Source organism: Chenopodium quinoa, unplaced genomic scaffold (assembly GCF_001683475.1).
Source record: "Chenopodium quinoa cultivar QQ74 unplaced genomic scaffold, ASM168347v1, whole genome shotgun sequence".
Taxonomy (NCBI): Eukaryota; Viridiplantae; Streptophyta; class Magnoliopsida; order Caryophyllales; family Amaranthaceae; genus Chenopodium; species Chenopodium quinoa.
In genome coordinates this window covers 681990-754078 of record NW_018744537.1, presented here as the reverse complement: position 1 = coordinate 754078, position 72089 = coordinate 681990, and the positions used below count along the sequence as shown (strand labels likewise).

The following is a 72089-nucleotide window of genomic DNA, read 5'->3' as shown; positions in this document are numbered from 1 at the left end:
AGTTGGTTGTAGATGAATTTGAACCAAGACCCACCATTTCAATCCACCGTGATTAGGACTTCTACTGATTTACCCCTTTTCGTTTTACTAAGATTGTCCCCTTTCCTCTCTTTTATAATTGTAAAGCTTAAACTACCGTGTTAGGTTAAATTTTGCTCCTACGATGGTGTTTTTATATTTTCACGCATTTTAATTAGCATTGTTGTTAATGCTTGTTTTTTTCTTGCTTATTAGTATACGATATACGAAGTATGTATTTTTGTGTTTGAGTACTATGTTAATTTAAGCCGTTTAACCATGTCTAGTATGACATTAAAAAATCATTTGAATGTTTTACACCCTTCATTTTGTTGATTTCCACTCAGTTACTGAAGCTATGCAAACTAAGAAAAATTAAAAATGGTGATCATGCATGTAGGTGCTTTTGTATTAAAGAGATAAGTATATTAAATAAAATAGGGCCCACAAAGTGAGATTGTGGATGATAAAAAATAAATGAAAAGTTGTCAAAGGAATAAAGCAAAATTGAGTAGAATATAGAAAAAAAAAATGAAAAAAAATTGAGTAAAACTTAGAAAAACGAAGGGAGTGAAATTGTTTTTTGAACAATTTCCAAATTCTATAGAATTGCTAAAAGAAATCAAAATTTCTCAGTGCTTGTTTCGTTAACATGGGAATTAATTTCCTACAAAAAAGCATTTCATGTGAATTTAATTCCAACATAAACTTCATGGGAATATTAATAAAAAATAGATTAGGTAAATAGTGCAAAAAGTCAAAACATTTAACTTAAGAAATATAGAAGGAGCACAATAAAGTGTAGAAAAATTTGAATCGAGGCCCAACTAAGTCATAATGACTTACGTCATTTTGTCTCACTAAGATAAATCAGACTAATATAAGGGATATTTTGAACTTTTTTAATTTTTAATAAAATACTAAATAAGGTTTTCAACAACTAATAAATGATTTTTAAAATCAGCCGATCGCAAATTATCGACTGATTTATAATTGTAGTTGATATTTGAAAAAACGATCCGTAATTAGCATCATCTGAATTTCAACGGTCAATTAATTAAGAAAAGAACTAATTTTAAACTGGTTATCATATCAAATGTGGTTTTGTTGTGTTCTAAATCAAGTTACAGGATATATAAGAGAAGGTAAAGAAGACTGAAGACCCATAAAGGCGAAATAATGAGTATGAGACAAGGGGTGATACTTTTTTTTAATGTTGCAAAAGAAATTTTGAGTAAATGAACTAATTGCATACTGTAACAAGTAAATAAAAAATTGATTGATAGAAAAGATAGAGAAAAGGAGTTCATATATGGTTAGGAATTTAATTGAAATTTAAAACAATTATAGATATATATAAACTTTTGATTGGAATATGATTCGGTTTCTAAGTGTTACCACTTGGAGCAAAGTTATTGAGGCAAGGGAATGCATAACACAACAAACTTTTTTACATAGGACCAATTGAAAAAAAAAAAACATTGAGCCGTGGAGGCCAGGCCCAACCAGCTCCAGGTGGCTTCACCCCTACTCTGCACAACACTGTTGGGCTTCGGACCTGCGGTTAGAGGCTGGCAGCCACCAGGCAGTGGTGCAGCAGGATTTGGATCACCGGTGTACCGTGTACTGTTAATTTGATGGGAGACAATTTTTTTTTTTCTTTTTTTTTTTTGACGAGTCGGGAAACAAGTTAGATGCAAGGGCTTTCAGATTATATCTCCTTTACCCAACATCACACTTCCAAGTGAGAGCCAACGCCGGAGCTCCGCTGTTAACCAACCGGAAAACCCAGCCTAGTACCCTCTCACAACATAATACAATTTAAAAGGTCATTTTTCACAACTTTTCACTTAAAAGGTCCTTTTAAACAAAATTGACCACTTAAAAAGTCCTTTTACACAAATCTTCCTTTTAAAATCAATTACAATACATTCCTCAACTGATGTTACAACAAATTATTAAACCAATCAATTGGACATATACTATGAATTCCAACAATATTAGTACTCCGTAAGTAGTATAGCATACAAGCTAAGTAAGCAAATTTTTACATACTTGAAACACTTCCTCTTGAACCCTCAAAATTAGATATTATTGGCACCCAAACAAGATTATCTGCAGGAAAGAAATGGCAAACTGGAGATGAACCCGGCTTGATTCCTAGAACTCGAAACGAGAAGTGGTTAGGACTCCATTGGGAGGTATCCATATGACAAACAGCAACGGCTTGTACAATATTATCACTTCCCTTTTCTTCACCTTTCAATGAAACTTGAAACACTTTGCTTTCGCTTTCTTGGTGATGGCAATAGTACACCACGTATGGGTACGGCATGGTGTGACAAGCAATCATTTTCGGGGCTAGTATTTCTTTAGGTTCATCTACGACGGTATAATTTTGTAAAATACTACCAGATTTCGCGAAGTTTTGGGTGCTCAAGGCCTTAAATTTTGTTGTTGGTCCGAAGATTTTATGCACAAAATCGAGCATAGACTCTAAGGAAGTAGCACAAAATTTAGTCTCTCCTAGTATAGGTTTTATTATGATGCATTGTCTTAGGGTATCTTCCATGGCTTTAGCTTGAGACGAAGCTTGAGAGAAGCCGAAGAGTTGAAGAAGGTAAGATAGTTTAGATGGTGAGAAAGGTATTAACTCGGCTTCTTCCCTAGGAAGAAAATGAGGAGAACTCGAGGAAGGATTTCGGCCTCGAAAGAAGATAGGTATTACATTTCCTAGCTTAAGGTCTTTAGGGGTGAAAAATACTTGCACTGAATGATCCATGTGTGGTGTTGTTGAATGGCCTTGATGAAGATGTTCATGATGACTTCCTTCGTAGTTTCGATTACTTGCAAGGTTTTCTCCATTTGCGGCATAACCAATCTGCTAAAGAAATTAAAATCAATTTAATTCATAGTATAGGTTAAGTTGAAGACAAATTATATAAAAATTATACGTAGTAGAGGGTAATTAAGAAGATGATTAACCATTAGTAGAAGAAAATGTAGAGCCAAACTCCACCGAGCAAATTGAGAATAATGCATCTTAGCTTGAAAAATGTGTTGGTGTGAATGTGTGATGCCTGATGAGAGCAGTATAAGGCTAAATTATTAGGTTGGGTGCAATAATGCATGATGAAATACAGATTATTCGAATAACATTAGACAACCTTACTCGACCCCACATGGCCACATCAATGTTTTAGAAAAAATCTCTGTTTCACAATAGATGCAACATTTTGACCTTTTGCACCATTAATTAGTGTCAATAATTTATATAAGTGGGGAAATTTTCATGTGTGGCTCTAGCCGAGTACCTCATTAACACGCCGAAATGATGTTAAAATTTCCTCCGAAAATTAAGAGCCTTTTGTTTAAGAAAGAAATGCGTTAATTGTTTATTTCGTACACCCTGCGCATGGTACACCCGGAAGAACATCACCTTATGAATAAAAGAACATTACCTATAAATAGAAGAACATTACATATAAATAAAAGAACATTGCCTATAAATAGAAGAACATTACTTATATATATAAAAAATTGTAGTTATAATAATTTATTATACATTACAAACGAACATAGTGTACATCAAAAAGAACGTTACATATAAAATAAAGAACATAACTTAAAAATAAAATAACATTATATATAAATATAAAACAACATTATCTTTCTGAAAAAGAACGTTACATATAAATAATGGAAAAATGCTACTACCCAAACCCATGGAAGAAGATGATGAACAATAATGATGAACAATCAAGTAATTTTATGATAATAAAGCTTTATATGAACAACAAACATTATCACAAAACACAAAATATAGGTAAAAATAACAAGCAATGAGAGAGTTCACTATTAAAGTACAACCTAGGGTTTCATATTCATGAAGTAGAACAAAGATGAACAAAGAAAGAGATGTCATACCTCAAATGAGTAGAAAACCCTTGTAAAGATTAATAGTGGAGATCAAGCAAGTTGAACACTCAATTGCAAGTTTTTTAGCCAAAATAAAAAATTCCCAAAATTCTCAAATCACGAAAAATTCCAAAATTTGGTTGTGAAATTCGGATTTTGGAGTGTAAAATCTAGTATAAATGTGTTTGTGAGTTATGAATTAAGCACATAAAAACTATAAGAATCAAGAAATAAAATGGAAGTAGAAGTTAGAGAGAAAGGAAAGAGAGTATCGAAGAGAGAGAAAATGAATGGGTGAAATGAACATTCCATATAAATGAGGCTTCATAAAAAAAGAACATTAAATTTGTCCCAATGTTCTTTTATTTATATGTAATGTACTTCCGGGTGTACCATGCATATGGTACAAACCCCTCTATCATACTATTTTCAATTGATATTGAGAAATGATTAAGCATGAAGGTTAACCAAGTGCCCTATGTATGTAATCTCTTAATAACATTAATGAGCGTAGCTCAATATAATATGATTAGAGGTCAAGAGAGTGGTTAAGCGGATCGAAAACACAACCTTGCTTAACCTAGACGGTTAGACTAGGCATATAGCATTATAATTTGGGAGTGGCAATTGACATCCTTTACCGAGACATAAATCGAATTTCATTATCGAAGATCAAATCTCATTTAATTTACATCGTTACCCTATTGCCTAAAAAAATTATTATGTAAATTATAAGAGGTTTAAATATACATGAGATTTTCTAATATTGACACACAATAAGATATAAAAGATTTATCATCTATAAAATAATTCTTTCTAACAAATATAATGTAATGAGAACCTATCCAAAATTTTTAAATTCAATTGATGAATCTTACGGAATAAATTTCCCTTTTAGGTTCATCATTATTATGCCTCTATTTACTCTATTTTTATAAGGTTTTTCTTTAAATTTGACAATAAAGTTATTGAAATACTATGTATATTTATTATTGTTGCTAAATATGTGCCTATTAGCATATGTGCAAACGTTAAACAAACCGAACATACAATATACACAATTCATAGAGAGGATCCGAAAAATCTACTATTAAAAGTGGTAGTAGGTTACATGTGATCAAGACAATCATTATTTTAGGTGACTTAATTACAAAATTGCATATGTGAAAGATTTGTCATTAGCTATTATTATTGATCTTTTGTTTTTCTTGAAAGGAGTGAATTTGATTTTTAAAAGATTGGTCACCCCCATGCAGTAATATAGAGTATATGTAATTGACATTTTGTTTTTGTATAAGAGAAAACTTCAAAACTCTGTACATTATTCATTGGCTTTTCGATTAAAAAGAATTTAGTTTTTATTAAAAGTAAGTGCAAAAAGCATAGGTCCATGGAAATTAGGTACTCCACTTGATAATTTTATATTTTATGGTCCTCCTAAAAATTAATCAGAAGATAATTCTCGCACTTTATATTAATATTAATCGATTATGGCATGAATCATGTGAATTCTCCTAATATTTATTGTTATTACATTATTATGTAATTAATTTATGTTTGTCATTTGATATTTTGATTGCCCTAACGTTGTATAAATAGGGGAAAAGGGAATAACATTTTCATTCCACACAACAAATCATCAACATTATCCTAAGATTAATTCCCGTAAAAACAATTAAAAAAAATATAAATAAAAAAAAAATCAAAATCCTCTTCATTGCTCTTCTTTCTCTTAACTTGGTAATATGCTATATTGCCTCTCATTATTGCATAATAATTACTCTATCTTGTCTAAATCATCATACTATTTCTTATAAGTATGTGTGCACGTAAATACAAAAATATGTATGCATGTAATTATATAAGCTAATCTACGTAGACACATAGTACGCTTAGTATGATAAAAGGGAGTGCTTACAAAAAACGTTATGGAGCACATGCATAGTCATCACATACTATCTTGAGAAATTCCAAGTTTCTCAATTAACTTGAGAAACAATTCTTTTGTAAAAAATTGAAGCAGTGGTTTTACCTTTAGCTTAAACCGCTACACGAAATTAAATAGCACATTACCCTAAACCGCTACATACTTGAAGTGGCTATTTAGGGGTAAAATCTTTTACTGTAATATTACAATTGTAACCCTTTGAAAAACAAACGAACTTTGTTTCTCATCTTGAGAACGAAACTAGGGCGACCTCTGCTACTATCGATCATTTGTATAATTTGAAAGGAAATGGTTAATAATTTAAAATTTTCAGTGTACAAACTATTACACATTGAATAATCATTGATAATATTTTACGATGAAGGGAGTGATTTTCTTAAAAAATACTTTACAAGCTTAGCTTAGTACATACAGAGTTACAAAGTGATGGTTTAATTTGAATTCCATCTATCTAATTTCAATTTAGTGTGAAAAATTAATGGGTGTTTAATTTTTAAGATGTACCCTACGCTTATTCATGCATATACATGTAGTTTTTTTTTTTTTTTTTTGGGATGCAAACATGTAGTTTGTAAATTTTTGTACGTGCAGTGCTTGTTAATGTTATTTTAAAAATGTTATTCATTAATTTTTACTAAAAGGTTTGAATTCAATTTGTATCATTCCTTAACATTGTCTATACCATTATATTTAAAAGTCTCTGTATTTCAATACATAAGCTAGTTTTTGGGGAAAAAATTGAGATGATGAACAATAAATGACCGAATGTCATTGCTATACAATAATCTTTGTTTATTCTAATAACAAATTAACAACCATTGAATCGAGTTACCTTTTAAATTGTCCATTACTTAAATTGTTTCAGTTTCACTAAAATGTAAAGAGTACGAGTATTATTAATGTCAATTTATAAATGTACAGCTCGCGAGCCTAAGTGATGGGAGAAAAGACCCGGAAACATATTGGGGAGACATGATGAAGGATCAACCGATGCCTGAAGCTCTGAAAGATTTCATAAATCAAAGGTCTTATGAAGGCCATGAGAAGAGAGAAACAATCAAAGAATTCATGAATTAATCAAAGACTTTGATCCAATTCCTAATATTTCAGTTTACCATGATGATAATGTGCATTCAAAAGAATTGATATCAAAGAAGGCAGATTGCAACTCTAAACATCATGATAAACTAGCATCAAAGAAATCTGACGACGAATTTGAACCGATCCCAAATATTTCTGCTTACAATGACTAATTAGACAAAAGAAAAAGAAAATGCATTGTTTACCAAAAAAAAAAAAATGAAAATGCATTGGATTATATATATGTATTATTTCAGGTTTGTAATACTTGCTTGTGTAGTTTCCTATATGTTTGTGTACCATCCTAAAAGAGGTCTCGTTATGTACGTGACCTTAAGGTTTTACTCAGTTTTTGATAATTCGTGCATTCAGATTTTATTTTCACATTTTCTTTTGTGAGAGTACTCGTATACATAGTAGTTTTATATATATACAAGGAAGTGTTGAAATAAACATATGAGTGCAATATCAGTTTTTCTGATGTATCGTTATACATAATATGAAAATAAAATCTTTTAATATATGAGTATTGAGATCATCTCTATAAATGAACTATAACGAGGGAGAACTATGCAGATTAAAGAAAAAGTTATCATTTTCTACAAATAGTTTTTTTTTTTTTTTTTTTTTTTTTTTTTGAATAAAGATTAATTTATGGATACTTCTATGACCAAAGAGAACTTTAATCACTCCCAAAGTTATAAACAAACTTCTAATGTAATGAACTTTTAAAACTTTATTTCATGAAAGAACTTCAATTTACGATCGCACAAACTTTTAATGTAATGAACCTTAACGTTTGAAGAAATAATTATCATTGATATCAGATGCATGCTAATGTAAGTACCCCATTCATTCCAAAATAAAAAGGCTCAAAGTCAGGCGCTCGGTCTTAACTACTGTACTATTTTTTTAATGTTAAATTTAATCATTTATAAACAATACTCCATCCGTTTTAAAATGAGTTTCCAATAATACTAGACCACTCTGACCTTCAATTGTACCTAAAGTCGATTAAATATACTCACACATGATTACTTGTTAGAATTGTATGTCTCAAAGTAAAGTTTTCAAAAATCAACTTTTTATTATACTTTTTGAAAAATTTACTTCGTAGTTAATGTTCCGTATGTAACAAATTATGGCAGATTGAGATATTATTTATTTCGGAACAGAGGAAGCATAACACATTAACAATTTGGTTCCTACAAATGCTAAAAAAAAAAATCTTCATATTTATGTTTTCTAAAGAACATGCTCATGATCAGTCCCATAAAGTTGAATTTAAGGTTACTTAAGGTGTGTTCTCTTCACTTAACGAACTTATCTGAATTTAGCTTATTAACTTGATTAGACATGGTTATCCCTGATTTTCATGTTGTATGTACACCTAATTGGACCTAATTAGCCGTTTTCAAAAAGAATAAAATAAAAATAGACCTAATTAGCCATTTTACTGTATTTAAGGTGAATAGAACACACCCTTAGTTAGGTCTTATACATTTTGTTCACTATATTTTTATTAATTTCAAAGAAATAATTGAGTTCAAATAAGGATTATTATGTTAAAGAAAGATAAGATCAGAAAAATTAAACTAATAAGTTTATACAATAAGGTATAATAAGGATTACTCACGTTTAATTTACAAGCTAAAATAAGTTAATTGAAGATAGGATGATATAAGTTGTATAAAATCATAAGATAAGTTCAAATAACTGATAAGTTAAGATACTCCCTAACTAAAAAATCAGCTAAAAATAACGCACCTTTATAAGATAACATATACTTCTTCGTATGTGAAAGATTTATTTGTCAATCGTCACTGGCTTATGATTGACATTTTGTTTTTGCCCCTGAATTTGATTTTTAAAGATTGATCACAGGTCACCCCATGCAGAAATTATGTATCACAGTACACTCATTGTTAAATTATTTTGTTTTTGTAAAGGAGAAGATTGATTGTGTGCATTATTCATTGGCTATTCGATAAAAAGAAATAATAATTTTTATAATAAAGTATGTAAAATAGCGTAAGTCTTTGGAAATTAGGTAATCCACTCGATAATTTTTATATTCATGGTCTGCCACTAAATATAATTACCAAAGGAGATTTTTATTTTTTTATTATGTAATTACTACTCCGCTTGTACTATGTTACAAAATCTCATACATTATTATATTAATTTATCCTGGCATGAATAATGTGAATTTTCCTATTATATGTTGTTACATTAAATAACTAATTTAGGGGATGTCCCACTTTTTCATGGTGAGAAACGAAATTTGTTTCTCACATGGTATTTTTGTAAATAAACCAACAATTTTAATCAACTTTATTCAATTGTGAAACCCACAATAATGAAAAAGTTGTTGATTTACCCACGAAAATGGCCCCATAAGAAACAAATTTCGTTTTTCAATATGAGAAACAGGGAATTTCCCATTAATTTATTTATCGTCATTTGATTGCCCTAAAGTTCTATAAATAGGGTAAAGAAAATAACATTTTAATTCCACACAACAAATCAATAATACTTCATATATCATACTAAAAGATTACTAGTAGTGATTTGCAGATAGATATGGAATCTTACATCAAAATCTTCTACATTGCTCTTCTTTCGCTTATCTTGGTAAGCATCTACATAACTTTTTTTTTTTTTTTTTTTTTTTTAATAGACATAACAATTAAATTAAGAAGCTAAGGCTTGAAATATAAAATATACGATCTCCAATACATAGAATCGACTAGTAAATAAAGTATGGAGTGTATATTATTAACTATTTTTTCTTCTAGTATTATATTATATATGTTATTTAGCTATCTCATTATCGTTTACTAATTTATAGTATAACATCTTTTTATGTAAATATAACATTAGTATACACTGTACACATAATTATATAAGCTAAGCTATGAAGTACTGTATGATAAAAGAGAATACTAACCAAATACTACGTACCCTCATTCATTTTTTTTTTTAATACGAATATATTTTACAGGCTTAAGTTATACTTTGTATATACTCCCTCTAATTGTGATTTATGTTCTTATTTGAAATCCTACGATCATTTAAAAATATGAGAGAATATCTTAAATATATATATATATATATATATATATATATATATATATATATATATATATATATAAAAGTGTCATATGGGATCTTATTAAGATGCACCCTAATTAAGCTTATTCATGCATAGTTTATATACTACATACATTGCACACGCGTACATACTTGTTAATTAATGTGCGTGTTTATTCGAACATTGTTATTCAAGTTAACCAACTTTAAAGTTGTTCCTTCAAATTATACTAGTCCTGATTAGAATGTACTTAGTACGAAGTATGTATTAATGTCAATTTACAAATGTACAGCTTGCGAGCTCGAGTGAAGGGAGGAAAGACCCGCAAACATATTGGGGAGACATGATGAAGGGGCAACCGATGCCTGAAGCTCTCAAGGACTTTATAAATCAGAGGTCTTACGAAAATCATGAAAAGAAAGAAGCAATAATTACAAATTTTATCAAAGACTTTGATCCAATTCCTAATGCTTCAGCTTACCATGATGATAATGTACATGTGAATTCAAACGAATTGAAATCAAAGAAGGCAGATTGCAACGACTTAGTAGAGCATCATGATAAACTAGCATCCAAGAAGTTATTTGATGACGAATTTGAACCAATCCCAAATGTTTCTGCTTACAATGAATAATTAGAATAATATATATTTAATGCATTGTTATACATAATTAATTATATGCATTTATATATATGCGTTGGATTATATGTATTTCAGGTTTGTGACACTTGCTTATGTATTTTTCTTTATGTCTGTGTACCATTATCCTTAAGTTTTTATTTGATAATTCGCACAATTTTAATCTACTTTTACGTTTTTCTTTGTGAGAATATAGCTCTCTATATGTATAACAGTATAAATATAGTAACAGAGTATAAAAATCAATTTTGAGCTTGAATTATAAGCTAATTTAATACTTTTAGTTGAGTTGATCCATAAACTTTAAACATCTTAACATGATATCGAGAGAGCATTTCATTTTACTTGAGCTTGAACTATAAGCTAATACTTTTAGTTGAGTTGATCCCTGAACTTTATTAATCTTTACGTGGAATCGAGAGAGCATTTCCTTTTACTTGGTTTGAAGACGGAGCACCACACATGGGCTGTCAAGAACGTCGATGAGGTAAGATCGGCCACTAGCGACAGCACTAGGCTCACCACTGGCGACACCACTCTACTCTCTTAATCTATTTCTTGGCCAGCCTTTCTCCAGCACTAGCACCATATCGTTAACCATCTACATCTCTGGCAATTTGGTGAGTCAATTCAATAAGTCATGCTTAATATCAGGCAATGTACTCCAAGACACGTTAGCTGTTTGTCGTCCTTTATGTTACAATAATTATTTTCAACTTTATCCGATCCTTTGTTTTCCTCTACTTTCTGAATTTAGTTTATTGGATTACATTGTTTGGAATTTCATGCTTGTCAATGTAACACTCGTTACAATCATAAATTTAATTTAGTATCAATAAGTAAAATTAAAAAAAAAAAATTGATATTTTGATAATATATACATTAAATCGAACTAACAAGATAGATCACCTAACTATCATTTTCTTTTAATTATGTAACTAGTGTAAAATTCTAAGCATTATTGCAAGTGAAGAAAAGGACATATATATTTTGTTGTAAATACAAGTATACAAGTATTCAATCTTGGCTAAGTTAATAGTGTTAGGATTAGTGTGGAGATGAATCAATGCATGGGAGCATAAGGAGAAGCGAATAAAAGTTTCATCAAAGTGTTGTCAATAAAAATGAAGTGAAATTCCTTGATGAAGATTGCGACTTACATCATCATAAGCCAGTACAAGTATTTAAAAAGTTGGTTGTAGATGAATTTGAACCAAGACCCACCATTTCAATCCACCGTGATTAGGACTTCTACTGATTTACCCCTTTTCGTTTTACTAAGATTGTCCCCTTTCCTCTCTTTTATAATTGTAAAGCTTAAACTACCGTGTTAGGTTAAATTTTGCTCCTACGATGGTGTTTTTATATTTTCACGCATTTTAATTAGCATTGTTGTTAATGCTTGTTTTTTTCTTGCTTATTAGTATACGATATACGAAGTATGTATTTTTGTGTTTGAGTACTATGTTAATTTAAGCCGTTTAACCATGTCTAGTATGACATTAAAAAATCATTTGAATGTTTTACACCCTTCATTTTGTTGATTTCCACTCAGTTACTGAAGCTATGCAAACTAAGAAAAATTAAAAATGGTGATCATGCATGTAGGTGCTTTTGTATTAAAGAGATAAGTATATTAAATAAAATAGGGCCCACAAAGTGAGATTGTGGATGATAAAAAATAAATGAAAAGTTGTCAAAGGAATAAAGCAAAATTGAGTAGAATATAGAAAAAAAAAAAATGAAAAAAAATTGAGTAAAACTTAGAAAAACGAAGGGAGTGAAATTGTTTTTTGAACAATTTCCAAATTCTATAGAATTGCTAAAAGAAATCAAAATTTCTCAGTGCTTGTTTCGTTAACATGGGAATTAATTTCCTACAAAAAAGCATTTCATGTGAATTTAATTCCAATGTAAACTTCATGGGAATATTAATAAAAAATAGATTAGGTAAATAGTGCAAAAAGTCAAAACATAACTTAAGAAATATAGAAGGAGCACAATAAAGTGTAGAAAAATTTGAATCGAGGCCCAACTAAGTCATAATGACTTACGTCATTTTGTCTCACTAAGATTGTCCTTTTTTTTTTTTGAAAAAGTTTGCTTGTGTGATGGGTATTTATATTTTCACATTTTAATCAACATCTGGGTGCCTCAAAAGATGAGATTTCTTCTTTCTTTGGGTGAATGCTTGTGTATTTGTAGATTATTAATGATGAAAACGTTCATCTTTTCGAAGGTTAATTTCTTATATATAAAAAATACACAAATTAATACTAGGTTGCAAAAAAAAAAAAAAAAAAAAAAAAAAAAATTCAACGGAACCATCTAAAAGAAATCAAAAGTCCTCAACGTCAAATTGATAACTATCTTGCAATCACTTTTCTTAAGAAAAACGGAAATTCTTATAATGGGTAATTCTTTACAAGTATGTTGCAAGTATTTTGTTATATCATACTCCGTAACTTACAAAACCAGTCAAGGGACTGTTTTGAGAAAAGGCAAAGGTTAGCTCATTCCCACCCTTCCTATTCGCTGCACCCCGATCACCCACCAAAACTTGCGCCGCGACTCTCTCTCTCTCTTTGACAAAATTCTCTTAGATCCGGTTGCTTGGTGGTTTGGTTGATTTTCGTGTGGTAAGGGTTGTTTAATGTTTATGGGGATGAATAGATGGTTTTGGGGTGGATGAAGTGATCTTTCAAGGTGGTGTGGTGGGGTTTTGGGTGGGTTTCGATTGGGTGGGGTGCACGGCAGGGGCGGAACTAGCATGGGTTCAAGTGGGTTCATTGAACCCACTGATTTTTTGATAAAAATAATTTTTTTTTTTTTTAAAAAAAAAAATCAAAATAGGTTTAAATAGAATATTTGTGTAATATATGACAAAAAGTAAAGTTGTGGCCCAGTGGTTATTTTTAGCTCCCATCACACAAGAGTTGTAGGTTCAAAACCCATAACTCACACTTTTTTTTTAATTTCAATTTCTGTTTTCCTAACACTGAAGAACGAAACCTTTCCACTTCCAGTCTTCCTCATTCCCCCAAATTGAAAAACCCTAACCTCTTCCTCCTTCTCTTCCCGTTCTTCCTCTCTCTCTTCTCTTTCGTCCTCCTTTTCTTGCAACCCACCAGCACAAATGCAGGCTGAGTACTAGCCAAGGCTTGAAGCTGCGAAGCGAAGCAGACCCACAAGCCACAACTACTCAACCCAGTGGCGGACTGGCGGAAGTCAGCAAGTCAAAGTCACAGCCCGACATCCGTGTGCCCGTGTCTACTCGTCTAGGACTCTAGGTAAGTGAATTTGGGGATTTATTTTTGGCTAATGTAACTTACTTCTCAATTTGTGTATTTTTTCTGCGATATTTTGAATAGCTTTTTGATATTGTAAATGGTGGAAAATGCAACTTTCAGTGATGTTGTTTCTCTTTGTTTCGATTTTTTACCTTGCTGATTTTTCTCAAGCCCTCAAGGTAATTTGTTTTGGCTTTTAACTTTTTAAGCTAATTTATGAACTTTGATTTGGAATTTGTTTGAATTTGGTGTTATCTTTTGTTTGTTTGTTGGATTGGATGGATTATGGATGTTGGATTAATCTTGGGATTTGTCATTTGTGCTGAATTTTGTTGTTTAGTACTAATGGTGGTCTAATAGAAGTAATAGTAGGTTGCTTCTATTATTAATTTGGTGATGCTAAATTAATTTTGAATAGCTTTTTGATATAGTAGGGTATTCATGAGCTTTCTATGATGCTTGTTGAAACAAATAAGCATACTACTTACAACTGAGTTTACTTGCTTATAAGACTAGCATACTTCCGGTTGCAACTGCAAGCGTGGAACGAGTGTTTTCATCAATGACATACGTAAAAAATAAGTTGCGAAATAGTATAGGTGATCAATTATTGAATGATAATTTAGTCACTTTTCTTGAGAGAGATTTATTTTCAAGAGTTAGTGATGATGATGTATTGGAACACTTCCAAAGTATGAAGACTCGAAGAATGCTTCTGTAGTCTTTATTTTTTCTTTTCATTTTCCTATGTGTAATCTATTTGTAATCCATATTTTGAACTTATTTATGTACTGAATATTTAATTATTATATTTTTTTTTCTTTTGTTAATTACGATTTCAAATTTCCGAAGTTTCGAACCCACACTTCGAAAATCTTGGTGACGTCACTGGTGCACGGGCTTTTATGTAGGTGGGGTTGGTTTTGATTGTCTAGGGTTTCGGTTGGTTTTGAGGGTGGGGTTTATGGTTTAGGGTGGTTTCGGGGTGGGGTACTAAGAGGGGGTGGTTTCGGAGGTGTGGGAACTGAAGGGTGGTGGTTTTAGGTGGGGTCGTGGGTGGTGGGGGTGGGGGTGGGGTCAGTTTGGTTCATGAGAGGAGGTGGTGGTAGTTTCCACGCAGGAGGGCTGGTGAGGTGGGAGGGATCGGAGGACATAAATTAAACAAAAAAATAATAATAATATGTTAAACAGGTAATAGGTGAAAAAGGTTGTTATGAGAAAATGAGGGACAAAGGTTGACTCGTTTTGAGTAGGTCGGGCGAAGGTGAGTTTTTTTTTCCCCTATTTATTCGTCTTCAACCTAAAATCGTACCCATAATTTCAACATTTAACAATGGCAGATGATTGCTCACGACATCATATTACTAATCAAAACTAAACACAAAATTATACGACTTTAACAATAAACCCAAAATTGTAAGATACAATTAACGAACTCATATTATTTTTAAACGAACTTTTTATACAAATGATAAATTGATTACGAACTCTGAAATTAATTTAAATGAAGCATAAATGTGATGATTATATGTTATTGATTTCATATACATTTTGGTAATTTATGGGTGAATTTTGGATAAACAATAAAGGTTGAAGATAAGTGTGCAATTGAAGATGGTTGAAGCTATCCAACATTTTTTTTTTAAAGCCGAAATCATAGGAGGAGAATTTGGACAAATAATTTATTCAATAGAATTATAATACTAATATTTAATTTAATAAAACAATTTACCCCTAAAAGAAATAAAACAAATAGAACTTTGCTGAGTGGTCATGATTTGTCTTGACATTAATGAAGTGTCAACTAGATTTTTTTTCACTTTTTAAAAAAAAAATAAGGATAAACGGTTAAAATTAAACAATTAACAAAATCAACGGTTTAGATTTAACATATTATCGTAAAGGACCGTAGTCGACGACTAAGATAGATTGGTAGAAGCTTCCAAGCTGATAGAGTATAAAAATCAATCTTGAACTTGAACTCTAAGCTTAAATTTTGGTTTGAGTTGATCCATAAACTTTATTCATTTTTAGGGGGGTGTTTGGTTCACAAAATGATGTGGGTGTGGAATCACAGGTGGGCTATCAAGAATGTCGATAAGGTAAGATGGACCACCACCCACAGTACTAGGCCCACCACTGGCGACACCACTCTTACTCCCATTCAATTTCTAGGACTCTTGGTTAGCCTTTCTCCAGCACTAGCACCATATCGTTAACCATCCTCATGACCTCATCTCTGACCCTTTGGTCAAATGGTCATTCAATTCAATAAGCCATGCTTAGGGGTAGTTAATGGACAGGGCTGTCCATTGATAATAGGGTCGGACCAAAATTTAAAGGGTCTTGACCCTTTAATATTTTTGTGGATAGGATCATTAAAGGGCTTTAAGATATAGGGTCAATAATGAGCTTTTATTGACAGTCCATTAATATTAAAGAAAAATTAAAGGGCCAAAAATAAAAAATAAAAACCCAAATTTAAAAAAAAAATCAGAACCTCCAATTTTCCCCTTTTGTCTTTCTCTCTCCTCTATTTCCCCCCTTTCTCTTCGACCTTTCTCTCTCCTCCATGATTGCAGAAACTAAAATTACACTAAGAAGGCATGGCATTTGGTTTTCATTCTTCTATTAAATGTGTATTTTCGTGATGAATATTCTCTCTCCTCGACGGCAACATCTCTGCTAAATGGAGGTCGGTTCTCAAAGCTTTGGTGGAGGTGCGATTTGGTAGAGGTTCGTTTTGGAGGAATAGGGTGTGGAATGAAGGCGGTGGTTTTAGGGTCGAAGAAATCGTCGGCTTTTGGTAGTTTTCCGGTGAATACTCTATCGACAGCGGTGTGTTTTCCGGCGGGAATTAGCCGGAGGTTTGGAGTGGCGGCTTGTGCTACTACGCCGTCGACAACAAGGAAACCGTGAGGATTTGTGGTGGTGGCCTGAGATTTGTGAATGAATGCCTGTTTGAAAGTATGTGAGTAAAGGTCCGTTAATAAGTCGTTTCACTTTTCCATCGACTCTGACCCGACCCTGACCCGCATTAACCCTGACTCGACCCTAACCCACTAAATATTCATTATGACCCGCTCCGCTAATGACCCGCACTGACCCGCCCAATAACCACCCCTAATCATGCTTAATATCAAGCAATTTACCTAAGAAACATTAGTTGTCTTCTGTCTGTCCATCCTTTATTTTTCAATAATTATTTTCAACTACTTTCTCCGTTCGTTTATCGTAAGGAGTATTACATTATTGTTTGGAATTTCATTCTTGTCTATCTAACCAAAAATTCATTACAATCATTAATATATATATATATATATATATATATATATATATATTATCATTAATAAATAGGAAAAATTGCCAAACTAAGCGTTTTTGGGAAACAATTTCCCAAACAAGACGCGTGGCAAAACTATTTACCAAACTAAGCTTCTAGAGTAAAACACCAACCAGGATGGCGTTTTACCCTGAGCATTTATTTTTTTTTTATTTTTAGTCAAGGATAAAACGCCATCAAGGGTGGCGTTTTACTGCTGGGCAAATTGTTTTAAAAAAACACATTTACACAAAAACGCTAACGCCGTTGGCGTTTTACCCTGAGTGATTTTTTTGAAAATAATTTACCCCCCTAAAGCGCCACCATGGTTGGCGTTTTATCTCTGCACACAAACACAGCTACACAGCAACAGCAGCAACAACCACAGGAGCTGCAACAACAACAGCAGCAACAACCACAACAACTACAACAACAGCAACAGCGACAACCCCAACAAGAGCAACAGCGACAACCCCAACAAGAGCATCAACAACAATCACAACAACTACTACAACCTTAACAACAGGAACCACAACAATAACTGCAACAACATCAGCAACATTAACAACACCAGAAACAACAACAACAACACCAGCAACCAATACAATGAAAAGAATGAATGCGTATGGTGAAGTTGATAATGTACAGAAAATGAACTAAAAAGGTTAGTAAAATTGATAATATTTATTTGGATACAATGTACTATAGAATCTGATTACAACTAACAAAAGAAGTTCTAAGATCCCGATTCATCTATTGTATGTAAGTGTTGTCTGTCCAATCGCGGTCTTCTACGACGATAGTACTGAGATACCGTTGTGAAAGGATCTGGGGCAGAGGTCTGGGGAGGAGTCTGTTGGCTGGAAGATGGTCCTTCCTGAGATGAGTATGGCGCAGACATGTGGATGGCGATATCTTCCTGATCATCAAAAAACAGGGGGGACCCTGTAGGGGACGTGTGAGTCTGTCCCCTACTACTGCTGCCTACCTCACGGTGTGAACGGCGGTGTGATTGGTCCCGGCCCTGGGGGATAAGATGGCCATGACCATGTCTCTGTAAGCTACTCACAGTCATTGCGTGAATGTCATCCAACTGCGGTATGGTGGGATATGATATGCTCAAGACTTCTAGTGCATCATGTATAGCAAGCATATCAGACGCCTGCATTAGTCAACAATCAACCATTTTAATAATTAAAGAAACTATAAATTGGAGGAAAAGAAAAAATGACAAAAAACTCACATATCCACTGATGTCTCCAAAAGCTGGGTGGTAATGCGTTGAGGGTGGGGTGTAGTTAGGGTTGATGAAGCGTCGGGTAATGCTCCTGTACCATACCATGTATGGATCGTGATACTCCATCAGGCCTTGAACAGGCGCACCATCCGCGACGTGCTGCAGCCGCTGGTCCCACATGTCAATGTAAGGGGCATGCTGAACTGCCCAGTTAACCTCCCCCTTTCCTCGTCGGTCTGTCCTGTGCAACTGGACACTCGTGTCACACGGGGCGGGGATGGCTTGACAAAGGTCGAACTGTCGCATGACTCTGTCAGGGAGGTGAGCCTCCACCAACTCAAAACAGATGAGCACTGTCATGGCACGCCACTCCATCTGGTGATCAAGAAGATATTGGGGCATGGCATCGACTAAGTGAGGGACGTACGGATCCCACGTCATCTGCATTAACTAGCAGTCGTTAACATCATAATTAACTTATTAAAATAATGAACACGGTGTTAAATTAGTTTTTAAAGTGAACTATAACCTGAGACTCGCTCAGTCTGTCGAATGCATCTCTATAATACGGCAGACCCCTTGCTGCATGCACACGAGTAAGTCTCCGCCCTAGCCACCTGATTACATGTATAATAACAGTGTTCATGACAAAATTAATAGAAAATTAAAACCATATGTGGATAACTTAACAATAAGTCATACATACCGGCAACCGTATGCTAAGTCCGGTGGTGGGTGTGGCGGCGCCTCATATACATGCTCCTGATCGTCTTCCTCCTCCTCCTCGCGTCGACACCTAGCAGGCATAGCTGGCCTACCAACGTGGATGTGCTCCCAAGCCCATAACTGTAATAAAAAAAACAAAAGTTTAGTCTAGCCAATGTTTAGTACGTAATAGGTAGAAAATGGTATGAAAGTACAAGACTACCTGAAGCACAATCAAGGGACCGCTGATCTCCCATCTACTACGCTGGGATGCTCTGCAAAGATGTCTATATAAGGTTGCCAGACACGCACTACCCCAGCTATAGTCATGTATACCCTCCCAGTTGTTCTCTAACAGCTGTAGGTAGATCAACTGTATGTGACTACCACTCTTGTTACTGAATAATGATCCTATCAACATGAACAGGTACGCTCGAGCGTATCTTTGGACGACCCCATCATCAGCATCAGGAGGCAACACCCCAAATGTCTCTCGTAACCATATGTGTCTTAACCCTGTGCCTCTAACATCGGTCGCCTCAGGCCTCACCCCTAACACCCTCTCAACAAGGCCACGAGGGTCCTGTATAATCGGTCCTGTAACTGCCCTACCATGCACTGGGAGCCGTGTAAGTATCGCCACATCTCGGAGCGTGACGGTGGCCTCCCCAACTGGTAGATGGAAGGAGTGAGTCTCCTGTCTCCATCTCTCAACGAGCGCAGTAATAAGCGCTCGATCGATCGGTGTGAAGGTCATCCTATGAAATCCGCCGAAACCCACAAAATCGATGTACTGTAGCACACGGGGGTCGACCACCCAATCTACCACCGTGGTGGCAACGTGGTGCCTGCAAACCAAGCAACGTGCTGGATCACCCTGTACAAGAACAAAAAATAAATTGTTTGATCAGTGAACCAAATAAATGCCAAACACAATAAATATTTGGTAGATGAAAACTTACTATCTGCTCCCATATGTCACGGCTCCGATGGGTATCCTGAAGTGTCAGCACTGAAGGGTCAGCTGGTCCAGGGTCATGTCGTGTCTGCCCCTGATCCTGTCCCTTCATGATCTTTGTTCAGCGTACAATGTAAAACAAAAAGTCAGCTACATCCTACTTGAACACATACACACAACATGGTATAAAAATAATACATAAACTAACACCACTACCGGTCACCGTCCGTTCGAAAAGGGCAAGATCTCTTATTGTGTCCTTCCTGACGGAAACGACTACATTTGCTTGGTGGACGGTTTGTCTCATCCATTTCATTTCGTATACGCTTCGACGGTGGGCGACCGTGTCCTCGGACCATGATCTCATCAGGAATGATTTTAGGCCCTCTGTATGACCTCCACGTCGTCTCACAAGGAATAGGCCAGAATTGTGGGGCATAAGTATTTGCATACGCCTCTGATCGTAGGAAACTGTCCACCCACGGTTCCTCATAAACTGAATACTTAAGACACACGGCTAGAACATGAGAACATGGTAGGTGAAATATCATCGGTTTGTTGCATGTACATGTTCTTAAATTAAAGTTAACGGTATGCTTATGACCCCCTTTTCTCCCTATCCTTTCTCCTCGGTGTGTTTTTACTTGGTATATACCAAGCTGACGGCTATAAACATCCACTGTATGGTATTTTGCCTTTCTATTATTCTTCTCCAAAATGGCGGTGACCTTAGGTGAGTATGCATATCCGTGAGCACGCCTAGCAAGTGAACTATCTCTGCTTCTGTTAAAGTACTTGTTAACTCTGTGGAAAGTTAACTCGACAAGGGACATGATTGGCAGAAAACGAGCTCCCTTCAACACATTGTTAAAAGTTTCTGAGAAATTTGTAGTACATATACCATGCCTCCGACCAGCGTCATGAAACAAGGACCATCTGTGAAACGGCACATCCGTGATGTACTCTAGGGACTTAACACAAGCTTCGCCGATAGAACGCATATCTTCAACCAATTTTTTTTCTTGGCGTTGGTATGCAGCAGCCTTGAACCTGTCTCTCATGTCGTTGTTTTTCACATGGGTCCTCAAGTTAGAGGCCATGTGTCGATCGCAAAACCTGTGAAAGGCCCGTGGCTCATGAAATCCAACATCCGGGTTAGTCATCGCAGCAATAATCCCCGCATGTCGGTCAGATATAACACATAGGCCCTCTCGATCAGTAACATGAACCCGAATGCAGCTTAGAAACCAGGACCAACTCGAGGTGTTTTCCCCTTCAACTATTGCAAATGCTAAAGGAAATACCTGAAAATTAGCATCAACACTTGTAGCAACCAAAAGTGTGCCTTTATATTTCCCATACAAGTGTGTCCCATCAATAGATAACAGAGGCATGCAGTGTTTGAACCCATCGATGGAAGGCTTAAAGGCCCAAAACACTCGTTCAAATACCTCCATGTTGCTGTAATAAACGCCTTCAACAATAGCTTTGTATTTCCACAGAACTACAGTGCCTGGGTTCGACTCCTGGAGGGCTTGCATGAATGAAGGAAGTCTGTTGTATGAACTCTCCCAATCCCCAAAAATTTCCGCAATCGCTTTCTGTTTGGCATACCACGCTCTTCGATATGGAACATCGAATTGAAATTTGTTGGAGATGATATGTTGTATGAACTCAACTCTCAAACATGGATCTTTCTGCACAAACGACTTCACATAGTCGCAGATAACAGAGGAGTCCAAGTGTCGATGATCTCTGGGCGGAACTTCATTAACACAATTGTCGCGATGTGGGCCCTTGTAAGATACGATCTTAAAGGCACGTGTGGTTAGATTTGTTTTTGTACCACGTAGCGACCAACCACACCCCCTCTTGCACTTTAAATGAAGGACATTCTCATTCGACGTCACTGTGGTGTAGAAATGATTTCGCTCTATGGAATACAATTTCACCATTTCCTGTAGCGCTTTCTTATTGTCGAAAATCATGCCCTTCTCAAATTCTCCCCCGACACGAAACGAACACTGGCTCCCCGAATCACCCCAATGTATGTCCACCTCATAGTTCTCGTTTATTTGACTGAACCAAGGTAATGGAGTTCTAGCAACAACATCATCCACAGACAAATCGTTGTTTATAACATCTTCTTCATCTCCGTCTTCACCCTCGTCGTTTGTGTCATTATACATATCAAGAACAGACAACTCGTTGTTTACAACAAGTTCAGCATTCACCAAAGTCTGAAACGGTGGTGTTTCAATATGTTCTTGCGTGGGAGAGTAACTTTGCAACTGCATCGATGATGAAATGTCATTGTTTGAGGTAGATGGACCAGGTTGCTGCATTGACCCCGATGCCGTAAATTGTGAACTGAATGGAATGTCAAATTGATTGTCGTGTAACATTCTACTGAAAGAACCCATTCCATATTCAGATGATGGAATGTTATATGCGGGCATTTGTAGAGAGCTTGCATTGTATGATGGAAGAAATGTTGGTTGTTGAGTACATACAGGCACCGTTTCCACATACAAATCAGTAGGAAGAGACCTCATTGCAACGACACCCCTCAAAACCTCCAAATGGTCGTCATTCAAAACAGGTAAGATTTGAATCCCGCTAACACTTTCAAACCTCATTTTGATGTTCACTTCAACACTTGTTGGCTTTGAACCAATTATAGTATAAACTTTCTTCAACAAATCATTGTAAGTCATACAAGGTTTCAATGCTAGCGGTTCCATTTTTCCTCCTCTATACTCGACATTGGGTCCGACACACAAAATTTCACCCCCCCAACGGCATAACAAAACAATCAATTGTGAAGCCATGTTCTACATAACATCAGACCACATATTAGGTGACACATATGCACAACTAAAACCACAATGATTCCAATAAATCCCCAAGCAAAGCGTACATACAACGCAGTGTTCAAATATGGAGAATTGGAAGTTGGTATGCGCGGGGTTAGGGTTTGCAATTTGGGGGTTTGGTTGAATAATGAAGAACAGCGATATATGCTGTTAGAAATACCCGACTCTAAAACGCCAACGACGTTAGCGCTTTTGTGTTAAAAGTAAAACGCCAACGGCGTTAGCGTTTTTGTGTAAATGTTTTTTTTTAAAAAAATTTGCCCAGCAGTAAAACGCCACCCTTGATGGCGTTTTGCCTTTGACTAAAAATTAAAAAAAAAATTGCCCAGGGTAAAACGCCACCCTGGTTGGCGTTTTACCCTGAAAGCTTAGTTTGGTAAATAGTTTTGCCACGCGTCTTGTTTGGGAAATTGTTTTCCAAAAACGCTCAGTTTGGCAATTTTTCCTAATAAATAATATTATAAATTATAAAAACTTGATATTTTGATAATATATACATTAAATCGAATCTAACGAGATATATCACTCGATTATTAATTTTTAATAACGTAAATATTATAAAAGTCAAAATATATATAATTAAAGTTCAGAAATGACATATTTTGTTTGAATAGAGCCGCTAAGTAAAAACTCAATCTTGGCTAAGTTAATAATAAGATTAATAACTCGAACAAATTAATGTTATTCTCTCCGTTCATATTATTCCACACACACAAGATCACTTAGCTAGGTAACCGAGTACATAGTATAAAATATATCATTGGGACTAGCTCGCTCCTCAGGAAGCTAAGTACTAATTAGTATAAATTATATTTGTATGTACGTATGTAATCTTCGTAGGAAGAGCGATAACATCTAAGAAGTAGGGTGTAGAAAAATTTAAACGAACCAAGGCTCAACTAAGTCATAATGACTTACGCCTTGTCTCACTAAGATCGAGGCTCTCTAATCCAACATCACAGCATGTCAGTATCACACTCACAAGTCCCACAAAGGCACAAAGTCATAAAGATAAAATGATAGATGAAGAATAATAGAATTGTAAATCACAACTTTAATTTTTTTGCTATCAATATTATTATTGAGAGAAAACACAAATAAGTAAAATACATACTACTGATATTACGATACATTATTTTAATTAATTACGATACATTCAATTCATCAACTGGTATTACAGCAGATTAGACCACTAGTCACTTATATTGTAACCAGGCCATAATAAGTAGTCACTTTATTATATTGTTACATACTTGAAACTCTTCCTACTGAATTATCATCACTAGTGTTAGATATTATTGGCACCCAAACAAGATTGTCTTCCGGAAAGAAATGGCAAACTGGGGAGGATGAACCAGGTTAATGCCTAGAACCCGAAACGAGGCATGATCAGGACTCCATTGGGAGGTATCCATATGACAAACAGCAACAGCTTGTACAATATTATTATCTTCACCTCTTAATGAAACATGAAACACCTTACTTTCGCTTTCTTGGAAGTGGCAATAGTACACCACGTATGGGTACGGCATGGTGTGACAGGCAACCATTTTCGGGGCTAGTATTTCTTTAGGTGCATCTACTATGGTATAATTTTGTAAATTATTACTACCAAATTTTTCAGACTTTTTGGTGCTCAAGGCCTTAAACTTTGTGTTTAATCCGAAGATTTTATGCACAAAATCGAGCATAGACTCTAAGGAAGTTGGACAAAACTTATCCATGGCTTTAGCTTGAGGCGAAGTTTGAGAGAAGCCGAAAAGTTTAAGAAGATAAGGGAGTTTAGATGGTGAGAAAGGTATTAACTCGGATTCTTCCCTAGGAAGAAAATGAGGAGAACGCGAAGAAGGATTTCGACCCTTAAAGATAGTAGGAATTACATTTCCTAGCTTAAGGTCTTTAGGAGTGAAAAATACTTGTACTGAATGATCCATGTGTGGTGTTGTTGAATGGCCTTGATGCTCATGATGATGATGACTTCCTTCATCGTTTCGATTTGTTGCAACGTTTTCTCCAATTGCATAACCAATCTGCCAAAGAATTTCAAATCCAATACTTAGTATTAGTTAAGGTTGAAGACATAATAATATGAAAATTATACAATACATATTAGAGGGTATAAGGGTAATAATAAAGGAGATAATTAACCATTAATAGAAGCAAATACAAAGCCAAACTCCACCGAGTAAATTGAGAATAATGCATCTTTAAAATTTAATTAGCTTGAAATGTGTTAGTGTGAATGTGTGATGACTGATGAGATCGAGCAATATAAGGCTACATTTTTATAAAGTTGGATGTAAATGATGCATAATGAAATCTAGACTCATAGATTTTTGGAAGCGTTAGACAATAATTGTACATGGTCCCATCTGGCCACATCTATAACTAATACTAAAATAGCAATGTTGATATTATCCTATCCTAAAATTAGAAATGTCATGTTATTAAAATTTTCTTCCAAAACTATAAATGATGTCATCATTTTATGATTTTAATTTTATTTTATTCAATTTCTGGTCAGCTATATTATTATTAGTATCAATTTTCGAAAAACAGTCTATTCTTTCTAATTAACAATGATAATTCAATTTTTCTTCTTCGGGTATCCCTTTCATCATTCAATTTTTCTACGAAATCTTTTTTTAAAAAAAAAATATTTGATGTGTTATTGGTTTTGGAAATTTTGTTTGTTTTAAATTTTGGTATGAAAAAATAAACAAAATTAGATTATTTTATTTGTTCATATTGTGCATCGTACAAGACTAACCTAGTTATCAATATTTAAGCAACCCAATGGTATCCCATAATAACTAACACGATAGACTTCTTTAACTATTCATATACTAACTTTGACTATAGTGTTTTATAAACATAATAACAAAATGTTGTTAGATTGAAAGGTATATATATTGATATAAAGTTTCATGATATAACTTTTTTTTTTATAACTCTCATTAATATTTACTTATATTATGTAAAAATAAGGTCGAACTAGCTCATCGGCATGTGTGTAAATTTTGATTGAGTCAATTATTGTGAGACAGAGGTAGTAACTAAGAACTTACAAAGAAAATACGAAGTACAAGTTTCTCAACATGAGAAACGAAATCTGTTTAATTTCTCAAGAAGCATTGTTGTCATTTTGAGTAGGATAATGGGTAGATTAATTATTTACGACCCCATCCATGTTTTTTTTTTTTTTTGGCCTTTTATGGTAGATTTAATATACATTTTCTTAAAAGTTGTTATGACTAAATTGACTAACTACACAATCTCCTATGAAGTAATAAAAAAATGGTTCTCTTTCGTTTTTTCCTCCTAGATAGATTTTTTTTTCTAACAATAATCTCCGACTTTTTATTAGTGATTGTATGAGTTTGGATTTTCCACTCTTTATTGATTCTTCAAATTTGTGATAATAAAACAAAAACCACTAAACTGCTACAAATAATTTTTAAATTTATTTTAAATATGAAGTCAATTAGAATATTTAACAGTATTTCTTTCATTTTAGCTCAATTATTTAATGATAGGTATCATAGTTTACAATGTCTTGCTTAAATTATATATATTACGCAAATACAAGCAAACATTTAATGTTAAAATTGTGCATGGCACAGGATTAATCTAGTATAAAAAAAAACTAAATATACTCATCGTCATCTAGGTTGCGCTCATTTTGGACAAATGAGCAAAAATTTGTATAAAATGGGTAAATACACTTGTATAGTTACATGATAGCCCTTGTTAAAACTTTCTAAACCCGAATTGAGAAGTCCACTGCAACTCTAGTCTCCATGCACGCAACAGCCAACTTCACAGCACCACAAGCATCTCTCACCACTGCACCTGCCACAGTTCAATTTGTACAGGCTATCACCAGGGGGCTGCCATATAAAGATTTAATTTGTAGCATGTTACCGTTTTCTTTTTTCATTATAACTATCAAAATAGTTAACAACTTCTTTAATAAGGCATTTTCCAAGAGTTTTAGAGCGTCTCAATTATTTTGACCAATGAGTGAGAGATTTATATTTTATTTTAGAACTAAATTATTCAATAGCCACATAAGCAAAATCAATAATGACATTGAGATACTTAAATGCACACAAATAAATTAGTAATTTATAATTAAAATTTATATGTATAAAAAAATTAACACTTATATAAGCAAAATTATCAAAAGTCATACAATTACCATTTAAATATTATCTACATGACAAAGATTTAAAATGAATAAACATAAAATACGTTCAAATCTTCATAAAACAAAATATTAAAATGAGCTTTTAGAGCCCCACATAAAAAAGGTGTTATTTGGACCACTGAAAAAAAATTTAAAGTTTATTTTAAAATTAAAAAATTAAGTTGCTACACAAGCAAAATTAACGAATATGGTGTTATACAAAATTCAAAATCTGATATACAAAAGTCAAAATATGGTTATACGGTGTTATTATAAAGTGGACTCGTGGTGATTCCAGTCTCATGCAAAACATTTTATTATGTTTAACTTTAATTTTAGAAGATTGAGATTCAAATATATAATAATAGACACAAGTGATTGTCAAAAAAAAAAAAAAAAAGACACAAGTGTTACAAACTTTTTTTTTTTTTGACGACACACCAGTGATACAAACTAATTAGCTTGACAGTGTGATTTTGATCATATATTATGTTGTGTATATATCCCACATCAAAGAAAGACAAGAAAGCCGAAAGTTGTGTTTACCTTATTACAAGGCTAGCTAAGGAAATGTGTGCTACCCTAATATTCATATGATATTGATTTGGAACCTCTTTAGATTTATCAAGTGAACACTTAAAACGGGTACGACTCTAACTCATTTAATATGGAGTAACATACTCAGGGAAATTGATTTTGGCACACCATTAATAATTCATATTGGCACACCTCCATGTGAGAAAAACAAAAAAATAATACTCTCTCATAAGGTGTGCCAAAATCAACTTATGATGTGCCAAAATCACTTCCCTATACTCGTGCTACATTGCATAAATAATGAAAGGGTAATGCTATATGTAGAGCCCTATGGGCTATATTTAAGCATTAAATACACTCTTAAATTGTATAAAAACAGAAATTCATGACAAAAACACGCATAAATCAGTGTAATAAGTGTTTATATTTTTATAATTTCTTAAATTTTTACGATTTTCTAGTGTGTATTTAATGCTTATATGTAGCCCTAAGGGCTATGTGCCTATGTATAACATTTTCCATAATTAAAATGGGGACTAGCTATTATTTATTGCATTATTGATTGTTTGTCTATTTACTTGTTCTTCTCCCTATAAATAGAAAATCGAGACTAGCTATCTTTCCAAATAAAATCATATCAAGTTAAACTCACTAGCTAGCTTATTGATTTCACAAGTATGAAGAGCAACATCAGCATCATGTTCATAGCTCTACTCTCAATTATTTTGGTATTTTTCTTATGTTTTATTTGCTTCTACTCCATAGTCCGTACAAATAATTTTTCTTTCAGATTATTCACAATAATAATAGTAATAGTGTATTCTGTAGTATGGAAGTACTCTTACTTATGCAGTCCTGCCTTTTATATTGTATATCTAAGGTTTTTTCTCTTTGAAAAATTATAAATATCTAGCTACATTAAAGCTTAAGTTACTAATGCAGTCCTCGCTGCTTCAAAAAAATTAAAAAAAAAAAAAAAAAAAAACACTAATGCAGTCATGGCTTTAAGAAATGAATTTCAAGGAAGATTTATTTTAATTTCAAAAATTGAATATCGACTTACCAATGATTAATTTATAGTAATTGAAATAAGGTTAACAACTTAAATTCTCTTACAAACGTATAAAGGTGTATCTAGAGCCTATTTTGTTCATCTTATTTTCACTTATTTCAGGTTAAATGAGTTCAGTTAAGGATAAATAAGTTACCCAAATAATACAAATTACAACTAAAATAAGTTTTTTTTTATTTATTTTTTTTTTTAAGAAAAAACTAAAATAAGGTCTAATAAGTTCAGATAAGTGAAAATCAGGTGAATAGAACATACAGGTGTCAATTCGAGTATTCGGGTCGAATCTATTTTAAATTTAAGTCATGTTAAATTATTGGATCCATATAAGTAGTACTTCGAATTTGGTATTTTTCGTGTTAGTTTTTGACCTCTAGGTACATCTTATTCAAATGATATTTACTTATTTGAACAAGAACATATTCAAGTGTAATTAGAGTAATGAAAACATTCCCCGCCAAAAAAAAAAAAAGTAATGAAAACATTCCATATTACAAACTAAGTACTTCATATTTCTTTTTAATCCTAGCTCAAGATATCATATGATAAACAGTTTGCAGGCCCAATTGATGGGAGGAAAGGCCCAGAAGAATATTGGACAGAGGTAGTGAATGAGCAGCCCATTCCTGAATTTATCAAAGATTTTATAAATGCATATGAAGCCCATGAGAAGGGAGAAGCAGATAAAAGTCTCATTAAAGATGTCAATAATAATGAAGTAAAATCTTTTGATGAAGATTGCGACTTACATAATGATAAGCTAGCATCTAAGAAGTTGATTGGAGATGAATTTGAACCAAGCTCCAACCTTTTCTTCTACCGCAAATATCAAAGTGATAAGCCAGTATCTAAGAAGTTGATTGCAGATGAATTTGAACCAAGCTCCAACCTTTATTCTACCCCAAATACCAAAGTGATAAGCCAATATCTAAGAAGTTTTGATTGGAGATGAATTTGAACCAAGCTCCAACCCTTTATTCTACCACAAATACCAAAGTGATAAGCCAATATCTAAGAAGTTGATTGCAAATGAATTTGAACCAAGCTCTAACCTTTTATTCTACCACAAATACTAAAGTGATAAGCCAATATCTAAGAAGTTGATTGCAGATGAATTTGAACTAAGCTCCAATCCTTTGTTCTACTACCATGATTAGGAGTCTTGTTGATTTACGTCTTCCGTCTTGCTAAGATTGTCCTTTTTTCTCTTTAATGAGCTTATATGATTTGGTATTTGTATTTTCATGCATTTTATTAGCATTGTGTGTATGAACAAGTTTTTTTTTTTTTTTTTTAAACAATTTTACTAAAAACCACTAAAAGAAATCAAAATTCCTGAATGAATAAGTAAGGAGTGTAAATGAGCCGAGCCGAGTATTACCTTGTTGTAACACCCTATAAATTCCTTTCCTTTAAAATATTTATTTTGACCTTTTTAAAACACAAAATAGGAAAATCTAAGACATTATCGCCACCGTGAAAATGGCTAAGGCAATTATCAAAGACACACAGCGGAAGACTATCTTTAAAACCATTCAAAACAAGTCAACTTAAAAGTCAAACCAAACGAAAGTAAAATCAAACAAAGTCAAACAAAGTCAACCTACAGCTTGGAACCATTGTAGACCCTTAAAACCAAACAATATTGAAAACCTTTACGTTAGTCTCATGAGCATAATAAAATAAATAATATTCAAAGCAAATAAAACACATCATAATCCTATGGAAACGAAGCATGATTCGCTCTTCACTCATGCCTATCATGAAAATGCTTCGTCACCTGAAAAACTTCCTTCTACTTGTCCCCACTACTCGCTATTAGAAATGGGTCGTCGTAGGGCCAAGGTAAAGACAAGGCCAAAAAAACATATAACACACAATCAGCAATGCTGAGTACGTAAGCGTAATAAAACCACACTATCATGCTTTCATCCTATCATCACACAAACTTACCTTGTTGCACCTGTAAACAAGCATAGAAGACATCCAACATTTAACTAGACAAATACCAATGTCCATTTAATTTGATTACGCATCGAACGGGTTTCCCCCTAACCTGCCCCAATAAAGGGGTACTAACACGGGAGCTAACCGTGGCAGTATAAAAGAACCATTTGTAAGTGGCGGAATTCTTGCGTATAATAAAAAGGAATATATAGCGTCCTATACTCCCTGTAGAAATTATGGTCAAATATAAAGTCGCGTAACTCCCCACATATGTTCATACTCAGATCAAGGTATATACGTTCCAAGAGTTTTGGTGTGTAATCTCTTTCACTTTACGTTGTTTTACATATTATTATACTTAGTGATGACTCTCAAACCATAACACAATCAAACATTATAATTCATTCAAGCAATCAAACATACCAATTTAATTCTTGAATAATTAGTGACCACATAAATTTAATGTTGAATCCTTTTTAAATTACCTCGGTGTTAAATAACACCTTAAGCGCATAAAGCACCACAAATCCTATCCCTCGGTGTTTAGAACACCTTAAGTGCACTTAGGCACCAAAATATAATTTTTATCCTCGTGTACATAGACACTTATTTAGCTCCTTCCTCATACTTATAGCATCAATAAAAATTATATGAACCATAATAAAATTTCCTTTTCATATTCCAAACCAAATTTAACATTTAGTTTAATTAAACATGCCTTCCATCATGCCAATAATAAACGTGTGGCTCGTATCCAACATGCCAACATATTTAATTCCAATCACCAATTCATCATAAATAATTCATACCTCACAAATCAATCACCAACATCAATCCAATCAACAAATTTGAACAAGCACCTATCATGATACTAGTTGGAATTAATTTATCAAAGCATAGCATGCTTCTACATATTCAAATAATTACCAAGTACGTAAACGTACCTTGAATATGATCTCTAAATCGCCAACTAAATTAAATCACTCACTTGGAAAACTCCTACAAACCAAAATTACAAAAGAGGCATTATTACTTATTCAATATAAATTTATAGCAATATATACACTCCTTAAATCACTCATAAATCCTTTAAACAAGCTAAAAATTTAATTTTAAAACCCTTACTTTTATTCCCAATTAATGGGTAATTAAAAATCCTTTCAAGAAACATAATTATAGCTTATATATAAAAATTCTAATTTTATTAAATCATCTAAAATTGTTGTAATTGTGTTTTAAAACACTTATTTCAATAATTTAAATCACCCATAAACAATTTCCATCAATATACATAAACTTAGAAACCTAGGGTTTATAATTTGGGGCATTTTAATTCAAAAAATCAAATCTGAAATTTATATACATCATACTTAAAATCAAACATCATAAAAAATCATCACAAAACCCAAAAACAATAATTAGATTAATGGTGGATTTAATTAAAAATCAAAAGAACAAATTTTTTTTTTCCCGAAAGGGGTGCATGACCACCAAGGTCAAGCTGCCGTCGTCCCCTCTTGGTGGCCGCCGCTGCCGGCGAGTGCTGGTGGTACGGTGGTGGCAGCCGGTCGGTGGTGGCTGTGTTGGTGGTCAGATGGTGGTGGTGTGTGTGGGTGTGATGAAACAAAATAAAAATAAAGGGGAAAGGGAAAATAAGAGAGAGAAAGAGAAAATTAGAAGAGAGAGTTACCTTTGGGTATATTCCACCTTGGGCAAGGTTCAATTTGCCCATGTGATAGGTATTTATACCCCCTCTCTAGACCGTCCTACTTAAATTCTCTTTTCTACCCTTAATGATCCCTTCTCCTATTCAAACTAGTATTTTGACTTTCCTTAAATATTGTTCACTTTAAAAATGATCTTTTTATAAAATAATATGCCCCAAAGTTTCCAATCATGAAATAAAATATTTTCAAGATTGTTAAATAATTAAAAATAAACTTTTAATTAAAATAATTCTTTTTAAATTAATGAAACACCATAAATAATTCATTTCAAATTATTTAAATACTTTAAGAAATACTTATTTAAGTTAAAATACATATAAAAATACGAGGTATTACACTTGTTCATGTTCAACTTCATTTAACTTAGGCGAGTCTGAGCACGATCCCGAGCTTTCAAGCGAGCTTAAAAATCTGTTCAAGCTCGGCTTATTTAGTACACTATATGTCCGCAAATGGTTCGTGAACGGCTCGTTTATTAAACGAGTTAATAAACGAGTGAGCTTAGTAATAAACGAGCTTCTCTAATAAATGAGCTTTGTACTTTTGACATTTGAAAATCTCAAAATTAGCATAATAATTAAATCTTAATTATAAACCTAAGAAGTAAATCTTAATTATTAACAAACTTAAGAATTAAGAGTTGTTCATGAATTTATCTGAACGAACATATCTATGTTCGTGTTCAAGCACATTTATTAAACGAGCTTCAAAATTTGTTCATGCTCGGGTCATTCATCAAATAAACGAACATGAACGAGCTTCAATCGAACTCGAACCCAAATAGTTTATTGATCGATTTGGTTCATTTACACCCCTATGACAGAACAAGTAAAAGTCATGTCTTGGTCCGAGTGGGAATAACATTTCTCTTTTGTAGAGTGTGGTTCTTACAGGCGTTTGTACCGTGCATCGTATAGATGTTTCGTGGAAAGAACATATTATACAAATATAAAGAACATACAGTTATAGTGAAAAGAACATACTATTAAATTGTAATAACAAATACTTAAAGTAAAAAGAACATATTTGCACCAAAAAAGAGTGAAAAGAACATTTGTCCATGTTTTTTGATTGTCAGTGTAATGTACTTTTATTTGTCATATAATGTTTATTGCTTATAGTGAAATGTTCTTTAAATTTTGTTTTTAAATTATGGTGGGTATATATAAATAATGTTCATTACATAATATTATCATGTTCTTTAATAATATTACAGATGTTCTTTAGATATATATATATATATATATATATATATATATATATATATATATATATATATATATATAAAATAAAAATAAATAATAAAAAAAAAACATAAATTGGATATTCTTTACAAAACAACTATATGTTATTTACAAAACAGCTATATGTTCTTTCCGCGTTTTTTGTCTGTACCAAGCAAGATACAGGTGGGTACCGGGTGTACATTAAAATTTTCACTCTTCTACATGTTCTGGCCATAAAATATGCCAATTTTGCCCTCGAGGTGGTTTATCAAAATATTAAATTAGGTTCCATTGTATTTGTCATCATTTTTTTCTCAAGTCTAGTACAACTTTAGTCACTCCACTGTACCAGTCCACCCGAATTTCCAACGCCATCGATTACACGTTGACTGTCGTCGCCACCACTTCTCGGCGCAATAATCATCATCATGACTTCGCAAACTGTTCATCATCGGTTGGTATTCTCAACTTTCTTGATATTTTTGTTTTTCAATTAGAATGCTACGAGATTGAATTTTGTACTTCAAAGTTATGTGATTAATATTTTTTTTTGTTTTGTTTAATTTTCTGTCAAAATTTCCGACTTTCTCTTTTCCTTAGATTGATTGATCAACTAAAAATCAAAACTTTATTGTACAATACATTTTTTTTGTACGACTATTGCCTGGTTTTTTTTTAATTTTTGGTTGATATGCTTCTATTTGTGGGTTATGACTTTTGATTGTGAAATTGAGTTGATTGTGAAAAATTCATGTCTAACTGAGTAACTGCATCTATAGCTAAATCTTTCACTTTTATAATCGAGGGATTTTTTTTCTTCTTCAAAAAAAAAATCGAGGGAATTTTTAATTTTTAGTACGTTAGTCAGAGTAGGAGAGAAATGGGGAGATGAGAGGTATGGGGCTCACCATTGTTGAATAGCTAAATGAAAAAATCATGAACCAATTACGATGTGATTTGAGTTTAAGATGTATTAAAAGTCTAAATTATTGATTTAATCCCTAAACGATGGTGATTTTCTTGGAAAGTGGAAGTTTTGCTTACTATGTTAGGGTGATCATATTAAACTATTGGTACATCTGGTAGTATTTTAGAATCAAGAGTCTATTATTGTGTTAAACTATAGATTATGCTTAGTAACTCAGATTTTAGTTTAAGATGTATAAAAACTGCAAATGATTGATGGATTTTCAAAATGATGGTGATTATTTGGGAGACAACAGTTCTAATTATTAGGTAGGGAAGTAGGGGTGTCTATGGTAGACCTAAATTCTAGAGAGATAAAAAAACGGGAATCATACAAAGTATATGTCCTATTAAGAAAGGAAGAAAAAAGAGGATTTCTAGACAGGTATAGGAAAATATCATGCTAAAGCTCTTCACACACTTCCTGACTTTCTGGTTGTGTTTGTTATTTGTGTGTTGAAGTTTAATTTCTTAATGTTTTCTTGTCCTCCTTAGCGAAATACTTGCTCTTTCCTTGGGTTATTGTACTGTGGAATTGTTTATCGGCTCTTCTTTCTTATTGAATATTGAAATATTTGATGTCTTGTTGAAATTGCAGATTAATGGATTTTAGAGAAAGGTACTTGCGTTCATATTGGATGACCAAGGTGAGAACTAACCCTTTCGGAAACCATTGTTTTATGTTGCTATGAACTTAATCTGTTGCTTAAGTTTTGTTTGCTTTAATGTTGTTATTCAGTGTTGGTGTTGGAGTTGTCAAATTCATGGAAGAAAAACTTCTTGTTCCGACTTATGCAACAAATTAATGAATTTTTGCCCTAAACTTAGTTACATCCATTGACTTGAAGATATAAGTGTCTGATTGTTGAGAGGGATTTTAGATTAGCTATGAATGAAATGCCAATAATGCTGTGAAAACTTTAGTCTCTTACGAGATGCAGGTTAGTGAATTGTGTTAGAACTGGAGAAAAAATTTACTCTTGGCGAAGCTGTTTTGAACTTATATCTTATAGTGAACTTGAGTTAGCTCCGATAGTGAAAGCAACTATAGAACAAGAAAGAGATCTGGAAATTCTATAGGTCTTGGGTAGTGTAAACTCAAACTTGTTTGAGGTTGTTCAATTTAATTGGTGGATTATATTAGGCCTTTGAAGGTAAGAGTCTGAATTCTATAATCCTGGAGTGCCTAAGATTCTGTAGTATTGCATGCAGGTTGGGCATGGAGTTATGCTCTATGAAAATTTTAAAAGTTTACGGATTATGTTGGTGGGCATGGAGTGGATAACTCTCATCTGCAATGCAATGCAAATATTAGCTGACAGAATCATGTATTGTATTGTTTGGAAAGGATACATTTTCTCTCATGTATCAGATATAGGCAACTCAATTAGACATGTTGAGCTAGGCTGATTGTGAATAGATAATCTACAGGTCCATAGAAACAGTAATTCTTGAGGCATGTGATACTTATTTTAGGAATATTTTTCTGATTTCTAACTTGCAAAGTCTTTTTTTAACAAAACTTGAATTGACCTAACTAACTACTGTGTCTTTCGTGTTTTTTGTGCCTGCACACAAGTTATGACCAGGGTGTCACATATGCTTATTTGTAATTTCTTTCATGTGTCTGATGTGTATCATCATGTGCCTTTGCAGGTTACTAGATTTGCTGCTATACTACTGTGGAATATTCTACATTTTTTGGTGACAATATGGTACTGGGTAAACGATGTATATTACACTCTTGAAAGCTACCTTATCACTTGTGGATTTTTTAAGAAATACAGATATTTAGATCCAAGTAAGGTGAAATACCTGGCTATTGTGATTGAAAGTGAAGAAGCGTACCAGATTTCAGAAGTTATTGAGCTTTTGCATTGGGTGACTGCTATTGGAGTGAAGCATGTTTGTCTTTATGATATGGAAGGTAAAATTGTGGTGATCTATAGATAGATGTTGAATTACCCCCCAACCCTCCAAAATTGTCTGTATCAGTTTGCCTGAGGTTCTGTTGTTTAGGGGTGTTGAAGGAATCACAGGAGACCATCATAGATGAATGCAATGCAAGACCACGGAAGGTATCAATTCTTCTTATGTGATCCTAACCAGACAAGCTTTTGTGCATGTTTGCTACAGAGTTATGTAACAGAGAGTAGTTTGGGTTTGCATATAATTAATGGATTTATCTTAATAGGAAGATGGTTGAATCATAAACTTGCATTTACTCCCATCAGATTATGATAGATCCTTTTTTTGCTGTTAGTTCTGCGGGAGGTTTCGCTGAAAAAGTTATCCTATTTTTGCAGGCAGTTGAAACAGATGAAGCTGTCCTAAAGCCTAGTCAGTTGATTTTGGAGTTTATTTCAGTCTCTGATGGGAAAGAAGGTGTAGTTAAAGCAGCAAATTTGCTTTTTTCAAAGTATAAGGATGGTAATGGAGACAAGACAAAATTTACTGAACCAATCATTGACGAGGCTTTACAACTAGTTGGTTTGTCTATTTTTCAGAATGTTTTCTTTGAAGGTTTTTTTTCAGAATTTGACAACTATTTAGTCTCTTAAAGTAAATTCCTTATTCAATTTATTTCTATGAGCAGGTTGTTCTGGTCCCGAACCTGATCTACTTTTAATTTACGGACCTGCAAGATGTCATCTTGGCTTTCCACCGTGGAGATTAAGCTATACTGAGATTGTGTGAGTAAATCTTTTGGAAGTGTGAACCATTATAACCTTGCGTTGTAAGCACAATTTTTTTGGACTAGCTAACACAGCAGTAAACAAAAAATTAAAACAAAGGACACAGTTTGTCATGGACAAGGTTTGAAAGGTTAAAGGCTCTCACAAGTAAATGTCACCCCTTCAAAAAATAGTAAATGTCACTGTTTCTTGAACCACACTGGTTGTAAATTTTTTTCCCTCTTATTTTCTTTCTTCGTAATCCAATTTTCATTTCTTGACATCAGGTTACTCTGTACAGGAGATTTTCTTAGCACATTGAAATTGTTAGTTGTACGCTGTGTCTCCATATTAAATTTGGTTGCCTAGTGCATTCCATTGCCCTATTGTTAGGGCCTATCTTCTGTAGTTATGCTTCTTGTGTCTTGCTTTGACCATACATTTACAGTGGATGTTTTACATTGAGGCTTTCTTTTTCTGTTGTAGACATATGGGAAATTTGAAATCTAAGAAATACGGTTCCTTAATCAAGGCCATTTACAGATTCACTACAGTTCGCCAAAACTATGGTAAGTCTTTATGTAAATTGTTTGTTCCATTATCATTTACTTGTTAAACATTCAGAAACTGAAAAGGGCGCCCCCTGTTATGTGTAAAGATGAGTAGATAAGCAAAAATAATTACTACACTTTCTTCTATACCGTCAAGGGTTCTGCTATTCATAACATGAAAAATTATTGATGGCTGTTATAATGTGTGAAGGCTTGAGATTACACATTTCTCCATCAGCAAAGCTTTCAATATTCAACTATTTGGCTGGTTCAATGTTCAGATTTTGAGAATGGATTCGTCGTGCTTTACTTCACATGCTGTACAGCATTGTTTCTGATATCTTGGCTACTGTCTTTTACTCTATTCTCAGGTACATAGCATATACACCAGAAGTGCTACTGATCGATAGATAAAAGGAGAAGCATTTTAAACATGCCAGAACACTATATGGATGTATGAGTAAGCTTAACACTATACCACGACATTCTTATGGGGAGGGAGATTCTTAAATACATGAATTGTTATCTCCTCCCACAGCCCCCAAAATAAGAAAGTTGGTCCCTGTTTGTAGGGAGGCAATCATTTTGTACTTCTTAAAGCTCTTGTGAGTTTGGCACAAGGTTGTAAATTGATTGAAATTGATTTGTTTATGAACGTGCACGTCCATGAAAAGGCTCATCTTGAACTATAATTTATGAACAGACTTGTTATTGCAATAGTTTATCATGATGAAAATCATTGCAATAGTTTCTTGTTATAGAAACGTTTTATCAGTCATACCATTTATATAGTAAGGTGATATTTCTTATATTTTGACCTTGTGCTAAACAAAACTTGTAAAAGCAACAAATTGCCTGCACCTCTCCCTCTCTAATCGGAAACCATTCCTGCTAGAAGCAGAATTTGGATCTGTAGAGTTTCTGTTCAGCAAAACAAAATCAATTGGAACATTACTTGCCTGCAATTTACCATTTGATTTTCAAAAAAATTGAATATAAATCCTCTTTGAAGATATACAAGGACAACAACCATGTCCCTTCCAATTACAATGTTGCAACTTAATTAGTTAAGCTGAGATTGCAACGCAACAAAATTAGTATTGGACAACTAGTGAACGATACTTCGTACAACAGCTATAAGAAAGATGCATCCATGAAATGATTGCAACATGTCATACGCAGCATCCTCAATACTCTGTTTCCAAAATGCCATCTATAAGACCAAACTCCATCGCCTGCACAAGGAAGGGAGGAATATAAACAAAGGACAAAATCTTGCCGATAAGCCAAAGAAAGGCACTTATGAAGACTTTTTAGAATATCAAAATCAGCATAATTAACAAAACACACACACACACAAGATCCGTCTCTGCAAAAAATAGATTGGGTAATGGAACATTAAAGAAAGGCTTATGGATTTTCCACCTCTGAAATCACGAGTGATGACCTAAAAATTCAATGTGAGTTCAGACCAAAATTTGCTGATATCAGTGTGTACTGTGAAGATCATGCAAAATGGATAGCATGATCCCACTCATTAAGCACTTTTTTCTGCCAAACTGGTGCGAGGAAAGGATGAAGTAAATTCTTAATACAGGTGAGAAATATAAATTTTGTGAAATATTTTTACTAAATTCCAGAATCTGGGATGATGGACAAAAACTGCAAGTACATGTTATAAATAGCTTAAAATGGCTCTTTATATGCAAAGGTTTGCACTGAACTTTGTTTGCTTTTTAAGCACAAGTTTATAGTTTGCAAGCAATGAGACAATTGCTATTCTCTTAGTATGCAACAATGTTTTTATTATTGCAAAAATTAGAGGAGCTTTTTTTCAAGTAGAGAGGAACATTTAAGAAGCCCACATATCCAACAGTATAATTGCTTGACGTTACCTCTGTAACAGATAAGAAACGATCTCTCTCTGTGTATTGCTGTACTTTTTCAAGTGGTTGACCAGTGAATGCAGCATACATCTTGTCAATTTTCTGCAATACATCCACAAGGAAGAAAGTTTTGATCAGAACTAGACTCAGTATACCACACTGTAAAGCAGTAAACTCATAAGAACATTTACAAATACTTATAAATCATATAAGATGCGTGTCTAGCCCCCAACACATGCTTCACTGCGTCCATCAGTACAGAAGTTCAATGTAAATGCTGAGTAATGACTTTAATAGTTATGCTTGCTTAAAACAAATGAGGAATAGAGACTGAGACTAACATGGCGAGACTGAACTGCTTCATTCACTTGACGCCTGACGTCCTCAACGTGACCCTACAAGATACATGCAAAGATCAAGCTCTCATATGCAACATATTAAACCAGAACCACTTGTATAATTTGCTGCATCAACACGGTATAATATGAGAATTAAACACATACCCCACATCCACTCTGTGGTTGATGGATCATAACACGTGAATTTGGCATCGCATAACGCATCCCCTTTTCTCCACCAGCAAGGAGAAGTGCACCTTGACTTGCAGCTACACCAAAACAAACTGTCCAACTTTTGGCTTTATCTGAAAGTGAAAATACCATTGTTAACAGAAGCTTTCCAGTATTCTTTTACTGATATGAACCCCCAGGAACCAGCAAAAAGATTCTGAATCCAATACTACCCCATCTCTCTTTCACATTGTGCATAAAACCAAATATACCCCCGCCCTTGCCCCCAACAACTGCAAAATAATCTTAGACAGCTTACCCAAGACATGCAGTCATAAATCCCTAACACGGAATATGTGCTTCCACCAGGGCAGTTTAAATACATCTGAAAAGGTGGGTGAGATACCCATCAGCCACAAAAATTCTCAGCCCTGAACCTTGATGCAAAGATTGATATGGGAAGGGAAGAACACGTGAGCTATTGAAAAGAATACCAGTATGTCAGAATTTTCGTCAATAGTTGCCAAAGTTACTAGCTGAGATATAACACGTTGAGCCACCTGAGAATTCACTGGTTGCCCAATAAATATGATCCGGTTCCTGAATAAAACGCTAGAAAGGTCCAAAGGTCCCCCTGGTGTCATTACAGCAGGCAATACAGGTGGATTACCCTTTCTGGCTTCTATAGGCCCATTGCTGGCACAAAGTAGAAGAGTATGAGGGAAGAATGTAACTATCAAGGCAATAGTCAATCAAAAAATACAGCAATAAATAAAATAAGGTTATTCCATCAGTTATTGTCCACTCATATATAGAACATTGTACTTAGAAACTAACAACGATAAAAGAGACCTAACTCCTTTCCTTCTGCTGCTATTGAGTGTAACTCTAAATCACTTAAGCAGGAACCCATATGGTTGAAGATTAGATCATTTCAATGGTACATCACCACAACCCCCTCCCCCCCCCCCCCCTATTTCCCTATCCAAGAATCTATATCAAATGCTAATAATTACAATAACACAATATGCAAATGTGGTATACTAGTACAATAATACATTGTTTAACAGATAAATTAAAGTCTGCAAATTTTTCTTTCTGAATTCTTGCAGAGTTCTTTGTTTCCAGATAAAAGAAATATTGATTCAAATTGACAAATGGATAAATTATCTTAACTAGAAAAGCAACATACCTTAAAGTTGAATTGTACTGACCAGATTGATCGGGCTTCAAAGGCAGACCAATGCTTTTACTAGATAATCCTGCAATGGTAATGACATCGCAGCTTAAACATACAAAGTCAAGCTCAACTTAGAGAGAAGTACAACACACCATCAGCAACTTCACCCACATTTCTTCTTTGAAGGCAATAGGCATACCAGGAAAAAAAAGGCAATACAAATAGACCACTTAGTCACTTACAACTCGTTTGTCAGGTAGAACTAAATGGTGGTAATGAGAATGAATTAGCCAATCTGTAAGAAAAATTAAGGTTCATTCCCATGGTAATACTAGTTCATCCTAGATTAGCTTTTTTTTATATATACAATTTTTCATTACCATCCATTAGCATCTGTGGTGATATTAGGTGGTAGATATTTTTACAGAATAACACAAGTTTGAGGATGAGATAGAATTACTAAGGACATTATGATGTAATTTTGCTTGCCAAATTACAATTGAATCTATTCTCATAACCGCTATCTATATTGGCTACCAACAGAGCTGTTGGGGGGGGGGGGGGGGGGTTTCTCGTATTTGTCATTCATCTATTGCTGGTAGATAAGTTTATCTTTCCTGAAATGGTTCAGCTTAGTCTCCTCCCAAACAATTATTCCTATTTCCATAAAAACCCCATTCATACTTGAGAGATCACAAACAAGGGTATTCAATGGCATTCACAAACAAGGGTATTCAATGGCATACTCCTCTTCAAATTTCTCTAACCCTAATGTCACTACATTTCCATTTCCAAATCCCCTCTCTTTATAAATTGGGCAATCCCACAAATCAATCATGATATTCTAATTCAGATTTCCATTCAATTTGCGAAAAAAAACTAGATGCCTAAATTAACATATAACACCAACTAAAAGCTAAAAAAATAAGCAGTCATCCAATTCATACCCACAGCAATACTAACAGCAAATTCATACTTTTTCAATCAATTCAGAAAACTATAATGCAAGAAAATATCACAGCTAAGCAGTCTAATTATACGTTTCAGTAACAAATAAAAATCATCCTCAAACATTTCAAATTTCGGAAAAAAAAAATTGAAAAGATAAATTTGTAGATTGTAAGAAATTAAATTACCAGAAATAGATGAATAATCACTGGAGTAATTGGATAATACAGAAACAATCGATTTATTCGAGCTTCTGCAATTGTAAATCAATGAATTAGAAACTATATTAAAAAAATAAAAAAATTAAAATGCTATAAATTTAAATTGGGGTGAAATTAAAGATACCTTTGGGAGAGCAATGGAAATGGCGAGGTTTTAGTTTTCTGAGAAGCAATTGAAGAACAAGTAAAATAGGTTGAAATTGAAGCTGCCACCATTTTTGTGATTTCTGGGTGCTTGGAAGAGTGAGTGAGTAGAAGAGAGAGAAAGAAGGTGTTAGTGAAGAAGACGACTCTGCTATACAGATGTTCTCGATGAATGGTGATGTTTTTGGGTTTTGGAAGGTGTAACTCTTTTGGATTGGGGTGGGTAAACAGTTGGACATGGGCCGAGCCATTATATAAGCCTATACGAGTGGTATGTCGATGGGCATGGGTCGTGTATGGATATCATGTTCGAAAATTAGTTACGACTTTCATTAAGGGTTTAGCCAACCTTTCGTCATGAATCTTTTAATGGAAACGAATGATGATATCAAATGTTGTGTTTAGGTACAGATCGTTAAGTCACTAGACTACCAGCATAGCTTGTGGATATGAGCCAATTGACCCAAGCCTAACCTTAGCTATGCTTGGATTTGAGTCAATTTTATGTTGCATATAAATCAATCCAAAATGTAGTTTTATAAGAGTTAAAGTTGTAGAACTGCCAACTGTTATAAGAGCGTTTTAAATTAAGTATTGACTTCGGGCTATATTCATTGTGGTAAATTGTTGGGTTTGATCTTCCCCACCAAATTCTTGAGTGATTTAATTTTTATCAGTAAGTTGTGTCAAAAATTGTCAACTTTACACTTAATATCCAAGAAAAAGGATTTCTAATCTAATTTGATGTTTATTGATTTATGTTAGAACATTGCAATGTAAATGATAATTCAAGGAGCAAGAATACAATCAGACACATTGAAATTACACTGATCAAGAAAAACATAGCTCCCTTTGGATAATTGAGGCTATTGAAATGGAGCTTCTTGTACAAATTTAGCGATAACACTCAACAAATTTACATATTGACAAATTAATTTAATAGATAGGAGATTAAATCCTCATAATAGGCTAAAGCCCATACAGTCATGAAGATACATACAAACTTCAACTGCTACTAAACACAAGATTTACAAGAACCAATTTCAGCCCACATTACTTAAAAACACATAGATGCTCTTAATTTCACACACTACATACACTACACTAAGTAGCAGAGCTATGGGATGAAACCCATACTAGATTATCTTGAGGGAACACATGGCACACAGGGGCAGCCCCGGGCTCGATCCCGAGCACACGAAACGAGACGTGGCGTGGGTCCCACTGAGAAGTATCCATGTGGCAGATTGCAACAGCTTCAATTCTCTGCCTATCCTCCTGACCCTCAAGTGAGATCTCAAACAACCTATTATCACTCACTTGCCCATGACAATAGTACACTGCATAAGGGTAAGGCACAGGGTGACACCCTACCATTTTTGTTGCAACAATTTCCTTAGGATCTTCCAAAATTGTATAGTTTTGTAAAATAGGGATCAAATTTTTTGTCTTTGTAGTTGTCAAAACCTAGAATTTTTTGCCTAACCCGAAGATTAGGCTTAAATTATCAAGCATAGATTCTAAAGAGGTAGCACAAAATTTGGTCTCACCTTTTAAAGGAGGGGTTTCACAATGCATAAGGGTGTGTTTTATGGCCTTAGCTTGAGGTGAATCTTGAGAAAATGAGAAAAAGTCGAGTATTTTCGGAATTTGGGTAGATGAAAAAGGGATTAAATTTGATTCTTGTTTAGATATTATGTGAGGAGTAAAAGATGAGTTTTTTATGGGAAAATATAATGGGATTTTTTTACCTAGTTTTAGGTCTTCAATGTGAAAGAATATGTTCCATGATATTTCCATGTGATCCATGCTAGATGATGATGATGATGTATGGGCATGAATATGTTGATCATCATCATGAACATGGTTTGCTATTTTTCTGCCAAGATTTCCATGGATCATGCTCTGCAAAATATTCAATAATTATCATAATATTAGAACGAAATACATTTTAAAAAAAAATTAAAATAAAGTTGGAGGATGAAAAATATAAAAAATAAGAAGAAAACACACACATCAAGAATCCAAGATGCCATAATTTTATGAAATTATAGTGATAACCACGTAATATCGTAAAATAAGTTTTTTTTTTTCATGAGATAGCTAATATTTATTTAAAACATATAAATTAATGGAGTGTTTGCATAGAAAATAAATTATGTGTCTCAATTTAAGTTAAGACTTTTGAAAAATAAATAAAGTTCAAAAATGAAGAAAAAAAAAGATTACTTGTATATGAAAAAATGAGAAGCTAGAAAATACGAAGTAAATATTACCAGCAAAAGGAGGAGGAAGAGGAAGTTGCAAGGTTGTACAAGACTGCCCATGTCTTAGTGTGTGTGTTGTTCAAAGAAATTAAACCACCTTTATTTGCTTCTTTAATTACTTCTATGGTGATGTTGGAGTTTTGTGCCTAGGGAAGAAGAAGAAAGGTACATCGCATCTCCACTTTATTCTTTATTTTAAACGTTCGGATTTTATAAATATTAGGACTGGTACTTATCTTTGCATTGGTTTGTACACCCGAGTGTACCATGCGCATGCTACATCCAGATTAAAACTAGTTTAAAAAAAAAAAAAGCAAAACATAATTTATATTTGTAATGAATATCATGACTTTATAAAAGAACACAACCAGACCTGGCAATCCTAACCCGAACCGAATGACCCGACCCGTAACCCGAAATTGACCCGACCCGAAGTGGAGTTAACCCGAACTTGACCTGACCCGAATTGATCCGAAACCCAAATTGACCCGACCTGAAGTTGACTCGAAACCCGTAGCGACCCGACCCGAAATAACCTGAAACCCAAAGTGACTCGACCCGATCTTAACACGAATTGATTAACCCGAATAAACCCGAAGCAACACGAACTATACCCAAAATGACCCGAATAAAAAATAACCGATACTCAAAATGAAACAATAATATTGACATATTGTAATAACTCTCGGCAATCATTGTTAATGATGTTGACACTTAGATTTATATTTCTTATTAAAAACACACGTAGTATATAGTAACTATAACAATAACAATAATAAATTTAACTACTTGAGCTTGATGCCTTGACCAAATTAAAGTTTCGACCCAAACATGACCCGATCATAACTTGACTCGGCAATTGTACTCGAAGATTGACCCGATTCGAATTGACCCGACCCGAACTTGACCCAACATTTGGACCCGAAGACTGACCCGACCCGAACTCAACCCGACCCGAACTCGACCCGACCCAAAGTGTTGACTCGATACTCGACCCAAATAATCATTGACCCCAAACTCACCTGAAACCCGGATTGACCCGATTTAACCGAATATTGATTGATCTGACCCGAATTGACCCGACCCGAACGACCCGTTTGCTAGGTCTAAACACAACATTGAAATATAAAGAACGTAATAATTTTGGTGAAACAGTTTTTAAATTAGGTAAAAGATAACCAATTGACTTTTATCATGTATTTAATGTCAAATCATTTCAAAATATTCTGTTTCAAAAATTAAAAAAAAAAAAACATTTCAAAATATTCAGTTTTCTATAATTTCTCTCTCTAAAATTATTTTTATCAAAATTTCATTTTAAAATTTCAAATTTTAAAATTTGAAATTCATTTTTAAAATTTCAAATTCCAATATTTTTTATTCTGCTCTCTTTCTTTTTTAAAAAAATTCTCTAAATAACCAATTATATATATTTATATATTGTTATAATATTCATCTTGGTCATGTGTATCTATTATAATGTTCATTATATGATTTTTAAATGTCCATGTTCTTTTATTGTAATTTTAATGTACCTTTATTGTCACACATGACACAATGTTCATTACTTATTGTGAAATGTTCTCTATATTTTGTTTTTATATGCTGGGTAAATATAAATAATGCTCTTTAAATAATATTATCATGTTATTTATTAATATAGCGAATATTCTATAGATCTATCGGAAAATCAATCATCAATAGAAGAGGTCCCAAAAGTATATCGTCTTCATCAACGAACCTTTATGATCCTAGTTTCAAAAAATATACATTTATTAGATGATATTTATTTTGAAAAAAAAATACGCAATTAAATGAACATAGTTTGTAACATAAAGAACATATAGTTCAAATCCAAATAACATAGTTTGTGACTAAAAAACATATTAATTAAACTCAATGAACGTGTTTATTCCAAAAAATATGGATGAAAAAAATTGATAACTTCATCTTCAACCTCTAAAAATAACACAAATTAAAAAAAAAAAAAAAAAAAAACTAAAATAATTAAAAAAAAATTTACATTTTCTTTCAGTGATGAATTCGTTAACAATGATCCATGAACAAATATAGTAATCTAAAAACATCATCATCAACAACAAAATTATGAAATAAAATTGAAAAAATAATAAAAAACTACATTCTCTTTTGGTGACAAAATCTAAAATTAAATATCAATTGTCAAAAATATCAATTTGGTGATCATCAAGTGCAAATCGACAATCAAAGACTGTGACGAAATTCACCATGAGCCATCATTTTCTCTCTAAAATTTTTTATTTCTTTCTCTTTAAATTTTATTTTCTCTCTAAAAATTCTCTATTTTTTCAAAAACTGATTATGAACAATTATGGATATAGAAAGCTAAAACTCTGGAAAGTAAATAACAAAAATCCTTCAATTAAGGAACATAAATTTAGGAAGCTGTTTTTTTTTTTTTTTAAATGACAATTTTCATCCAGGTGTACCCTAGTGTACAATGTAAATTTCAACATTTTAGACAGGTTTTGAACCAATGTGAAACCATACGGACAATTGACTACCTTGACATCTACAAAGTATACTTTATGATTATGAGTATAAACTTTCTTTTGACTTTATTTCAGTCAATGGTATTAGATCGAAGATATTATTCAACATTACAAAATTAAATCATCAATTTTGGACTGTGCATCCTATAGTTATATCTTATGTACATAGATAAATTGTTGCTGATGTCAAAAAAAAAAAAAAAACATAGATAAATTTTTGAAAAATACTACTAGTGAGAGTATATATTATAAATCATGACGAACTGTTTATCAGAGGAAGTGGAAAATTGTTCTCTGACGACTTTTGAGTTTTTACGACTATAATATACAATATAACCTAATCTATTAACCTATACTAAAAACAAATCCTTTTTTTGACAATTATCATTACCTTGTAAAAAAATTTCCCGCCTTTTTTCGGTTTTTTTTTTTTTTTTTTTTTTGCAAAATATTTAAGTAAACTATTTATAGTTTATAATATTTTCTTTCCAGTTTGACAATCATATTCCATATATATCCAAATAAAATATTTCTGGATATCTTTTATATACTTTATATTTTGTAATATTATTGTAAAAATATTTAACAACCGTACATTGCACGGAATTTTAACCTAGTTTTTAAATTAGAGCAAAATATCTACACTTCTAATTCTTGAAGTCATCGTATGCAGTGTAGTTGACAAACAATGTTAAAATATAAAATTTGTATATGGGTAGATTCACAAAAATCTAAACTAATTTGATTTGATCTGATTTTTGTTTGTATGTACATGTGTATATATGTAGTGATATATGCTTCTTTCCATCTATAAATTAATTGATACTTATTGACTTTTTTATTTAATGGTGCCAAAAACTGATACGACTCAACTAATTAAATTCGGCCTAATTTCAAAATGACCCAAGTTAATTTTCGATTTGCATGGATACAATAATTTAACATGAGGTTCGTGACTCATACATGAATTAGACCCAATGACTCGAATAACACTTTCACTTTTGGCATTCACAAAAATAAGAAAAGGCATAGCCATGTAAAATCTTAGCTTGTTATAATCCTTTCATATTTTTCATTATATTACTTTTTTAGCTATTGATGATTACATATATTTATGATTGAATGCATTGACGAATGTGAACAAATTTGCACCAAATAAAAAAAAAACAAAAGTGATCAAATTATTTAAGAAACGTGTCAACTCAATTGGAATGAATGAACTATATATAAAAAACAAAAAGTGAATTTATAAAGAAAACATTTTCAATGCTATAATGCCAAGATTAATTAGGTAGGTGATCATAATTGTTTAGTTAAGATTTTTGAAATGTCAAAAGCAAACGCGAATATTATGATGCAACTTACTTTAATACATATGTTTGGTTCTCCTATATATATTGTGTGTACACTAATACATATACAATTCACATATTTTTATATGTGGCTGACTGGTTGGCCGCACTGTGTGAGTAACGATCATAAAGGTTACTATGACAAGTTTAATTTGATCATAGGCTAACAACCCAAATTTAAAATCAAGACTTATGTTGCAGTCCACTTAAACCGTCTATTTCACCCAATTCAGGCAAGCCCTTAGAATAATGCACCACTGAAAATTTTTGTCTAAGCATAAAATTCCTCAATTGTCCATTGTAAGTGAATATCTCCATCTTCGATATTAATATGTCCAGATTAATTGAATCAAAACAGGCGACTTGACTAATTTGCCAAACTTTATCAACGTAGCTAACTGATAACTTTCTTGGACCAAATATTAATTGTACCTCTTCTCTACAATATTCCTTCCATAATAAGATTTGGCTACTTTTTCTCCCTTTAATCTATTTCTTAAAGAGGGGACCATAATAATAGAAAATTTATTGAAAACTTTTTCTTTGGATAAAAAACAATGAGAACATATAGAAAGCTTAATTAGTCCTAATTAATTTCCATAAAGAATTTTGGCCGAATCTTTGGCTTTAAAAAGGTGTTGGATGTTGACGCTACAAAGTGCAAAATGAAGTTTTTGTTTCATCATTCCCTCTCAACCTGAATCATTGAGGGGTAATTAGGTGGCATACTTAATTTCACTACTTTGCGCGGCAAACTTACATCATTATGAGTTCATGCTTAGACATGTACTATAATTTGGGTGTTCATTTTATTTTATTTTATTTATTTATTTATTTATTTTACTTTTCATCTTAGAAAAATACTCCGTAAGAATTATGTACGAGTTTTAAATTTATGTACAAGTGATCCATCAATAGTTACCCGGACATGTGTCCATCTCTGAACATATATTTCGTATACGTATTATTGTATATATAGTATAATATACTCCCTTCGTTTTTAAATACTTGTTCCATTTTTTCATACGCGGAGTTTTAGGAGAAAATGGATAAAGTAATAAAATATGAAGATAGTGGGGTAGGTGGAAGAATAAAAAATTATAAAAAGCAAAAGTAGTTGAGAAAATTGGAGGAGAGAGAATATGAAATTAATAAAATATGATTTATATTGGGTCTACTAGTTGAGAGAAATAAATTAAATATTGTAGAAATTTTCCAAATAGAAAAATGGAGCAAATATTTAAAAACGACCGAAAAATAAAAAATGGAGCAAGTATTTAAAAACAGAGGAAGTATCATACAATATATTATGGTGGAACTGAAATGATATATGTGTATCAGTCTATGCGACAGCTGTATAAAATAGAAGTTTTCACTTCTGACATACATATATATGTCGTGGTCATTTTATCTTAGTTTAGTTTAGTTAGTGATTTTTGGGGTACAATGCTACAATTGGCCTTTCATATACTTTATAAGCTTCTACACTATTTGATAAACCAAAAAAATTAGAAAATTAAAGCAATTGGATATGCATGATACCACTAGTACCTGCATTGAGCTTCTACACTGTTGATGATGCATTTAAATGTCTTATTAGCTAAGCATAGTTGGGAATTTTCTAGATAAAGGTCTTGAATCATATCACGGAAAGGTACAATCGAATCTTAATTTGTCATCATCACAACAACAACAACATTTCATAATAAAGGTTGATTTTTCCTTTCGACGAATAAAATAGATAAGAAAGTATTGAATTGAGTGGAGTTAGCAAATCTAAGAATTACTTGGCCCATAAAATGAAAGTCAACATATTTGATGCCATGCTTGTCTCTATTGTCCCTTTACCTAAATTATCTTTCATGTTTTCTCAATACTTTGTATATTCCCTTTTCTTTTTTCGCGTCTCTTTCTTATTGTAGTGTTGCACTTTATAAGGTTACAATGAAAACTTTGCAGGGGTGTGTATATCATACGATTTGGGTCATTATCATCATACATACCAAATGTGAGTGATGATGATACACGCCAACCTTAAGCGTCTGAAAACTTGGGAAAGGCCTCATACTTGGTGCTCTTATTGATAGTTAGGGTATAGTTGTTTTATTTGGTTGATTATTGTAATAAAATTATATACAATCAAATGGTTAAGATGATAATTTATGTATGAATATTTTATTTTATGAACAAATGTATGAAAAATTATTTTTCCACATTTATCATGCACAAGAATTCACGTAGATAAACCTAATTATGGAGCTTCACATTGTATATTATGTAATTTATGATAAATTGTGTTTGAACAATAAATCAATCTACGGTCAACAAGTGTAGAAAAAACATTTGATAATGTATTGTTAAATGAATTTAATTTGTGATACATCCAAAATCTTCAAGCTTCAATTCTTTACCCTTGGTTTATTTAACATAGAAATTGTACCCAAATATACTAATCTTACATGACGCTCTAATAATTTTTTAAAAATAAAAACCCTAGATGGCTCCCTAAAATATTGGAAAAACTCCCCATATATATATATATATATATTAGAGCGCCATGTAAGATTAGTATTTTTAGAGCGTTACTTATAGGATTATGCCATGTAGGATTGTTATTTTAAAGCGCCACGTAAGATTAAAATTAAAAATTTTATTTATTATAAAAATAAAATACTATCTTTTTAAATTGGAAATTTTATCTAAGAGAAAAGAAACAATTTATTTTACTTCGTATATATTAAAAAAAAATACTATTAAACTTAAAAAAATGAAATTCACGTTCAATTGATATTTAAAAAAAATAATGAAAATATGACAAGTGATTATAATAAAATATTTTATAAAAATATACTAATATAAAAAATTAAATCACGTTAATTATATAAAGGGGAGTTTTTACCAACATTTTAGAGAGCCACCTATAATTTTGATTTTTAAAAAGTTATTAGAGCGCCATGTAGGATTAGTATTTTTAAAGCGTTACGTATAGGATTATGCCACGTAGGATTGTTATTTTAAATCACCACGTAAGATTAAAATTAAAAATTTAATTTATTATCAAAATAAAATACTATTGTTTTAAATTGGAAATTTTATTTAAGAGAACAGAACAATTTATTTTATTTCGTATATATAAAAAAATATTATTAAACTTAAAAAAATGGAATTCACGTTCAATTGATATTTTAAAAAATTGGATTTAATAAAAAATAATGAAAATATGACAAGTGCTCATAATAAAATATTTTATAAAAATATACTAATAAAAAAAAATCACGTTTTATTAAAAAAAATATCAGTTTTCTCTCTAAAAAAAAGTTTTAAATTAAAAACAAAAAAAAAATTAAAAAAAAATAAAAAAAAAATCATTGAAATTAAAAATATATCCAATCTCTCTTTTTAGAAAAAAAAATGTTCATCGTTTATCATTTATCATTTATCATTTATTCGTCTTAAAGATTAAGTTCTACGTTAACAAAATAAAATTGGCGAATGAAATATTAAAGTTTAAACTAATAAATATAAAATATTATCTTTTGATATTAGGAATTCCATCTAAATATATAACGAATGAGAGAAAATTCATATTAAATGATAATATAATATACTACGTACAATGAATAAATAAAGTAACAAATTTTATCACAAACATGGGAAAAAATATAAGTTGTAAAAAAATAAAAACAAACCGTGCATCGCACGGGCTTCATCTAGTATACTAATATTTTAAAGGAAAAATTGACAAGAATAATCCCAACTTTGCCTCATTCACCCAAAATCCCAATTTTGGATTATTTTTTAATAATCCGAACTTTGATATTGATTTGCTTCTAATGGTCCCAATCGGTTATTCAACTGGTTATAACAAGTTACCTGACACGTGTCAGCATATGATTGGTAAAAAAAAAGTAAAAATTAAAAATTAAAAAAATTCAGATTTTTTTTTTAAATTAAAGAAGAAAAAATAAATTAATTAACTTAAAAACCACCTTACCAGCGCCCCAACCACCTCACCCACCCAACCCATGCCACCATCCATCCCATGCCGCCGCCCAGGCCGCCTCCACCCTCGCTGATCCCCTTCCCGCGCCGGCAACACCACCACCTTTCCCTTCCACCCTTCTCGACACCCCCTTCTCTACCTCGAATCCCTTTTGCCAACCGAATCTATTTGAAACCCTTACCCTTGCCAACTACAGTGGCCCTAACTGCGAAGAGTGCGAACCCTCACCCTGCCCGCGAGCCGCGACCCTGACCTACCCAAACCTCCACCCTTTTTCCGATTTCGTGGTTGCAGAAGGGGTTTGGAACTTGCGAGTGGGGATTAATTGGTTGCAAAAAGCGGTTGCGAGAAAGGGAAGGTTGGGGTTGCAGCAAGGTAGGGGGACGCCGACGGGAATAGTTTAGGGGCAGGCCGGTTGGGGCGGACGCCGGCGGGGGTGAAGGGAAGGGAAGGTGGCTGGTGGTGGCCTGGTTTTTCTTAAAATTATTTTTAAAATAGTTAGTTTTAAAATAATTAGTTAATTGTTAATTAGTACAATACTAATAATTTGCCTCAAAAAAAATTAGTACTAATAACATATTTTGACCAATCATGTTGTGACATGTGTAAATTACATTTTTTTTAAAAACAATTACCTTCTCAGTAGGTTACCGGTCAATTGGGACCGTTGAAAGTAAATTCATATCAAAGTTCGGATTATTAAAAAATAATCTAAAATTGGGATTATTTTGGGCGGATAAGGAAAAGTTGGGATTATTTTTGTAAATTTTTCCTATTTTAAAACAGGAACTTTTGCAAGTCATACAAAGTGCCACGTGGTATCTCCCTAATATTCATTTGTAGTTACATATTTTATATTTTTTTTATTAATTTAAATGAAACCTTTTCATTTGTGTCTTTTCATCAGATAGTTAATTAGTTTTCGATTTCCTTGGATAAATGTACTCTTTCAATGTTTATTTATTTATTTATTTTTTAATTTTTTTAGGAAAACTCTTTCAATTTTTGTTATGAATATTAATAGCCTCCAATAATAGTTACTGATAACTTCAGTTTCCAACTCTCATCCCAAATGATAGTCATTATAACTTAGAAATTCTCTTCTTTCTCCCCATTTTTGCATGTTGAAAATTTATTTTCCTTCCTATTTTTCTAATTTGAATTATACAGCCTTACACCGCAATTGAGTTGATTTCCTTTCTTCCTACGAAGTATTTCTCTAATTTGAATTCTAGAACCTTACACCGCAATTGAGTCGATTAATTTTGTAAGACAATTTGGCCAAATTTTGTATCGATCAATTTCACACTTTCATCAAATTTGTCACAAAAGGTTTGTTTTCTCTATGTTTAACTCCCTCTTTTTTTCAATTTGCAATTTTACAATTTTAATCTCAATTATAAATATTGTGATAAATTAAATTATTTGTATGGAGTATAAAAACCCTTTGTGTGTTTTTTAATATTATTTTTGCTAAAATTTGAAATAAATAGGCAAAACTAAATTTTATTTGTTGCATGTCAGAGTTAGTTTTTTTTTGCTTAATGCAATTTGTATAACTTAGTGTTACATATGATATGATGTATTTTTTTCCCCGTTAAGAATATATTGCATTGCGTTTACGTACGTAGTATTACATTTTAATTTACTAAAAAAGTGCAATTTGTATTTACAAATGTTTTTGATTATTTTTTTTAAAAAAGGTTTTTGATTAAAAAAATCCTAAATACATTTATTTAGATAAAAAGATAATTCCGTGTATCGCACTAGCTAAATACTAGTTGATTATTTAAGCCGGAATATTTTGCCTCCACATAGCCATTTACTTTTGTAAAGAAATCTTGAGTTTTAATCATGACAAAATGAATAGCACATAACAATTAACATATTTCATATTATATTAACTTGATTGGTGTTAATTTTAGCTTGATAAATCAAATACATACGTAAACAACTTTTGACCTTACCTTCATGATGGCTAATTAGTAATCTTTTTGTCCTAATATGCTACGCAACTACAGTAAACTTACAATAATGTTATCAATTAACATTCATAATAAGCCTAATTAAAAAGATTGTACATTCTCCCCATTAATTAATCTAAAGAGTGCATCAATGAAGTCTTAACCTAGTAGCAAACACTAAAGACTTGTATATATACATGTACAACATCAGCTCATAGCATGTTCAAATCTTAACTCTCTATTTATAATTTGTAGTGTCGTTATAGTTCATGCAGATCAAAAATATATATAAAAAAATGCACATATATGCTACATAATTATATTATAATGCGTTTTGACTTAAGAAAAATGTCTACATCACTAAAAATTGGTCAATTTAACTTGATTGTGACCCTAATAATACTGCTTAATAATCCTATTTGGAGGAGGACAAATAGACAAATTAAGCCGTTATTTGTACCTAATCACTATAATTTTTGGAGTATGTATTACTTCGTATAATATATCCCATTATCCCATGAAATTAGAGCCATACTAAGTGCTACTATTTTATTGCTTTATCTACAATAGTCGTTTCATTTGTCAACGAACTAGCAAAAACTTCAACTAATACACAATCAACAAACCAGAAACGTATCAATATTCAATACTAAAGCATAATCTGTAATAACTGTCTCTATTATACTCTAGAGATGTGTTATATGGCGACACATGGAAGATATGTGCGTCATTGCCATTATTTATGAGGTAAATTAATGCCTTATACGACACCTTAGTGTATTATAATAAACTGTTTATGTACGCTCAAATTTATTGTAGTCTGTTGGTAGGTTGGCATAAATGAGCCTAGAAAAACCGACATTTTTATGTGGCATAATGCAAATTTTAGGATGCATATAATTTAGTAATTGATTATGGATAAATGTTGAAGGAGGATACATTAAGTGAAAGAAAAGTAGGCAATGTATGTTTATTATTTGGTTCAAAAACTAATCATAATCTTAGTTAGTTGTTAGGTTGATTTGCACTCACTACAAAATTTATGGATTGCGACTAGTATGATTGCAAACAATAGTGGTTTATGAACTTTCAGTTTGTCACCCTACAAAACATTTAAATATGAGTGCTTGTACTCCTTATCTCTTTAATTTAAGGAAAGGGTAGTTTTCAATTAAGAAAAATATAGCTTGTAATTATATTTCATGATGGTTAGGTTACATTGTTACGGAGTGTCATGTATCATGCTACGTTTAAAGTTTAAAGTTATGTTCTTTTGACCTTATTTTTATAATTTCATTTAAATTCAGTTTAATTTAGCTTAATATAATGTAATTAAGTTTAATTTTCAATAACGAAATAATATAGTAAAGTAAGCAGAATTAATTATGCTATCTCAATTCAATCTCGAGTTGTGGTTAAATGTGACATATAATCAAGTAATCGAAAGGGTGAGGTTGGGATGTTGGGTGCCAATGGTTGGTTCCAATGTAACACACTTCAAATAACTATTCTATATGAACAAACGACCGTGGCCTCCTCGTTCGCATTCTAACCTTACCTCATTAAAGTTATTCTGTAGAAATAATATCCGGAATAAAATAGATATTTTCTTGCCAATTGATAATTTTATTAACGTTAACAAATCTATAATTTGATGCCTTTCCCATTTTAGAAAAAGGTAAGTCTTCTATCTTTGTTTGTTTATGACCTGGAGTTAAGCATGCATGTGATGTACAAAAGAAGTCAATGTTTGCGGTGCTACGCTGCTACTAGTTGAGTTGGTGTCTATTCTTTTTTGACTTGTTAACAGTGCAAGCGTCTTTAAAGCCAAAGGAGTTGAATCAAGACTACATACTTGGCCAATCAAATTCCCACCACGCCCTCTCGGTATACACTTTCACATACTTCTTTCGTTTTTAAGTATTGTCAACACTTTGACTTCCAGTCTATTCACACACTTTAATTATAATTGACATCTATCTACACTTATAATGCTTAGCATCTACATAATAATATTAATAGTCAATTTAGCATATGTTAAGTATGTTTCAAGTTTTGAATCCTTGTGTTTCCATGTCTTTATGATATAATGCTTTAAGAGATGTAATAGTCAAATATACACACTTTCAAATGGTCTAGCTACTAGGTATGATTGATATTAATATGTAATCCTAATTAATTCAGTATATGGAGGTATACTCCTTATGCTTCCATTCAAGACAACCCATAGTCACTGGCGGAGCCAGGATTTTCAAATTGGGGGGACAAATTATGGATATAATATAAAAGCGAAGACAGTTGCATTATAATGTATTTAATCCTGATATACCAAAGCACCAACAAGAATAGAAGTATAAGCAATCACATGATAATGCACTAACAGGATTATAAGCAAAGGATATCACAAAATCTAAAGTGTTGCACATAATGACACTTAATCAACAAAAACATAATAAAAGCAGAACCAAATATACTTGCCTAATGGAAGTCCATTTAATATGGGCAGCTCCCAAAGATTGTGTTTGTACATAAAAATGGCTAAATGTTGCTCCTTCACCGATGATCACCTCAAGAACATAATTAGTCCAATAACACTTGTTACCATCTCCACCTAAAAACACCTCAACTATACCCACCTCTCCTCCCTTCTATCAACACCAATACTCTCGGGTTCGAAACCGGCAACATATTCGACTCGGCATCACTCCCTTTCAGTGAGAAAGACCTCAAATTTAAAGGGGCATCAACTCGGCACCCTTCAGGCACATAAATAAAGATCAAATCAGGAGCACCAACCCCATTTAAAGACCAAAACAAATCCCCTTCAATATTTGACACAAATTCCGATACCCTTTTCAGAATATATAGCCTCAGAAAATAAGTAAAGTATGGGGAGAAAGAAAGGGTTATTGGGTTAACAATTAAAATTGCAAATTGGGGATTTCAAATTTTCAATTAGAAGAACAAATTAATATATTTAAGAGTTAAGACATACCTTTAGATGCAGCGAAGACCAGAAGATGACCGAGGCGGCGACTGGCGACTGACGGACGACCGACGACGATGAGGGGTTTGGCAGGCAGCGACCGAGCGACAGACAGGACTTTGGTTTTTTAATTTTGGTGACTGTCGAACGGAATTGAAGGCTGTCCGCTGTGCGCTGTCGTCTGTCGAACCTCGTCATTGGCCTCACTGCTGCGAACTGCCGGAGAACGGTGGACAGCGTCAGGCGACTCTGGCGAGGTGAGGGCGAATCGAAGAGAGAGAAATTAAAAATTGAAAGACTTAGGGTTTGGCTGCAAATATCGCACAGAGCACTCTGTAATTGCGTTTTTTTGTTTTTTTTTTTTAAATTTTTTTTTTTATTTTTTTTTTTTGAAAATGGGGGGACAAGTGTCCCCACTCGTCCCCTTCTAGCTCCGCCCCTGCCCATAGTTTTAGGTTCGCACTGCCTTTTTTCTCTCTATCAACTTCAATTAAGGGTAAATAAATACTTCGTACACTTTAATCTTTATTGTCTAACAAAGTCCACTTTTACTGACAAACCCACATATAATCTCTAGAAGCGTTATTTAGCAAATAAAAAAAAAATAGAAAAAGTAAGAGAAAATTAAGGTAAGGTCAATCAATTTCATAACAATTAATGAATTGAGAACTTCTAGGCGGCTTTTAGCCAAAATCAATTATGCTGTACAAGTGCACATCACCTAGTTAAACTAGTGCATTTCAGAGTGCATCAAGTACGATCATTATTCTCCGGAGATTTCTCCTTATCTATGTAATCTCAAATCAATTCCTTAATTAATATATTATTAGCTCTTTTTTTTTTTTTTTAAAAAAAAAAAAAAAAAAAAGCTTTTAGTAAAAATGAAAAAGGAAAGTTAAGAAATGATAAGAACAAAATTTCTACATGAAAATTAATTCAGAAAAAGTTACTTCCTTCGCCTCTAAGGTTTTCATATTTTGTCGGTGATTTTCTATAAAATAATATGTCAAAAATGAATTTTTTTAGAGAAGGGAGTAGTAAACAATCGAGCTAAGAGATATGCTATTGCATATGCTTAGTATCATCAAACTATCTTAATCAATTCTAAAAATTTACTTTTTAAGTTGTTCTCATAGTAATTAACACAGCTAAATTTTTCAATCCTCAATAATTATATGCCCACTTAAATAATTTTATTAGATCTATGTACACCGTAAAATAGGTTATCACAAAATCCACACAGTTCCACACCAAAAGGAATCATTGCCTTTTGACTTTCTTCTAATGCTCTTTTGAGGATTATAATTGACTTTATCTTATACAGTAGTACCTACTACTATTCTCTATATTTTACTACTATATAAATTAAACATATATTGTTGGACCGTTATAATTACCTTAGCTTATAAAATAAATATTAGTGATCTAACCCTATATTCTTCTGTTCATAACCAAGTAGACTAACTCACAAACCATACCTTTTTTTTCATTTGGCTATCTTTACCATGAAGTTTGCTTGTGTTCTCTTCCTCTCCTTCTTCATGCTACTCTTGGTAAGCTCCCTAGCTATCGCCGATCTATTTCCTTATTGTAGATGTCGCATGACTTATTATCAATGATGCCTTTCTTTTCACGATATGAGCACTTGTAAATCTTCTGATTGTTTTTTGTTTGTTTGCAGTTTTCTAATGAAATTGGTGCAAGAAATAGTCCTGAAGATTATTGGAAAAAAGTAATGAAAGATCAACCAATACCAGAAGCTATAAATGGAATAATAGATCAAAAAATGGCAAATGCATCTGAGAAAAATTCACTTTGGAGTCATTTTAAGAGGGATTTTGATGTTACTTCTAATGTCATAATCTACCATCCTCATCAAGTAAACAACCATCGTTCGCCTTCTGATTAGGCGACGACCGAGCTCGAAACCGGAAAGAATGGGGTTGATTAACAACAACAGGCAAATCATATCTCCTATGAAGGTCCCAAATAAGTTATTAAAAGATTAAATATACAAAGCATATGTTAGTAGTATTAACATAAATTAGTCATTATTAGAAGAGTTGCTTTTATGTATGCAGGTGTTATTAGAAAAGAACTTTAGTCATTATAGTAGAATAATTTATTTAATGTAAGAGGAATTTTAATGGGGTCCTTTCGAATTTGATATGATTAATATGAATATATACTGTTGATTGGTGTCGATAATAATTACACAGGATTACAGCCTTTACAGGTTTATGATTTTTACCATAGATAACGGTTAATGTATAGAACCGTGCATTTGGAAGTATGAAGATCAAGTTTTTGTGTTGTTGCCTGTTGGTATAATGTCAGTAAGCGTTCATTACATGCGCCACTATATAAAATCGTAATTTACGCATCTGTTCATTACATGCGCCACTATATACAATTACTATAAATTACACATACGTGTCATCTAAGTACAATTTTTTTATCATCCAAATTGCAAGGCATAAACAAAATCTTCTGCTTTGTACATTTGATGTCTCTCTCATTGAATTGCTTCCCTCTAATTGATAAAAATATAAGCCTTGTTGTCTGTACTACATAGAGTGCTGACAAGTAACATGCTATTTATTTCCATAAAAATAAAGAATTTATGGTATAAGCTTGAACTGAAAAGAAGGGAGGATAGTTTAATATTCGTATTTATATTTGGGCCGGTAGACTTTTTATGTATCACATTTGTTTCAAAATAATACTCTCTTTATTCTAAATGGTGGTGGGGAATTTGAACCTGTGGCCTATTTGTATACAAGCCCTCAATCTTAATCATTGGGCCAATACCTCGATCAATTAGTTGAAATTACACATTTTGCTTTGTCCCCAATAATCTTCCAAAGGCATAGAAAGGACTCATCGCAATAGCCGCAAGTAGTAGTCAAACTTTAAAAGGCATAAACTTGCACCTGTGAACTCTTTAATTGACAAATGAATCACACAATACATCATAGGTTGTCAATGTCATCAAACTGTTAGTAAAGCAACAGTACAACATATGGCACTACTTGCCTTAAACAGTCACAACGTATCGTTTACTTTGTGCGCCATCGCCATATTGCTGTGTGCCTGAGATCTATTAGTGAGATAGTACACTATGTGGCAATTGTAAAACTGAGGTTAGGTGTTCAATTCCCGCGGAGTTGGGGTATAGAGACACTAAAAATTTATTAAAATTGGCTTAATGGATCTACGTACAAACTCGCTTGGTTTAATTTTGAAATAGGTCATCCGACCTAGGAACCATGCAATGTAAGCTGCATACCATACATTATATTGTTGTAACTTTTAGTTGTATTCTTCTAATGATTTATAGTCCATTTCATTCTAGTGGACAAAAAGAGCATTAGAACTCAACACACCCGTAGTGTTGATGTCTGCAAGATTACTCAGTGAATGTGATGCGAAGTACAAGTATATACTTAAGAAAATCCCTGCATCAAAAATCGAGTAGTGGAATTGTACAGTTCTGAGTTCATTTTTTTTTTTTTTACTGAAATTGTAAATAAACCAAGTACTAATCGATTTTCGTAAAAAGAATTTTGTGTTACAAGGAAATAAATAACAGTACTCTCAAAATTATGGACAAAAAGAATTGAGTGTTATAAAGATATTAAAAAAAATCCTAAATCTTCCAACATTCCACCTATGAGATCGAGTTCATGATGAGGAATGCTATAAGGTTTTTGTGAAGTAAGAATAGCTAAAAACTTGCAAAATAGAGACAAAATTTGTGGTGTGGTTAGGAGGAAGAACTCATGTGAAGTGCAACCAAAGAAGCATAAACACCATCATTGATACGAAGTAGTGTTTCGTGCTTCCCTTTCTCTGCAATGACCCCTTTCTTTACCACTGCAATCACATCGGCGTTTTTTATGGTGGATAAGCGATGAGCAACAACTACTGTCGTACGATCCACCATAACTTGATCTAGTGCATCTTGCACAACTCTTTCAGATTCAGCATCAAGTGCACTTGTAGCTTCATCCAATAGTAATATTCTTGGATTCTTTACTATGGCTCTGGCTATGGCAACTCTCTGCTTTTGTCCTCCTGACAGTTGAACTCCTCGTTCTCCTACGATCGTATCATAGCCCTACGTGCAATATTTCATACAATTCGTTAAATACCAATGCATAAGAATATACTAAAGAAATTTAATTATGCATTACTCTTATAAAGCACTACTATTATGTAGGTGTACATACATTTTGTAAGCTACTTATGAACTTGTGAGCATTTGCGAGCTCTGCAGCATTTATGATTTCGGCCTCACTGGCATTGCCACCCTTTCCATACGCGATGTTGGCACGTATAGTATCATTGAAAAGAACAGGCTCTTGGCTAACGAGCCCCATTTGTTGTCTCAACCATTTCAGTTGAAACTTCTTAAGTTCAATCCCATCAAGTGTGATACAACCCGAAATTGGATCATAAAATCTCTGTAAGAGGGATATGACAGTTGATTTTCCGCATCCACTTTCTCCCACAAGAGCAACAGTCTGATAAGCGAAGATAAAGATAAAATACTTTAAATCACTTTAGACCATACACGAGTATTTGTTAGCAAGACAACAGCAAATTAAATTAACAAGGGATACGTAAGAGCATGTTCGAGTTTAGAGATTACCTGGCCAGAGTGAATAGTCAAGGACAAGTCTTGGAAAATCTGAATATCAGGCCTACTAGGATACAAAAAGCTCACGTGTTGCAGTGCAAGTTCACCCTTAACATTATCCAAGGTCATCCCAGATTCGTCGCTTGAGTCAATCTTAGATTTACGATCAAGGATTGCAAATACGGATGCAGCTGCATCCTTGGCTTTACTGCTATCAGTTGCAAAGGAGCTTGATTGTGATATTCCTATTGCAGAGAAAGCTAACGCGAAAAATACCTATAGAAGAACATACATTTTAAGCATAGGAAAAATAGGAAAAAAAAATTATAATTTGGAAGGTTTTGAAGCAAATGCAATACTCATATACCTTGAAAACCTCAGAAAATGTTGTTTTCTTATGGGCAACAAGTTGAGCTCCGGCATAGAAACTTCCGGCGTAGACAAAAAAAAGCAAAGCAAAAGATAGCCCGAAACCCACCCCACTAACCACTCCTTGCTTCACACCTGCTTCTATTGGGGCTTCACATTTCTTTTCGTATAGTTGCATTACCTTCTCCTCGGCACAAAAAGAAGCAACGGTTCTTATACTAGCAACCGCGTCATTAGCAACTTGACTCGCCTCTTCATACTTTTTCTGCAAAAGTTCAAAGAAGTTTTTTTAAGTAGGGGATTCAAGTCAATTACTCTCAATTTTGGCTTAATGTACACTTGTCATGTTACATAGTTTAGGAAAATGTTAGAGCTTTTATTTTCCAACATATATTGCACATATATTATACTTGTATCACTTTAGTTTCCATTTTCAGGTGATTCTAAGATGTATCATAAGGATTATTTTGTAATGATATGTAGTTGTTATGGCATGCACATATATATATGCAGGGATCAGAGCGAGTTAAAGTAAAGCGAACCTTAGCATCTGCGCTGAATCCCTTCAAAAACTTGACTTGGACATATCCATTAAGGCCTATAAAGGGTATTAAGGCTAGAATAATGAATGCCAGTATCCAGTTTGCAGTGAAAGCAATCAATAAACCAGCAACAGCTGTTGCAATATTCTGAACAGTCAATGCTAGTGTATCTCCTACTAAAGCACGCACAATGGCTGCATCAGCAGACAACCTTGCACCAATTGCACCACTTGAATGATTAGGCTCATCGAACCAACCAACTTCCATGTGGACTGCTTTCTCGAAACACATGGACCTAATACGTTGTATTAGCCTTTGACCAGCCACACCAAAGAAGAAGAATTGAAGAGGTTGAGTAATTAGTGATGCTATACCAAGGAGTAGAAACATAAGGGACCAAAACTTGGAATCCTTTTTCAGCTTGTTAGGAGGCTCATAAAACATTTTGATTGCACTAGAAAGGATTATACTGACTAGTGGAAAAATAAGGCCATTCGCACATGCAGAGATAGCTCCGAGAAGAAGTGATGGAGTCTCGGGCTTGTTCAAAGAAGCAATGCGCCAAATTGAGACTTCTTGCTGTTGTTCCGGAGCAGACAATGTAGTAGTAGTACCTTCTACAGAAAAAGAGTGACGGCGACTACTACTCACTCTCCTAGAGGATTCGTGACTTAATGATCTTAAGGACAGTTTTCTCTGACTAGAGTGTATTGAATGATCTCCAATATTCTCAACTTGTTCAGACTCCTTTCTGATTTCCTGTAGTCGTATAAGTTGTGAATATGCTCCCTCGGGATCATTCAATAGTTCCGCGTGTGGACCTAATTCGTAGCAGCAAAAAAATTATCAGTTTACCATCTTTATTCAAACAATCACAATTTTATAACCAGGTCATTCATGATTTGTAAAAGGGTGACATTAGATTACAATATTACCTTTCTCTACCACCTTTCCTTGATGAATAACTGCTATCATATCGGCGTTCCTAACTGTACTCAAGCGATGAGCAACAACAACAGTTGTCCTGTTTACCATTATCCTGTCTAATGCTTCTTGCACAATCTTCTCAGATTCGGCATCAAGTGCACTTGTAGCTTCATCTAGAAGTAAAATTCGCGGATCTTTTAGAATGGCCCTTGCTATAGCCACTCTTTGCTTTTGTCCTCCTGATAGTTGTGCTCCATGCTCGCCGACTAAGGTATCTAGCCCCTGAAAAGATAAACAACACAAACCAAAGCTTAATACTTTATATATTTTAACTTAGCTTCTAGAACAATTAGAGTAAAGATGTAGTAGTAGCTTGAACCATACCTGAGGCAATTTATCAATGAACTTAGCAGCATTAGCCAACTCTGTTGCGACCTTTATTTCTTCAATGGTAGCACCATCCTTCCCATACGCGATATTATCTTTGATTGAAGATGCAAATAATACAGGCTCTTGACTTACTAGGCCGATTTTTTGTCTGATCCATCTTAGCTGAAATTCTTTAAGATTGATACCATCAATTAAAACCTCTCCAGCCTGCGGATCATAAAACCGCTCTAGGAGACTAATTACTGTCGATTTTCCACTCCCACTTTGTCCAACCAATGCAACAGTTGAGCCACTTGAAATGGAAAGACAAAATCCGCTAAAAATTGGTTCATCAGGTCTGCTGGGGTAACTAAAATGAACATCTTTTAACTCAATTTCTCCGCGAATTTCATTCATTGTTTTTCCATTGGGGTCGTAAGGATCGATTTCTGATTTTCTATTTATGGTCTCAAACATCTTATATGCTGCTGCTTGTCCTGCAGCAAACGCGCTCATAGAGGGAGATGCTTGCCCCAAGGACCTATAAAACAGAACAAACTTCAGCACTATCCTTGAAAAGATTACTTGTATGATTCAGATTAAGTACAAATAATTTTCGATTCAATATATATGAATTGAGTTTTTAAAAGTTCAGTAAGATGGAAAGAATGGACTCACATGGATCCAACCACGACAGAAATAAGAACAATAAGGACGGTACCCCCTGTGTAATTTTTTTCAACAATCATCCTCGAGCCAAACCATATGGCTAAAGCATAACTACTGAAGATAACCAACGTTAAGGCCCCCAAACCCGTTCCTGAAGCCACTCCTTCAAGGACACCTGATTTATACGCGCTTGCAATAGCCTTCTTATAATCTGCAATAGCTTGTTTCTCACCTGTAAATGATGCCACCTGAAATGAGAGATACATGGTGTAAAGAAGTAAGGAAATCAAGCACTAATACTAAATATGTAACATATTGTGGGGAGTTGAATGAACTTACAGTTCTGATTGAACCTATAGTCTGTTCTACAACAATTGCTGCCTTCGCATAAGCAGTTTGGCCTCTCGTTGCCATCTTTGATATAGTAATGGTCATGATTGCACCGGCAATGGCAAGAAGGGGTATCGAGGACAACATGACAAGAGTAAGAAGCCAGCCTTTGATAAATGCAATGATAAAACCTGTGATGAATGTTGATATCATTTGTAGAAACTTGCCAACCTACCAAGGAAGAGAGCGAGACTAGTATAAGTATTATGATGAGGTAAACAATGATGAGAACAACTAACATAGGTTAAGATTTTAAGTGTAAGAGAGTTACCTTCTCCCCTATAGCGTCTTGTATAAGGACAGTGTCTCCGGACATCCTTCCAACAACCTCACCTGTGGTTGTTTCATTGTCAAAAAACGCGACATCTTGTCTAAGAATAGTTTTTAAGTACAAGTTTCTAATTCTTGCAGCCTGTCTTTCTCCTGTGACCATCCAGCAAGCCACCTCTGTAACAGCAAAAAAAAAAAAAAGTTGTTCATTAGCCAATAATTATTTAAGTTCATGATCAAGGTATTTTTGAAAATACTTTATAGAGTTTAGATTATAACATGGCCGTTTCTAACACTTTAGACGAATAACTTTCTTGCACAAGCCCATTATAACTAAAGTTATCAAGTTCAACAAACTTACGAAGAAATGCAGCTATTGCTACTCCGATGGCCAAGTAGACAAATTTCAAACACACCTGTATCAAGATAACATAGAAGCTGAGCATATGGTTGGAAGATTTTGTATATATTTTAGTACAGTATATAAACATCATATCAAATAATCGAATTGATCATCATATATATCTTTAAGTACGTACTAATAAAATTGCAAAATTGATACCATAGATACAAATGGATGATATACCTTAGAGACAACATCAATAATGTGATTAGGATCTTGATTCTCTCCGAAAGCATCAACTATGTCACCAAAAACTATGGTCATCAAGGGCATACACGCACCATTTCCGATTGCACTAATGGAGCCAATGATCATCAGAGCCTTATCAGTAGAATCCGCAAAAGAAAAGAGCTTGTAGAATGGGACTTTATTCATAGTAGCATCTTGTTTTTTAGTCTCTTTCTGATTCTGTTCCGTAGCACCGGAGTTGGAAGTTGTTGCCTTCTCAACTCCATTTTCGCGGTCCATCTCACGAATTTAAACCAATTCAATGTGAAAAGATTGAAAACCACCACTCTGTCACCCTACAATATTTCAACATCAAAAGATTAAAAAAACTTATACTAGAAAGGTATGCACCCTCATAATTGAGAGAGAACAAATTAATTAACAGTAGAACTTCCTACACTCTTTGTATACACTACTACTCCATTTATCCCATAAGAATTGTCACACAGTTCATTTTTAGCACAAACTTCAAATGACTATTTTAGCAGGATTATTGTATAAAATTAACATGTCAAATTGACATATAAAGGATTAAAACTGATAAAAAGACTAAAGTTTCGTATGATTTAACCAATAAAAATTTATGAAAAATGCATTTTGAGGCCGGGGTTGCGAGAAAGTTGCACCTTTACAATGTATTTGGTTAGCAACAACAGTGTGAGGGGAAGACAAAGTGAAGGGAGCTGAGGTGAGGAGAAGAGAAATAATATACAGGGGAGGGACAGACTGGACTTGCAATTTCCTTCCAAATATTTCCGATATTGCAAAGATTTGATTTATGAGAAGGGAAGGGAAATCAAATCACGCATGCAAGTATAGTCATTAATCTAGCCCAGAGCCTACTAGACTTTAACTAATCCCGATTTATTTCACTTATAAACAATCAATATTTATTCTGGCCTTTCTAGTTTCCTACTCTACCTGGCCTCCAAAATATCCTCGTCCAAACTCACTGATAAAGTTCAATATATTTTAATTCCTATTTCTTGGGCATTCATCCTCAAGAATTGTGATAAAATAACACAACTTTGTGCATCATTGAATTTGTTTTTAACAATTGCAGGGTAAAACTAAAAGTAATTTAAACTGATCATAAGTAGATATAATTAGAATATGACAAGTTTTTATTCTTTTTATTTTTATTTTTATTGGTAGGAAAGAGTATGACAAGTTCATGCAAAATAAAACAAATTTTTCAAAAATATCCATTTTCTTCCTATTTCTAATTACTTTTTGGTCAAACCATTTCCCAACCCCAAATTCAGGGAGTTGTGAGAAAGTTGTGCTACTTGTGAATTAATATAGATTAATTATGGAAGTTAAAGTGCATGTTATTAACAATAAAGCAACTAAATTTTAAATTGACCCCAAAAACTAATGTCGGCTTTCCATGATTGAATCAATCAAAACTTTTTGAAAAAAAAAAATTCATTTCTACCAACTCCCCTTCCTTAACCAATCAGTACAATTTGAAAATATAGTAAGTAGGCACCCTTATAAGTTACTTAGGGATGCATTTTCTTTCCAAATTTTTTCGAAATCGAAGGAAAATAGATCCTCAATTTCTTTTACAGCCTTGTCTTTCCTATTTCACATCCAAATTATGAACATTCGACCTTCTAGTCTATATTGATTTATCCAAATACGATAACAAAGTAAAAATAATGCAACCGTTCTATAGAAAAACTTTTGAATATATACCCTTTCTCTAGCTCATATTATTTGATTCGAGAGTATCATGACAAGACTAGTTAGCACTTTTAGCCTTTTAGGCATTTTAGTCAGAATGTACGAAGTACTTTGTAGTGTTTGTACTATAAAAACTTAAAAGAGCCAAAAAAGTTCTGATGAAACTGAACAAATACAGTAAATAGAAGAAAAAGACCAAAACCCGTTAATTAACTAAATTGCCAGAAATAGTACTCTGTATATCTAAAAAAAGAAAGGGAAATAAATAAATATTAATATTAAAATAAATTTATAGGAAGCAAACTTACCCAAAATAGGAAAATGAAAAGCCCACAATTGCTATTTTCCCAGTTTTCAGCTCTTCAAATATCTAATTTTATTAATATGAAAGGGAATGAATTTGGAAGTTGAAGTTGAAGTTTCGTGAGCTTTTTAATTCTCTCACTTGAATGAATAAAAAGAAGGTATCTTCCTTTTATAATACGGAAAAGAACTTAACGTGTCAAGTTGCTTATTTATCAATTTAATATTGGTACGTCCCTTCTCAATCTTTTTACTTCGTCAAATGTACATACTATTTCCATTTTTATTTGTTCGGTTTTTATTGCGTATTTTTTATCAATAATATACGAATTATAATTATAAGTGATTGAAAATTGTAAAAGCTAAAATCAATTTTTAAAATCTTACATTAAATTAAAACATTAAAAATTATATATATTTATACTTATTACCAATTGATTTCAATGTAATGACCAATTAAATACTCCCTTTATTTCTAAAAACTTGCAACAATCACTTAGTTAATACACAAAATATAATCAACATTAATACTACATACTAGTAGTATAAAAGTGTCAAAGTCAAAATGTCGTAAGTATTTAAAAGTGATGGGACCTTTGTATTTGTATAGAGTTAGACTTTCTCAGACGAAAACTTGCAAAACACACTGAATGACTGAAGATTTTAACATAAATTTCCCTCCTCGAGTCCAGCTAGGTACGAACTACGAAGTACGGAGTATTATTTACTTTATTTAATAGGTTTGCTTGGGCAAAAAGAAAAGATAGATTAATGCGGTAGTATGGCGTGTAGTAGTGCATGAACATGAAGAAGAACACGAAGATGACGAGTAGGATGATGTAATTCTCTACTCTAAATATTAAAATTGTCGAAATTAGCCTCAGACCCTTCAAGGCAATGTCGTTCACTTGTTGGACAGAGCAACAAATAATAAATAACCCCAACTTGGTTTCAAATAAAATTGATAATTAATGCACAAATATAAAAAGTGAACATATTTACCTAATCCATGGTCTCAACTCTCAAATATAGCAATAAGTTTCAACGTGATCATGATTATCGAGATGAAAATTGATGTTGCTCGTCATGATTAATTAATTGACGTACCATCAAATATCTGAATCATTGTGTTGTATTTTACATGTAGGAATGACACGGATCGAGCTTCACCCGTTTAATTCATCCGCTCCACCTACTTTTAAGCATCTTCCAATGCAACCTCGGTTAGAAAACAAATTTATATCAGATGGATGTCACAACAGGTTTATTTTCTAACCAGGGTTGCATTGGGAGAGGCTTAAAAGCTTGGGTAAAAACGGATGACGGATCGGGTGATGGATGGAACAGAGCCCCACCCGAATCCGACTCGATCCGTCACCCGTTTTATCCGTCATCCGCCCTTGATATTTAACGTGGATTTTTGTCCATTTATTAATATCGGGTAGATCGGGTTTACGGATATCCATTTATAATTGTCATCCCTATTTACATGTATATAATGACTTTATTGAGGTATATATCAATATATGTGCATAACCAAGCAAGCTTGGTGGAGAACTCACCTTGTGACTACTTTAAGGTCACAAGTTTAAACCCCACCAACTACAATAAAGTGTTATGACAAAGCTTTTTTTTTTTTTTTTTTTTTTTTTTGTTTTTTTAGGGCTTATGACAAAGCTATTAGCTTAGTTAATTAAGGTTATATTATAATGAAAATTAAATTCTACATGTGCTTTGAGGTGTTTGAAGTAGGGCTAAGCAAATTATCCGAAAATTTGAACTGTAACCAAACTGAAAATTAGGGTACCCGTTCCAATAACCATAACAGTTCGAGTACCCGATCCGATAATTTGATATCGGGTATGGTTATTAGGCATCACTTTAAAATTAACGGTTACCCGATTCATTCGATCCGATAAGCAATTTTTTCTTTGTTTTTCCTACTTAAATCTATTTATCCAAAATCTAAATTCATACTTTACTTCACAATCACTTCATAATTTAAATGATTAGTAATATTATTAGTAATTTGGTCATGATCATGTGGTATTATTTATATTAGTGTTGAATGATATCATAATAGCTATATTATAAAGTCTAAATTTTCATTATTAGATATCATCTCGGGTACCCGATAACCAATCCGAAAATCTAGGTACCCGAAGTTCGAGAACCCGAACTTAATGGATATCATTTTTAGTGTTATTGGTTATCGGGTACCCGAACCGATAGTGTTAACGGTTCGGGTACCCGACCCATGCTCACCCCTAGTTTGAAAATAGTTGCAAGATGGGTCCCACATGCTCGAAGTTTTGTTTCTTTTTATCTTCTGATTTTCAACGTTGTAATGAGAGTTGCAAATAAAACTCAAGATGTTGTGGCTTTCAATTAAGAGAGGCTATAGCTTGAAAAAGGTTATAATTTGAAGATTTGACATACCAAATAAAGTTACAATGGTTGTGGATGCTCTTAACATTTTACCTTTTATTTTAAAACTAGGAAGTAAAAACTTTAGAGTGTATTTACACACATTGGCTAATAAAGAAGTTGAGAGTGAGATAGTTAGAAGTGGAGCCATAACAATGTGATGTGAGATTGAAATTTACCATTTAAGTTAACAAGACATTATTTGATAATTGACCAATATAATATACAAGATAATTATTGGATGACAGAGGGAATACTATATTGGAGGAAACATATACGTAGTACTTGGTTTATACTCGTATTTTTTTAACGGATTGGATTTCCATTGAATTTTTCGAGGAAGAACATCAACATTTGGTCTTTCCTTGTTTTCCAATGTTTTTTCTTTGCACTTTTCACTGATAGTTGTCTTTCCTATTAAATTTTACACATTTTTTTTCCTTTTAATTAGTGAAGAATTGTTTGGAATAGAGGGAAGAAAAATAATAAAAATTTTATTTAGTGATTTACAGTGCACGAAATAAAAGTTGTGAAAAGAGGTTTTAAAAAAAGTCATCATTGCATGCTCGATAAAACTGCAATTTGATAAGAAAGTAGGCTAATACATCACCGTCATATTTTTATCTACCAAAAAGATTGTTGAATGGCCTGATACTTAATCTATCCCTTAAATTTGTTTACCTTTTGAGTTATCCTCATACTATATATTTTTAGATGGAAAAATATATTACTCTCAAACACACGATATTCTCACTGCTTTTTGCCTTTTCTTGGGGCAAACAAAGGGGACGATGAAACAGAAGGAGTGTGGTTAGGAAATATGGTTCATGTTGTTCGTAATGTTACAAGGACGGATATAATGCGTTGACTGCTGATCGTGTCGCAGTTGTAGCATTG

General features: G+C 33.1%; 6 protein-coding genes and 2 pseudogenes across 9 annotated transcripts; 3 read left to right on the top strand and 5 right to left on the bottom strand.

Annotated features, from left to right (window-relative positions):
* Nucleotides 1-1666: 1666 nt before the first annotated feature.
* Nucleotides 1667-3427, bottom strand: LOC110698489 (BURP domain-containing protein BNM2A-like). Of its 3 annotated transcripts, XM_021875929.1 has the most exons (3): nucleotides 3333-3427; nucleotides 3004-3098; nucleotides 1667-2902 (listed from the first exon to the last, which is right to left on the bottom strand). In XM_021875929.1, the coding sequence occupies exons 2-3, from the start codon at nucleotides 3058-3060 to the stop codon at nucleotides 2066-2068; spliced, it is 894 nt and encodes a 297-aa protein (XP_021731621.1). In that variant the 5' UTR covers nucleotides 3061-3098; nucleotides 3333-3427; the 3' UTR covers nucleotides 1667-2065. The 3 variants fall into 3 exon arrangements, with proteins under 3 accessions (XP_021731621.1, XP_021731620.1, XP_021731622.1); XM_021875928.1 differs by lacking the exon at nucleotides 3333-3427 and having other exon boundaries at nucleotides 3004-3244; XM_021875930.1 differs by lacking the exon at nucleotides 3333-3427 and having other exon boundaries at nucleotides 1667-2899; nucleotides 3004-3243.
* Nucleotides 3428-9455: 6028 nt separating this feature from the next.
* On the top strand, nucleotides 9456-10865 carry LOC110698488 (organ-specific protein P4-like). The gene is made up of 2 exons (XM_021875927.1): nucleotides 9456-9598; nucleotides 10351-10865. The coding sequence occupies exons 1-2, from the start codon at nucleotides 9548-9550 to the stop codon at nucleotides 10690-10692; spliced, it is 393 nt and encodes a 130-aa protein (XP_021731619.1). The 5' UTR covers nucleotides 9456-9547; the 3' UTR covers nucleotides 10693-10865.
* A 13357-nt stretch (nucleotides 10866-24222) lies between these two features.
* On the bottom strand, nucleotides 24223-25310 carry LOC110698868 (annotated as a pseudogene).
* Nucleotides 25311-34023: 8713 nt separating this feature from the next.
* LOC110698486 (dehydrodolichyl diphosphate synthase complex subunit NUS1-like) lies at nucleotides 34024-38709 on the top strand. Its single transcript, XM_021875925.1, has 8 exons — nucleotides 34024-34235; nucleotides 35346-35394; nucleotides 36404-36674; nucleotides 36767-36825; nucleotides 37054-37237; nucleotides 37344-37440; nucleotides 37909-37991; nucleotides 38345-38709. Exons 1-8 carry the CDS (start codon nucleotides 34210-34212, stop codon nucleotides 38350-38352), a joined length of 777 nt encoding a protein of 258 aa, XP_021731617.1. The 5' UTR covers nucleotides 34024-34209; the 3' UTR covers nucleotides 38353-38709.
* A 124-nt stretch (nucleotides 38710-38833) lies between these two features.
* On the bottom strand, nucleotides 38834-43086 carry LOC110698487 (ATP-dependent Clp protease proteolytic subunit 6, chloroplastic-like). The gene is made up of 9 exons (XM_021875926.1): nucleotides 42842-43086; nucleotides 42685-42749; nucleotides 41561-41630; nucleotides 40863-41064; nucleotides 40681-40753; nucleotides 40363-40496; nucleotides 40201-40254; nucleotides 39869-39961; nucleotides 38834-39208 (listed from the first exon to the last, which is right to left on the bottom strand). Exons 1-9 carry the CDS (start codon nucleotides 42931-42933, stop codon nucleotides 39161-39163), a joined length of 831 nt encoding a protein of 276 aa, XP_021731618.1. The 5' UTR covers nucleotides 42934-43086; the 3' UTR covers nucleotides 38834-39160.
* Nucleotides 43087-43654: 568 nt separating this feature from the next.
* On the bottom strand, nucleotides 43655-45765 carry LOC110698485 (annotated as a pseudogene).
* Nucleotides 45766-59344: 13579 nt separating this feature from the next.
* LOC110698867 lies at nucleotides 59345-60261 on the top strand. The gene is made up of 2 exons (XM_021876384.1): nucleotides 59345-59517; nucleotides 59646-60261. Exons 1-2 carry the CDS (start codon nucleotides 59470-59472, stop codon nucleotides 59871-59873), a joined length of 276 nt encoding a protein of 91 aa, XP_021732076.1. The 5' UTR covers nucleotides 59345-59469; the 3' UTR covers nucleotides 59874-60261.
* Nucleotides 60262-61490: 1229 nt separating this feature from the next.
* LOC110698484 (ABC transporter B family member 11-like) lies at nucleotides 61491-68906 on the bottom strand. 2 transcript variants are annotated; one of them, XM_021875922.1, is made up of 13 exons: nucleotides 68771-68906; nucleotides 66729-67069; nucleotides 66504-66558; nucleotides 66144-66319; nucleotides 65822-66043; nucleotides 65492-65730; nucleotides 64829-65354; nucleotides 64453-64726; nucleotides 63518-64338; nucleotides 62974-63240; nucleotides 62619-62882; nucleotides 62197-62490; nucleotides 61731-62084 (listed from the first exon to the last, which is right to left on the bottom strand). In XM_021875922.1, the coding sequence occupies exons 2-13, from the start codon at nucleotides 67011-67013 to the stop codon at nucleotides 61731-61733; spliced, it is 3777 nt and encodes a 1258-aa protein (XP_021731614.1). In that variant the 5' UTR covers nucleotides 67014-67069; nucleotides 68771-68906. The 2 variants fall into 2 exon arrangements, with proteins under 2 accessions (XP_021731615.1, XP_021731614.1); XM_021875923.1 differs by lacking the exon at nucleotides 68771-68906 and having other exon boundaries at nucleotides 61491-62084; nucleotides 66729-67013.
* Between the last annotated feature and the right edge of the window lie 3183 nt (nucleotides 68907-72089).

Bases quoted from the DNA above. Each gene is read 5' to 3' on its own strand.
- LOC110698489 (XM_021875929.1), bottom strand. From the start codon at position 3,060: ATGCATTATTCTCAATTTGCTCGGTGGAGTTTGGCTCTACATTTTCTT. The intron at 2,903-3,003 runs GTTAATCATCTT...TAATTTCTTTAG, and splicing joins TACATTTTCTTCTACTAATG to CAGATTGGTTATGCCGCAAA.
- LOC110698488 (XM_021875927.1), top strand. From the start codon at position 9,548: ATGGAATCTTACATCAAAATCTTCTACATTGCTCTTCTTTCGCTTATC. The intron at 9,599-10,350 runs GTAAGCATCTAC...ACAAATGTACAG, and splicing joins CTCTTCTTTCGCTTATCTTG to CTTGCGAGCTCGAGTGAAGG.
- LOC110698486 (XM_021875925.1), top strand. From the start codon at position 34,210: ATGACTTCGCAAACTGTTCATCATCG. The intron at 36,675-36,766 runs GTAAAATTGTGG...TCTGTTGTTTAG, and splicing joins TTGTCTTTATGATATGGAAG to GGGTGTTGAAGGAATCACAG. The intron at 37,441-37,908 runs GTGAGTAAATCT...TTTCTGTTGTAG, and splicing joins TTAAGCTATACTGAGATTGT to ACATATGGGAAATTTGAAAT.
- LOC110698487 (XM_021875926.1), bottom strand. From the start codon at position 42,933: ATGGTGGCAGCTTCAATTTCAACCTATTTTACTTGTTCTTCAATTGCT. The intron at 41,631-42,684 runs GTAATTTAATTT...TTACCATTGCAG, and splicing joins TGATTATTCATCTATTTCTG to GATTATCTAGTAAAAGCATT. The intron at 39,209-39,868 runs GTAACGTCAAGC...TTCCTTGTGCAG, and splicing joins GTTTCTTATCTGTTACAGAG to GCGATGGAGTTTGGTCTTAT.
- LOC110698867 (XM_021876384.1), top strand. From the start codon at position 59,470: ATGAAGTTTGCTTGTGTTCTCTTCCTCTCCTTCTTCATGCTACTCTTG. The intron at 59,518-59,645 runs GTAAGCTCCCTA...GTTTGTTTGCAG, and splicing joins CCTTCTTCATGCTACTCTTG to TTTTCTAATGAAATTGGTGC.
- LOC110698484 (XM_021875922.1), bottom strand. From the start codon at position 67,013: ATGGACCGCGAAAATGGAGTTGAGAAGGCAACAACTTCCAACTCCGGT. The intron at 65,355-65,491 runs GTGAGTCCATTC...TCTGTTTTATAG, and splicing joins TCTGTCGTGGTTGGATCCAT to GTCCTTGGGGCAAGCATCTC. The intron at 63,241-63,517 runs GTTCGCTTTACT...GAACTTTTGCAG, and splicing joins GATTCAGCGCAGATGCTAAG to AAAAAGTATGAAGAGGCGAG.